This window comes from Manihot esculenta, chromosome 13 (genome assembly GCF_001659605.2).
Source record: "Manihot esculenta cultivar AM560-2 chromosome 13, M.esculenta_v8, whole genome shotgun sequence".
NCBI lineage: Eukaryota > Viridiplantae > Streptophyta > Magnoliopsida > Malpighiales > Euphorbiaceae > Manihot > Manihot esculenta.
In genome coordinates, this window is record NC_035173.2 from 9,210,919 (window position 1) to 9,278,895 (window position 67,977).

At 39.4% G+C, this 67,977-nt stretch overlaps 3 protein-coding genes across 4 annotated transcripts; 2 read left to right on the forward strand and 1 right to left on the reverse strand.

Moving 5' to 3' along the window:
* The first annotated feature begins 30,885 nt into the window (after positions 1-30,885).
* LOC110607904 (dihydrolipoyllysine-residue succinyltransferase component of 2-oxoglutarate dehydrogenase complex 2, mitochondrial) lies at positions 30,886-39,267 on the forward strand. 2 transcript variants are annotated; one of them, XM_043949669.1, is made up of 14 exons: positions 30,886-31,230; positions 31,353-31,427; positions 31,995-32,055; positions 32,152-32,176; positions 32,643-32,713; positions 32,801-32,875; positions 33,017-33,072; positions 33,170-33,214; positions 33,362-33,649; positions 33,769-33,863; positions 35,311-35,401; positions 35,493-35,603; positions 37,767-37,961; positions 38,867-39,267. In XM_043949669.1, the coding sequence occupies exons 1-14, from the start codon at positions 31,195-31,197 to the stop codon at positions 38,942-38,944; spliced, it is 1,302 nt and encodes a 433-aa protein (XP_043805604.1). In that variant the 5' UTR covers positions 30,886-31,194; the 3' UTR covers positions 38,945-39,267. The 2 variants fall into 2 exon arrangements, with proteins under 2 accessions (XP_043805604.1, XP_021602759.2); XM_021747067.2 differs by having other exon boundaries at positions 30,888-31,230; positions 38,895-39,267.
* A 7,279-nt stretch (positions 39,268-46,546) lies between these two features.
* Positions 46,547-47,436, reverse strand: LOC122721484 (glycine-rich cell wall structural protein 1-like). Its single transcript, XM_043949318.1, has 2 exons — positions 47,136-47,436; positions 46,547-47,034 (listed from the first exon to the last, which is right to left on the reverse strand). The coding sequence occupies exons 1-2, from the start codon at positions 47,434-47,436 to the stop codon at positions 46,547-46,549; spliced, it is 789 nt and encodes a 262-aa protein (XP_043805253.1).
* A 6,640-nt stretch (positions 47,437-54,076) lies between these two features.
* Positions 54,077-54,739, forward strand: LOC122721485. The gene is made up of 2 exons (XM_043949319.1): positions 54,077-54,319; positions 54,470-54,739. The coding sequence occupies exons 1-2, from the start codon at positions 54,077-54,079 to the stop codon at positions 54,737-54,739; spliced, it is 513 nt and encodes a 170-aa protein (XP_043805254.1).
* Positions 54,740-67,977: the final 13,238 nt, after the last annotated feature.

Sequence of the window (67,977 nt, forward strand, 5' to 3'; positions counted from 1 at the left end):
AGATGGCAGCAGTCATCTTTGCACTCAAGATGTGGAGGCATTACCTCTATGGGGTAAAATGTGAGATCTTCACAGATCATAAGAGCCTGCAGCACATCTTGAGTCAGAGAGATTTGAATTTGCGACAGAGAAGATGGGTAGAACTGCTCAGTGACTATGATTGCAAGATCCAGTACCATCCGGGTAAGGCGAATGTCGTGGCAGACGCCCTAAGCCGGAAGTCACTAGGCAGTCTATCCCACATCATGGCAGAAAGGAGACCAGTGGTGAAGGAGTTGTACAAGCTCATTGAGGAAGGTCTACAGTTGGAGTTGTCTGGTACAGGTGCTTTAATAGCCCAGATGAGAGTGACACCTGTGTTTCTGGAGCAGGTGGCTCAGAAACAGCACGAGGACCCAGCGTTAGTAAAGATTGCCAGGACTGTTCAGTCAGGCAAGAGTGAAGAGTTCAGATTTGATGATAAGGGGATCCTCCGCTATGGGAACAGACTATGTGTACCAGATGACGTGGGATTGAAAGGAGACATTATGAGAGAGGCTCATAATGCGAGATACAGCGTTCACCCCGGAGCCACCAAAATGTATCAGGATCTGAAGAGAGTATATTGGTGGCCAGCTATGAAGAGGGAAGTGGCACAGTTTGTGTCAGCCTGCGAGGTATGTCAGAGGGTGAAGCTGGAACATCAGAAGCCGGCTGGAATGCTTAACCCGCTACCTATTCCAGAGTGGAAATGGGAGAATATAGCTATGGACTTCGTAGTGGGGTTACCGGCGACGTCCAACAGATTGGACTCCATATGGGTGATTGTGGACAGACTCACCAAATCTGCTCACTTCATCCCTGTCAGGAGTGGCTATTCTGTGGACAAGTTGGCGCAGGTGTACGTTGATGAGATAGTCAGACTGCATGGGGTTCCTGTTTCAATAGTGTCAGATAGAGGGCCCCAGTTCACCTCCAGGTTTTGGCGGAGTCTGCAGAGTGCTATGGGTACCAGGTTGGATTTCAGTACTGCCTTCCATCCCCAGACTGATGGACAGTCAGAGAGGACCATCCAGACAATAGAAGATATGCTCAGAATGTGTGTGCTAGATTTTGGCGGTTCTTGGAGGCAACATCTACCTTTGGTGGAGTTTGCTTACAATAACAGTCATCATGCTAGCATAGGGATGGCTCCATATGAAGCTTTGTATGGGAGGAAGTGCAGATCACCTGTCTGTTGGGAAGAAGTTGGAGAGAGGTCCTTAGCAGGACCTGAGCTTGTTGAGATCACCAGCAGGGTGGTACCCATTATCAGAGAAAGGATCAAGACTGCTATGAGTAGGCAGAAGAGTTATGCAGACATTCGCAGAAGACTAGTAGAGTTTCAGGAGGGGGATCTGGTATTGCTTAAGGTGTCTCCTATGAAAGGAGTGGTTCGGTTCGGGAAGAAAGGTAAGCTGGCTCCACGATACATCGGACCCTTTGAAGTCCTGCAAAGGATTGGGAATGTGTCGTACAAGCTGGACTTGCCTGCTTCAATGGAAAGAATCCATCCGGTTTTCCATGTTTCCATGTTAAGAAAGTTCGTGTCAGATCCGGGTAAGGTTCTCAGTGAGCCTGATGTGGAGATCCAAGAGGATCTCACCTATGTCGAACAGCCAGTACGGATCCTAGACACCCAGATCAGAAAGTTGAGAAACAAGGAAATCCCAATGGTGAAAGTCCTTTGGAACCACCACAATATGGAAGAATGCACTTGGGAGACACGGGAGTCTATGCTCCAGCAGTACCCTCATCTCTTTTAAGGTTAGATCTCTATGTGCTTGTGTGTTATGTATGTATGATATGTTGTATGCTATGCATGTGTTAGTTGAGGAACATTCGGGGACGAATGTTCTTAAGGGGGGGAGAATGTAATACCCGGCTAGACTCCGGTATCGGAATTCCTACCGTCCGGTGGAATCTCGGATGTCGGAAAACCTCTAGAAGGGTAAAAGCATGTTTTCATGAAATGTTTTCATGTTTTAATGATTTTAAATACGATTTTTAAAAGAGTTTTTGCATGAAAAGTCTTTGGAGGAAAACTCAGGTTCGGCCGCCGAAAGTCAAGTTCGGCCGCCGAACATGCATGCGTTTTGGAGGCACGTTAGGCCCCCGAAAGCATGAGTGAGGGAAGTCCAGGTTCGGCCGCCGAAAGTCAAGTTCGGCCGCCGAACATTGCATGGATTCGGAGGCACATTCGGCCCCCGAACGTGGCCTGGCCAGCCACCTATAAAAGGGGCACTTAGCCGAAATGGGCAAGCTTTCTCCCATTTCCGGCCACAGCAAGCTTCCGACCTTCCCTTTGCAAATCTTGTGTTTTTCTTCCAAATCTCTTCCATTTTTCTTGAGTTTTAAACTCACATTGCAAGTTTTGAGCATTTAAACCAAGTTTTGGAGCTTGGGAGACTCAGGAGCCCATTTGCTTGGATCTCCGAGTTTAGGTCGTCTCTCTCTCGATCTTCAAGAGGTAAGAGCCGATCTTGAGCTCAATGTATGTTTTTAACAAGTTTTAAGTAGATTTATGGGGTAGAAATGCATGTTAGGGTTATTTGAATATTTGGGTTTATGTTATGATTTTGAACAATGTATGTTGGTTTTTGTGTGTTTGAAGTGTTGTAGTTGGGGTATATGCTAGTTTGAGACCCCTAGGTGTAATGTATGATATGTATGCATGTTTTAGAACTAGTTTTTGCATGATTTGAGCTTGGGAGGCGAAATGTGCATAGAGGAACTGAGTTTCTGCCCTTCGGGAGAAGCTCAGGTTCGGCCGCCGAAGTGACTTTCGGCCGCCGAACCCCCTTTGTGGAGGCAGCATTCGGCTGCCGAAGTTGCCCCCGAAAAGAGACTTTCGTCTCTGTCTGGGACTTTCGGCCGCCGAAGGTGCCGCCGAAAGTGCCTGACTTTCGGATCTGTCCAGGACTTTCGGCCGCCGAAGGTGCCGCCGAAAGTGCCCTGTTCAGCCATTTCATGCATATTTCTATGTGATGTTTTCATGATGTTTTAGGGGGTTTTTGGGGAGTCTATTAGAGTTATGTTCATCATGTTAGGTCCCTCATTTGAGTCCACCTGTGTAGGTTCGGACCCGAGGAACCGAGGACCTCAGCAGTGAGATAGCTGCTTCAGAGTCTGTAGAGCTTCAGCCAGAGGTGAGTGGAATAACTCTTATGCTTTTAAATAAATAAATCAGTTTTAGCATGATTCACGCATCATGAATGCCATGAGATAATAGGGTGTTGCATTAGACTCACGAATATGTTGCATTGCATATTATGTTTGATGATGTGGATGGATGTTGAATGATCCATTAGTCCCCCTATGCTATGATGATGATGATACGGTACGGAAGACCAGTGAGGCCCATTCTACGCCCCTGGCACTATGTAAGAGAAAGACCAGTGAGGCCCATTCTACGCCCCTGGCACAGTTGGACCATGTTATGTTATGTTATGTAAGAGAAAGACCAGTGAGGCCCATTCTACGCCCCTGGCACAGTTGGTCCATGTAGGGGACTATTGGTGACAAATTCATCCTTGATGTGATTAGCTGTGGTGTGATGCATTTCATGTTATCATATGTTTTAAATGTTTTACTATTCTGCTCACTGGGCTTTGTAGCTCACCCCTCTCCCCTAACCCCAGATGTGCAGATGCAGGGTAGATCAGGAGGTTAGCCAGAGTATCGAAGATATGTTTATGTAATAGTTAGACTGTGGACATGACAATTGTATTATGATGTAATGTAAAAAGTGTTTTAAGTTATGTTATGTAATTTGAATATTGAGGATAGAGTTGTGCTTGACCAATACAGATTGTTAATCCCACTTGTATGTACATGGTCTTTATGATATGAGATATGAGGTTATGTTTCAGCCAAGCTTATGTATGATGAGATACCCCATTGGAGCATTTTGATGAGGGCTCCAGTGGAGGTTTATGTTATGTTTATGCTTATGTACAGGTTGAGCTTGGTTGTTATATGAGTATTGTTGATCATGTATGGGATTAAACAGGATTACAGGTTATGTTAGGCTTGCTACGGTTCCTGGCGGCCTTACGCCGATTTGGATCCTAGCGCCGGTAGCGGTCCGGATTTCCGGGCTGTTACAATATACCTCCTTGACTTCCTCTGATCTGTGTCCAAATTCTGTCCAGCATACTGACAGAGCGCATTTTAGGCCATATTATCATGATCTTAATGATGTTTATTTGCACAGTTTCTGCCTAATTTGGTTGTTTTGTTCATGTTCTACATAAACTAGGTGTGAAAAGACATTCTGGAGAAAATGTGGTTAAAACTGCCAAAAAGTGCCAAATATGGAAAGTTCTAGAAAAGGAAAGTTTTCATATATGGAAAGTTCCAAATAAGGAAAGTTTCATATATGGAAAGTGCCAAACAAGGAAAGAGTCAAAGAGCGCAGCCAGCAAACTGTCCGAAATTCGAACTGCAGAATCCTTCCTGCCTTGTTTAGAACGTGTGCCAAGAAAGGAAAGTCTTCAAATAAGGCAAGTTTTCAGAAAAGGAAAGTCTTCAAATGAGGAAAGTGCAGAGGCAAAAGCAAATAAGGAAAGCTCGGTCAGAGGATTATTTAAAATTCAAATCGCAGATATTTCTTTCCTTATTCAAAGATGTGCACATACTGCAGCAGTCATATCTTCCAATTTAGGCAGCGAGATCTCATGAAGGCACACTTGCCTCTTCTGCGTTCAACGTTTAAAATTCAAACGAAGGCTCCACCTAAAAAGGAAAGACTTGGCAGATCCACTTTCCCTTCTGCATTCAATGACTGCGCACCACTTGCCTCTTGCAACACAATCTGCGCGCCACTCCCTATTCAGGAAGGAGATCTCTATGCACTTGGCCTTCATACAGTCCAGATTCATAATTCAATAGAGGATCCATCTAAATAGGAAGTTTGGACAGCAAATATTTCCTATACAGTGCTGTCCGCGCGCCTACCTCTTCTGCAAAGCCTGATCCGCGCGCCTCCTTCCCTTTCAGTGCTATCCGCGCGCATGCCTCTCTCCTGCAGAGCAAGCCACGACTTTTCTTCCTCTATTGGCATCCTTGGATCGCTCTTCCTTCCTTTTCAGACACAAGGTACGCTCCTTTCCTATTCTGAAAGCCATCTGCGCGCACCTGCCTTCTGAAGTGCATGCACTACGATTCTTTCCTCTTCTGCAACAACTTGGGCAGCAACTTGGGCAGCCTCTACACTAATAAGGAAGACCTAGGCAGCATCAAAACTCTATAAAAAGGTACTCTCTTTGGCAGCCACGAATTTGGACACTTTCAGACTCATCTTCTCCTTCTCCATCCGGATCAAGCAAGGCCGCGCCTCCACCACCTTCGGCTTCTTCTTTTCTTCTTCTACCTTTCTTTATGGTTTTTGTTTCAGCCATGAGTGGCTGAAACCTTTCATTCTAGTTGAAGATCAAGTGAAGCTTTAGTTGTATTGTGGATTGAGAGACTTGGACATTCATTGTTTTACCTTTTGTTATTCAGTATTCTTGTGATTTCATGCTTAAGGATATTATTGCTTTGTTATTTAAGATCTCCATTGATTTTTGTTGCAAAGTGATATATTGTTGTTTTGAATGATTTTAAGTCCGTATTTGCTTGAATCGTTTAAACATAAGAACACTTGGTGCACAACCAAGGAAATTGCATGATCTAGTGTTGTCTCCATGCATGTGGGTGACTAGAATTGGTTCTCTCCATTACTTTATGCGATTGACTTTTGCAAAAGGCCTAAGGCTCAAAGACGTTCTTTGGCAATTGTTAATTAGTAATTGATTGGTGGACTTTCCCTAATTAATTTAATCTAAAAGAGAGACTATGGATGTGAGAAGCTTCTTCAATCTCCATGGCCAATTTATTGAATCAACAAAGGAACTTTTGAGTCAATGATCAATCCCATCAACTAAAGTGGATCTAAATCTTCAACTAGAGCTTTTACCATCATTGTTTTACCCTCAATTTACTTTCTGCTTACTTTTTAATTACTCTTTTCATTAGCTTAATCAAATCAATCTCAATACCCCCATTTTTACTTTACATGCACTTGCACTTTCTTTTCTTTTCTGCTCTCTTTAATTTGGTCTATTCAAGGAAGGTAAACGAGTATCAATTCCCTGTGGATACGATCCTCTTACCACTGTCTGCAATTTTAATATTGTTGGTAGTTAAACAGGTTATTTATTTTGACCGGCTTCGACAACCGTTCTGTCACATACGGCAACAGCTCCAAGAATCTATCTATATACTCATCCACGCTCATCTCATCTGTTTGCCTCAACTGCTCAAACTCAATCATTTTCAGCTCCCTGGACTGTCAGGGAAAGCCCATCCTGCAAACTCATTTGCAAACTCCTCCCATGATAGGCTGTCCAACCTCGGGTTCACATAGTTCTTAAACCACTCTCAGGCCTTCTTGCATTTTAGTGTGAACCCAGCCATCTGAATGGCTCTACTGTCATCATCTCCTATCTCATCTGTAATTGTCTTAACCCTCTCAAGGTATACAAACGGGTCATCACCGGTTTCAAACTAGGGAGCACCCAGCTTCATGTAGTCGGTCATCTTGACCTTGCTCCCACCAGATGAGCTAGGCTTAGGCATTTGGATTTCTGGGACAGTAGGTGCTGCTGGTGGTGGAGGAGGTGCAGCATCCCCTGGGGTAGGGTTTGTTGTACCTGGATAGAAAGATGGGGGTGGGTACATGGGGTACTGTGGGTACGGTGGGTAGAAAGGTGGGTATGGCATCTGAGAGTGATAAGGGTTAAAACTGGGGTAATCTGATGTGCCTCCCATCGAATACCCGGGATTATATGAAAAGGGTGGGTAGTAAGGTGGCTGAACAAATCCCGAGGCCTGAGTGCCTCCTTGGGACTCTCCCATTCCCTCTTCCGACATACTTACTCCGAGGCTGCCATCCCTCCTCTGATCCACATCCATCTGATCCCCCACATCCTCTGATATATCCCCTTGCACTGTTCCCCTCACTGATCTGCTTCTACCCAGATCCAAAGACCTTCTAGGGTCTCTTACTGCTCTTTCTCTGCTGGACCTACTAGACATTGCCCTAGGCAATGCAGGAGGACGGGCATCAGTGCCCTCGTCCTGGGGTGGTACTCCAGTCAATCGTGCAGATCGACGAGTTCCTCTCATCCTGTTTACTGAAAAACAGCACACATCACATAAACATTAGCATCAAATGGTTCATGTGCAAACACATGAACCCGCATCACATACATAGCATATCATTAATGCACATGCATAAAATCATGGCATTTCACATTATCATTGAAGACAGGACTCTACATCCTATCTTAGTGGACATGATCTTCCTATTGTGCTTGACCTTCTATAACATCTATGAGCCCGACACTCTAGGTCCGACCATATGAACCTAGGGCTCTGATACCAATCTGTAACGACCCGAAAATCCGGTCCGCTACCGGCTCTAGGATACAAGTCGGCATAAGGCCGCCGGGATCCGTAGCAAGCCTAACATTCATCCTGTGAACCTATTTAATCCCACACATGATCAACACATACATAAAAATTTTGAACTTTCCTTATATTCAGTCATTCTTTCATTTATTCACCAAACTCAATCTGTGCATGCACTATACATAAACATAGTCATAAACATTAACTCCTCTTTGGAGTCTCATCATTGCCCCACTGGGGTGACATAACATGTATTGGGTTTGGTTTACAATAATCATCATTAAACATTAAGATCATGTATTAGAAAGGGATTAACATAATACTATGATCAAGCACAACTCTAAACTTTTATAAGCGTTATTGCATGACATTCTATATCATACTTTTACATGACTATACTCCATAACATAACAACATTTATCATGTCCACTCTAGCTATTACATGACCATGACTTCAATACTCTTGCTGACCTCCTGGTCTACCTTATACCTGCAAACCTGGAGGTTAAGGGAGAGGGGTGAGCTTCTAGAGCCCAGTGAGCAGAATAGTAAAAACATATATTAACATTCATGCTTTCATGAAATGCTTCACATCACAGACAATTCACATCAAGGGTGAACCTGTCACCAAATAGTCCCAGCATCGTATCCGTGCCAGGCCGTAGAATGGGGTCCTGGTCTTCCTGTCATATCATAACATTACTTACCATTGCCCCAGGGCCTCATCTGGCACCCGGTCTTCGCGTATCATACTGTGCCAGGCCGTAGAATGGTGTAACGACCCGAAAACCGATACCCTACCGTAACGGCCCGAACTGCCACCGGCGCTAGGATCCAGATCGGCTTAAGGCCACCGGGACCCGTAGCAAGCCAAACATACCTCCTATCACCTGGTCAAATCCCATACATGATCAAAACTTTAACATAAAAACTCAAACATCTGAAGTACAAACCGAACCTGACCTGTATGCGACATAACTGAAAACATAAAAGGACCCCTACTAGAGCCCTCATCAAAACTCTAGCTGGGTCTACATAGCATACATCAAGCCGGAGTCACATCCAAAGAACCAAACCTAACATGTGCATGCATCAAGCCATAACACAAGACCTCCACTAGGGTCCTCATCCATTACCATAGCGTGGTACACAACACATGCCACAAGATTAGTTCAAACATAACTCAACATCTAGCATAACATACATCATGTATTAAACAGGGACTAACCAAGTCTCAGGGCCAAGCACAGTACTAATCCATAAACATAACTTTACATTACATTCTCTTACAAAACATTATATCAATGTACAATACATGTCCACACTGAAAGTGCTAATCTAAAACTATTACATAAGCAAAACTTTTACTCTTGACGTCTTCCTGGCCTACCACTGACCTGCAAAACTGGGGTTAGGGGAGAGGGGTGAGCTAAAAAGCCCAGTGAGTAGAAACAAAGAAAACAGTTCATTAATTACATGCTTTCATGAAATGCGTCACAGCACAAACAAGTCATATCACGGATTGGACCCAACCCCAAAACATCCCTTCCAGTCTCAGTATGCCCGGCCCAGCCGGGTCTCACAACCTTCATATGCCTAGCCCGACCAGGTCTTACAACAACTGTATATGTATGCCTGGCCCGGCCAGGTCTCACAACATCTCTAGGGCTAGTGGAATTGTCCTTGGTCCAATCTCCATCAACAGTAAATAATGCAATGCTTCATATTCGTGTAACTAGTGCAATCAACCTATTACATATAAACATGATGCATGAACATGCTCTAGGCATTTGATTTCATAAAATAAAAGATTAAGTTAGTTCTACTCACCTCTGGCAGACGCTGGACCGACTCTGCAACTGCTAACGCTGATGGCCTCCTCGATCCCTCGGGTCCGATCCTACACAGGTGGACTCGAATGAGGTGCCAACACACTCTAAACAACTCATAAACAACTACCCAAAAACCCCCTAAAACATCACCCAAACATGCATAGAAAATAACCAAGAAATGGCTGGACAGGGCACTTTCGGCGGCACCTTCGGCGGCCGAACCCTTCCTCCAGAGACGAAACTCGGGCACTTTCGGCGGCACCTTCGGCGGCCGAAAGTCCCACTCCAGAGATGAAAGTCAGGCACTTTCGACGGCCGAATCCTTCCTTCGGCGGCCGAAAGTCTGCTTTCAAGCCAAAACTCAGCTTTCGGGGGCAAGGTTAGGCAGCCAAACCATGCATCCAAAGGCAGGTTCGGCGGCCGAAACCACCTTCGGCGGCCGAACCTGAGTTCTTCCCAGAGGGGCAGAACTCAGCTTCTCATGCATTCCAGCCTCCCAAACCTTCCAAACACCCCAAAACAAGCACCCAACTTTACCAAAACATGCATAAACCCTTAACCATGCACAAAGGAGTTTAAACAAGCTTAAACTCCAACAAAGAACATCAAAAAGTACTCATAGGTAGCTTATGACCCACATAGGCCAAAACCACCAAAACAACCCATAATCTCACTTGCTCTTCCCCAATCATGCATACACTCCCCCACAAGCATAAACTAGCTTAAAACTTCAACATATCATCACATAAACATATATAAACAGGCATAAGCATACATTGGGCATAAAACCCACATAAACCTAAACATGCATATCTACCCATTAAAACTCCATTAAAACTTCATAGAATCTCATTAAAACACAAGGAGAGCAAGGATCTATACTTACCTCTTGAAGATCGAGGGGTGGTGCGATCCCTAACTCGGAGGTGTGGAGAATCCAAGCTCCAAAAGCTCCAAGCTCCCAAAACTTGATCTAAGCTTGAAAACTCTTCAAAATAACCATAGAACTCATGAAAACATGAAGGAGATGAAGAAAAACATGAAAACGGCCAAGGGAGGACAAAAACTCACCTGAGCTCGAGAAAGGGGAGAAAACTCGCCCATTTTCGATCTGAGGGTCCTTTATAGGTGGCCTGGTCAGAGACCTTCGGCAGCCTAACGTGCCCCCTAAACTCATGCATGTTCGGTAGCCGAACTTGACTTTCGGCGGCCGAACCTTGGCTCGTTCAAACAAGACTTTCGGAGGCCAAAGGCGCTCCCGAAGCCTTTCCATGTTCGGCGGCCGAACTTGACTTTCGGCGGCCGAACCTGGCAAACGCCTCCTTGGTCTTTTCTTTCCAAAACTCAATTCATTTTCATTTAAAACCATGAAATCAGTAAAAACATTTTAGAAAACACATTTTACCACTCTAGACGCCTCTGGCATCTTCAGAATTCCAGATTCCAACGGAGATTCCGCCAGAAAGTAAGGATTCCGATGCCGGAATCTAGCCAGATATTACAAATGGGGTCCTGGTCTTTCATACCATGCCAGGCCGTAGAATGGGGTCCTGGTCTTTCCTCAGGGACTAATTGGATCATGCAGCATTCACCCACATCCACAACAAAGAATGCAGTGCAACATATTCGTGGATTCTAATGCAACAACCTATTATATCACATGGCATTCGTGATGCATGAATCATGCTGAATCATTTATTATTTACTTTAAAATGTAAAGAGTTATTCCACTCACCTCTGGTTAGCTCAGACCAGACACTGGGGCAGCTGACTCACTGCTGGGGTCCTCGGTTCCTCGGGTCCTAACCTACACAGGTGGACTTAAATGAGGGACCAAACATCTATGAACATGACTCTAAAATACTCCCCAAAAACCCCCTAAAACACCTTAAAACATCCATAGAAAACATGCAAAGGAGGGCTAAACAGGGCACTTTCGGTGGCAGGTTCGGCGGCCGAAAGGCCCTCCAGAGCCGAAAGTCATGCACCTTCGGCGGCACTTTCGACGGCCGAAGGTTCCCTCCAGAGACGAAACTCATGCATGTTTGGCGGCACCTTCGGCGGCCGAAAGCCCCTTCCAGAGCCGAAAGTCATCTTTCGGGGGCAGGGTTCGGCAGCCGATTCATGCTACCACAGGCAGGTTCGGCGGCCGAAAGAACCTTCGGCTGCCGAACCTGGTTTCTCCCAAAAGGGCAGAAACTCAGCTCAACATGCATAAACGCCTCCCAACTCATTCAATCATGCATTTTCCTATTCTACAACATGCATACTCAAGCATACAAGCTCCTAGGGGCCTCAAACTATCCTAAACCCCATCTACAACACATCAAACATGAATATCCAACATACATTGCTCATAAACACACATTTAACCAAAAACTCAACATAAACTTACACATGCATTTCTACCCCAAGAAACTTCATAAAACTTACTTAAAACATGAAAGGAACTATGGATCTACTCTTACCTCTTGTAGAACGAGAGGAGAGACGATCTGACTCGGAGAGGGGAGAGATCCGCTCTTTGGTCTCTAAGTTCCAAAACTTGCTCTTTTTGCTCAAATCTCTTCAAATCAACATAAAGCTTGTTAAAACATGAAAGATCGGAGGAAAAACATAAAAAACGAACCAAAGGAGAGCGTGAACTCACCGTGGCTGAAAATGGGGAGAAAACTCGTCCGTTTCAGCCATGGAGCTCTTTTATAGAGCTGGCAGACCACCTTTCGGCAGCCGAACGTGCCCCCACATTTCATGCAAGTTCGGCGGCCGAACCTTTTAAGACTTTCGGAAGCCTAACATGCCCCCCTAAACCATGCCACGTTCGGCGGCCGAACTTGAGGTTCGGCGGCCGAACTTGAGGTTCAGCGGCCGAACCTGGAAATGCCTCCTTGGTCATTTTCATACAAAACTCAATTTCCTTTTCACTTAAAAACATCAAATACACTAAAACATTTTATAAAAACATGATTTTACCCTTCTAGAGGTTTTCGACATCCGAGATTCCACCGGATGGTAGGAATTCTGATACCGGAGTCTAGCCGGGTATTACATGAAGAGACTGGTCACGGGCATCAATCTCCATGAAGAGGCCCATCACCTAACAAGAAAAGAAAAACTATTAAAAAAGAAGAAAACAACGGGAGTGAAATACAACCCGAAACTAAGAAAACAGCTCACCATAAGGAGCATCACCCTAACTGTGTCCCCTAACTCCCCTCGAGTCCGAGAACGGAACGCCGCTTGCTCCAGGGTAGAGCTGGCTAGGAGGCCAGTAAGGGCAAGTAGACGCGGGTCTGAAGCCTCAGTGATCCCACCGAACATTCTCTCCCATAATAGCTTCGCAACAATGCTCACCGGAGACTGGTGGGTGATGTCTTCTGCATTCAGAATCTCATTGTCGGGGGCAAAAAATAATGGCTCCACATAAGTCTTCTCTTTCTCGAGAGGAGGCAAAGCTGGGGCCGGCTGTTTGGAAGCACGAGCCTTCTTTGGAGATGGAACCACGGCAGGAGCTTTTGAGGGAGGAGTTTGCTTGCCAGTGACCTCCTTGTCAACGATACCACTGCCGGCCGAGGTCTTCTTCTGACAAGAAGCAGCGGGAACAGTTTTGGCCTTTGCCTTTTCTTCAGAAATACTTTGGCCAGCTGGGACAACCTCAACACTCCCTTCGCCAGCTGGGACAACCTCGGCCACACCCTCGGAGGCACCCCCAACGGCTGAATGGACCTCGGTGCTTTTCGGGAGGCGTTCCTTAGCAGATTCCTCGATTACAATGAGCTCTAAGGACGTTGGAACTGAGGCCGGCTTAGATTTTGGAGTTGAGGGAGATTTGGAAGAGGAGTGAGACCGGCTACGACCAGAGGATTTGGGAGCTCTTGAACGATGACCCTCAGAGCTCGGTGCCAAAGAACGATAAGAGATAGGGGCAAGAGGAATGGCTCGACCAATGGACCGGGGAGAAATGATCTCAGCGACCTCTCGAGTCGTATCAGCCACTGACATTTCGGCACAAAAAGCATCAAGAGCAGCCCTCATGCTCTCCCGAGACAAGACGAAGTTCTTTGATGGCTTGATCTTCTCCATAGGGAGTTTGGAAGCTACAAAGAAACAAATATTGAACGTGTTAGAAGCATACCCAATAAAAGACATAAAAAAAGGGCAAACAACACATCAACAGTGTAACAACCCGAAAACCGGACCGTTACCGGCGCTAGGATCCAGATTGACTTAAGGTCGCCGGGACCTGTAGCAAGCCTAACATACATCCTATACAGCTGGTATAATCCCATACATGATCAAACATAGCATAAAACTTTAACTTTTCACATCTACCAAGCTTGACCTGAATATGCATAAAAGTTGAAAACATAAAACCCCCTTTACTGGAGCCCTCATCAAATGCTCCAGTTGGGTCCACATATCATACGTCAAGCTTGGTTCATCATATCTCATTTTAAACATACATAAAGATCATGTATACCAGGGACAAACCATAAACATTAGGGCTAAGCACAATACTAAACCTCAATACATTAGTTTACAATACATCTCTTTTACATCATTACATAATTTTACATTACATCATGTCCACTACTATTCTATTACATAACATAACCATAGTCATAACCTGCTAACCTCCTGACTATCTCTGACCCTGCAAGCCTGGGGTTAGGGGAGAAGGGTGAGCTATAAAGCCTAGTGAGCAGAACAATAATAAAATCATTTAAACATATGCTTTCATGAAATGCATCACATCACAAATATATCACATCAAGGATGAACTTGTCACCAATAGCCCTCTACCTATCGTAACATGTCCAACTGTGCCAGGGGCGATAAGGCCACGCATGGTCTCCTCTTACATAGCTCATATCATAACATGTCCAACTATGCTAGGGGCGATTAGGCCACGCCTGGTCTTTTCTTACTTATAACATATTGCCAGGGGCGATTAGGACACACCTGGTCTTTCTATCTCATGTCACATCATGTCATATCATATCATATCATATCATACTGCGGGCTAGAGGATCATTCAATATTCATCCACATCATTTTCATCATATTATGCAATGCACCATATTCGTGAATTCTAATGCAAACAACCTATTACATAACATGGCATTCATGATGCATGAACATGCTTAAAACATTTAATTTATTTTAAAACATAAAGTTCAGTCCTACTCACCTCTGGCTAGCTCTGAACTAACTCTGAAGCAGCTAACACTGCTGACCACCTCGGTTCCTCAGGTCCGATCCTACACAGGTGGACTCAAATGAGGGACCAAACAACTCTAACATAACACTAAACATCTCCCCAAAAACCCCTCTAAAACACCTCAAAACATGCATGCAAAACAGGCAAAGGAAGGCTGGACAGGGCACCTTCGGCGGCACATTCGGCGGTCGAATGCTCCCACAGATCCGAAAGTCAGGCACTTTCGGCGGCAGGTTTGGCGGTCGAAAGTCTCCTCCAGAAACGAAAGCCAGGCACTTTCGGTGGCACCTTCGGCGGCCGAAAGTCCTTTCTAGAGCCGAAAGTCCTTTCTAGAGCTGAAAGTCCATTTTCGAGGGCAAGGTTTGGCGGCCAAAGATTGTGTCCACAGGCAGGTTCGGAAGCCGAAATCACTTTCGGCGGCCGAACCTGGGTTCTCCAGCAAGGCAGAACCCGTTTCCGCCTCATGCAATCCGCCTCCAAAACCTCCCTCACTCACATCCAACACTTCCAAAACATGCACAACTCATACAACAAGCATATAGGGGTCTCAAGCTAGCCTAAACCCCCAACAAACATCACATAAACATGCATTAACATACTTTTATCATAAAGGGTATCAAAACCCTTAACATGCACATCCATACTACCCATGCATTCCTAACCCATAACCCTTCATAAAACTCACTTAAAACATCACAAAAGATAAGGATCTACACTTACCTCTTGAAGATTGAGGGTTGGTGCGACCCAAGCTTGAAGGTATGGAGAGTCCAAGCTCCAAAAGTCTCCAAGCTCTCAAAACCTTGATCAAAGCTTAAAACTCTTCAAAGCAAAGATAAAACTCATGAAAACTTGAGGGATCTGAAGAAAAAGCATAAAAACAACCAAAGGAGAGCATGAACTCACCTATGCCCGAAAAGAGAGAGAAAACTCGCCCATTTTCCGGACACGGGGCCTTTTATAGGTGGCCGGCTAAACCTCCTTCGGCAGCCAAAGCTGCTGCCAAAACTTCACCACGTTCGGCGGCCGAAAGGAAGCCACCTTCGGAAGCCTAACATGCCTCCTAAACTATCCCATGTTCGGCGGTCGAACTTGGTTTACTTCACTCAAAGCCTGCGGAAGCCTAAAGCACTCCCGAAACAGCCCCATGTTCGGCGGTCGAACTTGACTTTCGGCGGCCGAACCTGTCAAATGCCTCCTTGGTCTTTTCTTTTCAAAACTCAATTTCTTTTGCATTAAAACTATAAAATCATATGAAAACATTTTAGAAACACATTTTACCCCTCTAGAAGACTCTGGCATCTTTAGAAATTCCAAGTTTCAACGGAGCTTCCGCCGGAAGGTAGGGATTCCGATGCCGGAATCTAGCCGGGTATTACAAACAGGGCAAATACCGGCATTCTTGCTGTAACGACCCGAAAATCGGACCGCTATCGGCGCTAGGATTCAGGTCGGCATAAGGCCGCCGGGACCCGTAGCAAGCCTAACATTCATTCTGTAAACCTGTTTAATCCCATACATGATCAACAACATACATAAAAATTTAACTTTTCTTATTGGTCATTCATTCATTCTTTCATTGGTTCACCAAACTCAACCTGTGTATGCACTATACATAGACATAATCATAAACATTAACCCCTGTCTCATCAATGCTCCAATGGGGTGACATAACATGTATTGAGTTTAGTTCATAAAAGCATCATTACACATCTAGGATCATGTACAAAAAGGGATTTACATCATACTATGGTCAAGCACAACTCTAACATCCATAAACATCGTTACATAACATTTCTATACTATACTCTTACATTACATCAAATTCATGTCCACAACTATCTATTACATGCATCAAGACTCTACTATTGCTGACCTCCTGGTCTACCCTGTACCTGCAAACCTGGGGTTTAAGGGAGAGAGGTGAGCTATAAAGCCCAATGAGCAGAATAGTAAAAACATATATTAACATTCATGCTTTCATGAAATGCGTCACATCACAGACAATTCACATCAAGGGTGAACCTGCCACCAAATAGTCCCAGCATCATATCTGTGCCAGGCTGTAGAATAGGGTCCTGGTCTTCCTGTCATATCATAACATTACTTACCATTGCCCCAGGGCCTCATCTGGCACATGGTCTTCACGTTCCATACCGTGCCAGGCCGTAGAATGGGGTCCTGGTCTTTCTTCAGGGACTACTTGGATCATACAGCATTCACCCACATCCACAACCAAGAATGCAGTGCAACATATTCGTGGATTCTAATGCAACAACCTATTATATCTCATGGCATTCGTGATGCATGAATTATGCTGAAACATTTAGTATTTACTTTGAAACATAAGGAGTTATTCCACTCACCTCTGGTTAGCTCAGACCAGACACTGGAGCAGCTGACTCACTGCTGGGGTCCTCGGTTCCTCGGGTCCGAACCTACACAGGTGGACTCAAATGAGGGACTAAACATCTATAAACATGACTCTAAAATACTCCCCAAAAACCCCCTAAAACACCTTAAAACATCCATAGAAAACATGCAAAGGAGGGCTGAACAGGGCACTTTCGACGGCAGGTTCGGAGGCCAAAAGGCCCTCCAGAGCCGAAAGTCATGCACCTTCGGCGGCACTTTCGGCGGCCGAAGGTTCCTTCCAGAGACGAAACTCATGCATGTTCGGCGGCACCTTCGGCGGCCGAAACTCCCTTCCAGAGCCGAAAGTCCTCTTTTGGGGGCGGGGTTCGGCAGCCGAAAGGCTTGCCTCACAGACAGGTTCGGCGGCCGAAAGTCCTTTCGGCTGCCGAACCTGGTTTCTCCTAAAAGGGCAGAAACTCAGCTCAACATGCATAAACGCCTCCCAACTCATCCAATCATGCATTTTCCTATTCTACAACATGCATACTCAAGCATACAAGCTCCTAGGGGTTTCAAACTATCCTAAACCCCATCTACAACACATCAAACATGTGTATCCAACATACATTGCTCATAAACACACATTTAACAAAAAACTCAACATAAACCTACACATGCATTTCTACCCCAAGAAACTTCATAAAACTTACTTAAAACATGAAAGGAACTATGGATCTACTCTTACCTCTTGTAGAACGAGAGAAGAGGCGATCCGACTCGGAGATGGGAGAGATCCGCTCTTTGGTCTCCAAGTTTCCAAAACTTGCTCTTTTTGCTCAAATCTCTTCAAATCAACATAAAGCTTGTTAAAACATGAAAGATCGGAGGAAAAACATCAGAAACGAACCAAAGGAGAGCATGAACTCACCGTGGCCGAAAATGGGGAGAAAACTCGCCCGTTTCGGCCATGGAGCTCTTATATAGGGCTGGCAGACCACCTTTCGGCAGCCGAACGTGCCCCCACATTTCATGCAAGTTCGGCGGCCGAACATGAGGTTCGGTGGCCGAACCTTTGAGACTTTCGGAAGCCTAACATGCCCCCCCCAAACCATCCCACGTTCGGCGGCCGAACCTAGAAATGCCTCCTTGGTCATTTTCATACAAAACTCAATTTCCTTTTTACTTAAAAACATAAAATACATTAAAATATTTTATAAAAACATGATTTTACCCTTCTAGAGGTTTCCGACATCCGAGATTCCACCAGACGGTAGGAATTCCGATATCGGAGTCTAGCCGGGTGTTACATTCTTCCCCCCTTAAGAACATTCGTCCCCGAATGTTCACCAAACAAACATGGCATAGCATAAAACATGAACGTACAAAGCATAAAACATAACCATACATACAAAACACATAACACTTACCTTAGAAGAGATGAGGATATTGCCGAAGCATGGACTCCCGTGTCTCCCAAGTACACTCTTCGATGTTGTGGTGATTCCAAAGGACTTTCACCATCGGGATTTCCTTGTTTCTTAGCTTTCTGATCTGGGTGTCTAGGATCCGTACTGGCTGCTCAACATAGGTGAGATCCTCTTGGATCTCCACATCAGGCTCACTAAGAACCTTGCCCGGATCCGACACTGTAATACCCGGCTAGACTCCGGCATCGGAATTCCTACTGTCCGGTGGAATCGCAGATGTTGGAAACCTCTAGAAGGGTAAAATCATGTTTTTATAAAATGTTTTCATGTATTTTAATGTTTTAAGTATGAAATAAAATGAGTTTTGCATGAAAAAGTCCTTGGAGGAAAACTCAGGTTTGGCCGCCGAAAGTCAAGTTCGGCCGCCGAACATGCATGCGTTTTGGAGGCACGTTAGGCCCCCGAAAGCATGAACGAGGGAAGTCCAGGTTCGGCCGCCGAACTTAACCTTCGGCCGCCGAACATAGCATGCATGCGGAGGCACATTCGGCCCCCGAACGTGGCCTGGCCAGCCACCTATAAAAGGGTCCCTTAGCCGAAAACGGGCGAGCTTTTTCTCCCCATTTCGGCCAAGGTGAGCATTCCGCCATCCTTCCCCAATCTTGAGTTTTTCCTTCCTTTTTCCATGATTTTTACAAGTTTATAACTTTGGTTTTGAAGATCTTTGAGCTTAGAACGAGTTTTGGAGCTTGGAGACCAAAAGTTGGAACTTCTCCCATCTCCAAGTTTAGATCTCCTCAACCCTCGATCTTCAAGAGGTAAGAGCCGATCTTAAGCTCATAGTATGTTTTAAATAAGTTTTATGAAGTTTTATGGGGTAGGAATGCATGTTTGAGTTAGTCGAGCTATGTTAGGTTTTATGTGATTTTTGAACAATGTGGCATGTTTGAGTATGTTTGAAGTGTTGTAGGTGGGGTATATGTTTGTTTGAGGCCCCTAGGAGCTTGTATGCATGTTTTGGTTGAATGGTATACATGATTTGAGCTTGGGAGGCGAAATGTGCATAGGAGAGCTGAGTTTCTGCCATTCGGGAGAAACTCAGGTTCGGCCGCCGAAGGGACTTTCGGCCGCCGAACCCCCTTGTGGAGGCAGCATTCGGCTGCCGAAGCTTGCCTCCGAAAGAGGACTTTCGGATCTGTCTGGACTTTCGGCCGCCGAAGGTGCCGCCGAAAGTGCCCTGTCCAGACTTTTCTTGCATGTTTTTATGTGATGTTTTCAGGATGTTTTAGGGGGGTTTTTGGGGAGTATAGTAGAGTTATGTTTATGTATGTTTGGTCCCTTATTGGAGTCCACCTGTGTAGGAACGGACCCGAGGAACCGAGGTGCTTAGCAGTGTCAACTGCTTCAGAGATAGTCCAGAGCTAGTCTAGAGGTGAGTGGAACACAACTCTCTTATTTTAAAGCAAATGAATCAAATGTTTTAAGCATGTTCATGCATCATGAATACCATGATATGTAATAGGTTGTTTGCATTAGAATTCACGAATATGCTGCATTGCATAATATGTTGATGATGTGGATGAATCTTGAATGATCCTCTAGCCCTCAATACGATATGATATGATGAGATATGCCATGGTATGATATGAGATAAAATGACCAGGTCGCTCCTGGTAATATGTTATATGTGAGCGAACACTAGGTGAGGCCTAATCGCCCCTGGTGTAGTTGGACATGTTATGGTATGAGTTATGTAAGTGAATACTAGGCGTGGCCTCATCGCCCCTGGTATAGTTGGACATGTAATGATATGTGGAGGGCTAAGGGTGACAAATTCATCCTTGATGTGATATGTTTGTGATGTGATGCATTTCATGATAGCGTACGTTAAAATGAACTGTTTTCTTTATGGTTTCCGCTCACTGGGCTTTTTAGCTCACCCCTCTCCCCTAACCCCAGGTTTGCAGGGTCAGAGGTAGTTCAGGAAGACGACGAGATATGGTTATGGTCTTGACATGTAATAGAATAGTAGTGGACATGATGTAATGTAAGGTTATGTATTGATGTAAAAAGAGTTGTATTGCATAATGATATTATGTTATATGTTCAGAGTTATAGTATTGTTCTTGGCCCGAGTTGTTTAATCCCTTTATACATGAGTTTTATTTTATGTCGTTTCATGTGATGGTCCGAGTTTGACAAAGGGTATGCTGACCCTAGGGGTTCTATGAGTTCAGTCATAGTGCATACACAGGTTAAACGGGTTAAAGAAGAAGTTTACAGTTTTATGTTTTAAAGTTTATGCTTATGTTTGATCATGTATGGGATTATACCAGCTATACAGGATGTATGTTAGGCTTGCTACGGGTCCCGGCGACCTTAAGTCGATCTGGATCCTAGCGCCGGTAGCGGTCCGGATTTCCGGGTCGTTACAGACACGAACTTCCTCGGCATAGAAACATGGAAAACCGGATGGATTCTCTCCATTGAAGCAGGCAAGTCCAGCTTGTACGATACATTCCCAATCCTTTGCAAGACTTCAAAGGGTCCGATGTACCGTGGAGCTAGCTTACCTTTCTTCCCAAATCGAATCACCCCTTTCATTGAAGACACCTTGAGCAATACCAAATCCCCCTCCTGAAACTCTACTTGCCTTCTGCGGATATCTGCATAACTCTTCTGTCTGCTTGCAGCAGTCTTAATCCTTTCTCTGATTATGGGCACCACTCTGCTGGTGATCTCTACAAGCTCAGGCCCTGCCAAGGCCTTTTCTCCTACTTCTTCCCAACAGACAGGCGACCTGCACTTCCTTCCATACAAAGCTTCATATGGGGCCATCCCTATGCTGGCATGATGGCTGTTATTGTAGGCAAACTCCACTAAAGGTAGATGCTGCCTCTAAGAACCGCCAAAATCCAGCACACACATTCTGAGCATATCTTCTATTATTTGGATGGTCCTCTCTGATTGTCCGTCCGTCTGAGGATGGAAAGCAGTGCTAAAATCCAACCTAGTACCCATAGCGTTCTGCAGACTCCGCCAAAACCTGGAGGTGAACTGGGGCCCTCTATCAGACACTATTGAAACAGGAACCCCATGCAGCCTGACAACCTCATCAACATACACCTGCGCCAACTTGTCCACAGAATAGCCACTCCTGACAGGGATGAAGTGAGCAGATTTGGTCAGTCTATCCACAATCACCCATATGGAGTCCAATCTGTTGGACGTTGCCGGTAACCTCACCACGAAGTCCATAGCTATATTCTCCCATTTCCATTCTGGAATAGGTAGTGGTTTAAGCATTCCAGCCGGCTTCTGATGTTCCAGCTTCACCCTCTGACACACTTCGCAGGCTGACACAAACTGTGCCACTTCTTTCTTTATAGCTGGCCACCAATACACTTTCTTTAGATCTTGATACATCTTGGTGGCTCCGAGGTGAACGCTGTATCTGGCATTATGAGCTTCCCTCATAATGTCTCCCTTCAGTCCCACATCATCTGGTACACATAATCTATTCCCATAGCGGAGGATCCCTTTGCTGTCAAACCTGAATTCTTCATTCTTACCTGACTGAATAGTCCTGGCAATCTTTACTAACTCTGGGTCCTCATGCTGTTTCTGAGCCACCTGCTCCAGAAACACGGGTGCCACTCTCATCTGGGCAACTAAAGCACCTGTACCAGACAACTCCAGCTGTAGACCTTCATTCATGAGCTCCAAAAACTGCCTCACCACTGGCCTCTTCTCTGCTGAAATATGGGACAAACTGCCAAGTGATTTCTGGCTTAAGGCGTCTGCCACAACATTCGCCTTACCCGGATGGTACTGGATCTTGCAATCATAATCACTGAGCAGTTCTACCCACCTTCTCTGCCTCAAATTCAAATCTCTTTGACTCAGGATGTACTGTAGGCTCTTATGATCTGTGAAGATCTCACATTTAACCCTATAAAGGTAGTGCCTCCACATCTTGAGTGCAAAGATTACTGCTGCCATCTCTAGGTCATGTGTAGGGTAATTCAACTCGTGCTTCTTCAGCTGCCTAGAAGCATAAGCAATCACCCTTTCATCCTGCATTAGCACACAACCCAGTCCCACACGGGACGCATCACAATACACTAAGAAGTCTTCATTACTAGATGGCAGAGCTAACACTGGTGCTGAAGTCAACCTCTTCTTTAGCTCCTCAAAGCTCTCCTCACACTGGTCGGTCCACGCAAACCTCTGGTTCTTCTTAGTCAGTCTGGTCATGGGAGCTGCAATTTTTGAGAAGTCTTGAACGAACCTCCTGTAGTAACCTGCTAAACCCAAGAAACTCTTGATCTCTTTCACAGTAGTGGGTCTAGGCCAGTTTGCTACAGCTTCCACTTTCTTGGGGTCTACCTCAATTCTATTTTCTGACACCACATGCCCCAAGAAGGAGATGCTCCTCAGCCAGAATTCACACTTGGAGAACTTGGCATACAAGCCATGTTCCCTCAAGGTCTGCAAAACCAACCTCAGCTGATGGGCATGCTCCTCTGCATTCCTGGAATACACTAAGATATCATCTTTGAAGACAATAACAAAGTGATCCAGGTATTGACTAAACACTCTGTTCATGAGATCCATGAATGCTGCAGGGGCATTGGTTAACCCGAACGGCATCACAAGGAACTCATAATGCCCATATCTGGTCCTGAAGGCTGTCTTCGGCACATCCTCTTCTCTTATCCTCAGCTGATGATACCCCGATCTCAGATCTATTTTGGAGAAACAACCTGCTCCTGCTAGCTGGTCGAATAGATTGTCGATCCTTGGCAATGGGTACTTATTCTTGGTAGTGACCTTGTTCAACTGCCTGTAGTCGATACAAAGTCTGAGGGATCCATCTTTCTTTTTCACAAATAGCACTGGAGCACCCCAAGGTGAGGTACTCGGTCGAATGAATCCTCTGTCTACCAACTCTTGCAACTACTCCTTAAGCTCCTTCAATTCTGCTGGTGCCATCCTGTAGGGAGGAATAGAGATCGGTCTGGTTCCAGGCATCAGTTTAATTTCAAACTCTATCTCCCTAGCAGGTGGTAAACCTGGCAGCTCGTCTGGGAATACATCTAAGAACTCACTGACCACGAGCACTGAGGCGGGCTCTCTAACATGACTATCCAGCTCTCTCACATGAGCTAGAAAACTCTGACAACCCTCCTGAGTAGCCTACGAGCCTGAAGGGCTGATATCAAACCTCTAGGTGTACTCCCCCTATCTCCTCTGAAGACAACCTCTGACCCATCCTGACATCTGAACCTGACTACCTTGTCTCTGCAATCCAAGGTAGCACCATGGGTAGATAGCCAATCCATCCCTAGAATGACGTCAAAATCTGTCAAGTCTAGAACCACAAGGTCGGTAGAAAGGCATCTTCCCTCTATAAAAACTGGACTATACTGGCAGACTGACTCTACCACTGACGGGTCACACTTGGATCCACTGACCCATAGGGGACACTCTAACCCAGAGACCATCAATCCCAACCTCTCGACGGCCCTCGGAGCAATAAAAAAATGAGATGCACCAGGGTCCAATAATGCATACACATCTGAACAACCAATGATGAGATTACCTGACACCACGGTGTTGGATGTGTTTGCCTCCTGCTGAGTCATGGTGAAGATCCGTGCTGGAGCTGATGGACCCTCACCCCTATAGCCTGCTGAAGAAGAGGCTGCCCCTCTTCCTCTGCCTCTGCCACTAGCCTGAGTTGTGGCTGGAGCTACTGGTTGAGCTACACTGCCAGAAGCTGTCTGCTGGGACTGTGCCATAGGAACTGCTCTTGGACACTCCCGAGCCATGTGGCCCTCTTGCCCACATCTGAAACATACATTCGTCCCAGCCCGACAGACTCCCTTGTGTGGCTTACCACACCTTGCACATACGACATTATCTGCACCAGAGCTTGAGCCACTCCCTAATCCCAGACCTGACTTAATCTTGCTCCAGAACTTGTTCTTCTTAGACTTGGCTTTACCCCATCTCTTACTGCCTGAACTGAGAGAAGAAGGGTCTAACTTTCCCCCACCTGGGGTCTTAGAACCAGAAGGCTGTGCCACTGACTGCTTGACTTTCCCCTCGATTACTGCACTAGCCTCCATCCTCCGAGCCATATCTACTATGGCATGGAAACTCTCCCTCTCTGCTGACTGAATCAAGGAGGAATACCTGGAATGGAGCTTCATGATATCTCTCCTTGACTTTTTCTGATCTGTGTCTAGATTCTGTCCAGCAAACGGCAACAGCTCCAAGAATCTGTCTGTATACTCATCCACACTCATCTCATCTGTCTGCCTCAACTGCTCAAATTCAATCATTTTCAGCTCCCTGGAACTGTCAGGGAAAGCCCATCCTGCAAACTCATTTGCAAACTCCTCCCACGATAGGCTGTCCAACCTCGGGTTCACATAGTTCTTAAACCACTCTCGGGCCTTCTTGCATTTTAGTGTGAACCCAGCCATCTGAATGGCTCTACTGTCATCAGCTCCTATCTCATTTGTAATTGTCTTGACCCTCTCAAGGTACACAAACGGGTCATCACCGGTTTCAAACTGGGGAGCACCCAACTTCATGTAGTCGGTTATCTGGACCTTGCTCCCCCCAGATGAGCTAGGTTTAGGCATTTGGGTTTCTGGGACAATAGGGGCTGCTGGTGGTGGAGGAGGTGCAGCATCCCCCGGGGTAGGGTTTGCTGTGCCTGGATGGTAGGGTGGGGGTGGATACATAGGGTACTATGGGTACTGTGGATAAAAAGGTGGGTATGGCATCTGGGAGTGATAAGGGTTAAAACTGGGGTAATCCGATGTACCTCCCATCGAATACCCGGGATTATGTGAAAAGGGTGGGTAGTAAGGTGGCTGAACAAATCCCGAGGCCTGAGTGCCTCCTTGGGACTCTCCCATTCCCTCTTCTGACATACTTACTCCGAGACTGCCATCCCTCCTCTGATCCACATCCATCTGATCCCCCACATCCTCTGACATATCCCCTTACACTGTTCCCCTCACTAATCTGCTTCTACCCAGATCCAAAGACCTTATAGGGTCTCTTACTGCTCTTTCTCTGCTGGACCTACTTGACATTGCCCTAGGCAATGCAGGAGGACGGGCATCAGTGCCCTCGTCCTGGGGTGGTACTCCAGTCAATCGTGCAGATCGACGAGTTCCTCTCATCCTGTTTTCTGAAAAACAACACACATCACATGGAACATTAGCATCAAATGGTTCATGTGCAAACACATGAACCCGCATCACATACATCACATATATAGCATATCATTAATGCACATGCATATACTCATGGCATTTCACATCATCAATCAAGACAGGACTCTACATCCTATCCTAGTGGACATGATTTTCCTATTGTGCTTGACCTTCTATAACATCTATGAGCCCGACACTCTAGGTCCGACCATATGAACCTAGGGCTCTGATACCAATCTGTAACGACCCGAAAATTGGACCGCTATCGGCGCTAGGATCCAGGTTAGCATAAAGCCACCGGGACCCGTAGCAAGCCTAACATTCATTCTGTAAACCTGTTTAATCCCATACATGATCAACAACATACATAAAAATTTAACTTTTCTTATTGGTCATTCATTCATTCTTTCATTGATGCACCAAACTCAACATGTGCATGCACTATACATAGACATAATCATAAACATTAACCCCTCCTTGGAGTTTCATCAATGCTCCAATGGGGTGACATAACATGTATTGAGTTTAGTTCATAAAAGCATCATTACACATCTAGGATCATGTACAAAAAGGGATTTACATCATACTATGGTCAAGCACAACTCTAACATCCATAAACATCGTTACATAACATTTCTATACTATACTCTTACATTACATCAAATTCATGTCCACAACTATCTATTACATGCATCAAGACTCTACTCTTGCTGACCTCCTGGTCTACCCTGTACCTGCAAACCTGGGGTTTAAGGGAGAGGGGTGAGCTATAAAGCCCAGTGAGCAGAATATTAAAAACATATATTAACATTCATGCTTTCATGAAATGCGTCACATCACAGACAATTCACATCAAGGGTGAACCTGTCACCAAATAGTCCCAGCATCATATCCGTGCCAGGCCGTAGAATGGGGTCCTGGTCTTCCTGTCATATCATAACATTACTTACCATTGCCCCAGGGCCTCATCTGGCACCTGGTCTTCACGTTCCATACCGTGCCAGGCCGTAGAATGGGGTCCTGGTCTTTCATACCGTGCCAGGCCGTAGAATGGGGTCTTGGTCTTTCCTCAGGGACTACTTGGATCACACAGCATTCACCCACATCCACAACCAAGAATGCAGTGCAACATATTCGTGGATTCTAATGCAACAACCTATTATATCTCATGGCATTCATGATGCATGAATCATGCTGAAACATTTAGTATTTACTTTGAAACATAAGGAGTTATTCCACTCACCTCTGGTTAGCTCAGACCAGACATTGGAGCAGCTGACTCACTGCTGGGGTCCTCGGTTCCTCGGGTCCGAATCTACACAGGTGGACTCAAATGAGGGACCAAACATCTATGAACATGACTCTAAAATACTCCCCAAAAACCCCCTAAAATACCTTAAAACATCCATAGAAAACATGCAAAGGAGGGCTGAACAGGGCACTTTCGGCGGCAGGTTCGGCGGCCAAAAGGCCCTCCAGAGCCAAAAGTCATGCACCTTCGGTGGCACTTTCGGCGGCCGAAGGTTCCCTCCAGAGACGAAACTCATGCATGTTCGGCGGCACCTTCGGCGGCCGAAACTCCCTTCCAGAGCCGAAAGTCCTCTTTCGGGGGCGGGGTTCGGCAGCCGAAAGGCTTGCCTCACAAACAGGTTCGGCGGCCAAAAGTCCTTTCGGCTGCCGAACCTGGTTTCTCCCAAAAGGGCAGAAACTCAGCTCAACATGCATAAACGCCTCCCAACTCATCCAATCATGCATTTTCCTATTCTACAACATGCATACTCAAGCATACAAGCTCCTAGGGGCTTCAAACTATCCTAAACCCCATCTACAACACATCAAACATGTGTATCCAACATACATTGCTCATAAACACACATTTAACCAAAAACTCAACATAAACCTACACATGCATTTCTACCCCAAGAAACTTCATAAAACTTACTTAAAACATGAAAGGAACTATGGATCTACTCTTACCTCTTGTAGAACGAGAGGAGAGGCGATCCGACTCGGAGATGGGAGAGATCCGCTCTTTGGTCTCCAAGTTTCCAAAACTTGCTCTTCTTGCTCAAATCTCTTCAAATCAACATAAAGCTTGTTAAAACATGAAAGATCGGAGGAAAAACATCAGAAACGAACCAAAGGAGAGCATGAACTCACCGTGGCCGAAAATGGGGAGAAAACTCGCCCGTTTCGGCCATGGAGCTCTTATATAGGGCTGGCAGACCACCTTTCGGCAGTCGAACGTGCCCCCACATCTCATGCAAGTTCGGCAGCCGACATGAGGTTCGGCGGCCCAACCTTTGAGACTTTCGGAAGCCTAACATGCCCCCCCAAACCATCCCACGTTCGGCGGCCGAACTTGAGGTTCGGCGGCCGAACCTGGAAATGCCTCCTTGGTCATTTTCATACAAAACTCAATTTCCTTTTTACTTAAAAACATAAAATACATTAAAATATTTTATAAAAACATGATTTTACCCTTCTAGAGGTTTTCGACATCCGAGATTCCACTGGACGGTAGGAATTCCGATACCGGAGTCTAGCCGGGTGTTACACTTGCAGTCCTGGAGACTAGACACAAACATGCACTTCTCGACATCATACTTCTTTTCAGCAGAAGTCAGTCTGAGAAGGCCGATCTGCTCAGAGAGAGTCAGCTGAGGAAGGTTGTTTCAGTCCGGGGGCACATCCCTCCAGGGGAGATCCACCTGCCAGGACAGTCCCGGACTGCCCTTCAGTTCTACCACAGCAAACCCCTCTACCTAGGCTTTGATGGAGTCTTTGTGTCCCGAGAAGATAGACAACCCTCCTTGGGGAGCAAAGTAATAAAAACACTGGCTCACACGGACCAAACGAAAGAAGGTGGAAAACAGACGAGCTGTGGGGGCTCAAACAGACAGACTCAAAAGAATACATGAAAAGAATCGAGTTAGGGTAAAGCATACAGGGAGTTATTCCAAAATATCGAAAAACCTCAACAAAGAATGGAGAGAAAGGAAAGGTTAACCCAAACTCACGCTGTTTGACAAAGAAGACTAGACTACGATCCTTCTGAGGATCAACGAGATTGGAGGGAGGAGGATCGGGAAGAACGATCCTCTCATTACGGTGAGGAGCCCTAATCCGGAATAAAGAGGTATCCAGATATTCTCGAGAAAAGAGGGCCGCGAGGGAGGAAGAAGTGACACTAGACTCTAGGTTCAAAACATCAGGAAGTTTAAAATCCTCAATGGCAGAACAGAGTACGTACCTTGAAGATGGTTTCACAGGAAAAACGCGAGGAAACGAGATGCGTAGAGAGCAATTAGAGAAAAAGAGTCTTGTGTAATTTGAGGGTTTTGGATTTTGAAAACAGAAAAGTAAGGAAGGGACGTTTTAATGGGAACCATTCTCGAGCCGCGCGGTCATTAAGAGAGCCTGGATATTTACCCTCTCATCACTCATGTAATAACTGATGAGAAGGTAAAGGGGCAATTGATGACCACCGGACCTCACACGTCTATGAAAGAGGCTAGGCCCACGAAGGTTACCCCAGCCCAAGACTCGAGGAGCTTCTCTGTTGGATTAGTCCGACTCCTTCAGACATAGCCTCAGAGGGCAGACCGGGTTACCCACCAACCCAGAAACACCAACCACGAGCTTAGCCCATTGACGTGACATGAGGAAGGACAGCAGGCCCAGTCATCTCGCAGCCCTGCCTGCATGCGTGCCGGGGGGAATTAAATGGCCGCTTGACGTGGAGAGGACGTCTGACACTATCCGTATGTACGAACCTATCCGACAGAGACTGGTGACACTGTAGCAGAAAGGCTGTTAGGAATGGCTAGCAGACAAACGGAAAAAGGATAAGAAGTGGGATACCTTCCAAAAAGACTAAGTTTACACAACCACTGTAAACCCGATTTTTTGGATATCAGAACATCATCTTATAAAATAATTTTCATCAAACAAACCGAGTAAGAGAGAGGTGTGAAAAATATGGTGGTAAGTAAAAGACTTAACAAGGCATATAATGCTATCATTCACTTTAAATTTTAATTTTTAAAAGAGAATAATTTAAATGTGAATTTATTTTTAATAAAGTGTTAATAACTCTTTATTAAAGTTTATGAAATTGATTTTTTAAATTAATTTAACTAAATAAAATTTAATAAATTAAAATTATATTTTAAATAAAATAATTTTAATTAAATTATAATTAGTTTTATATGATATATTAATTTAAATTTATTTTTTTTTGAATCAAATTAATTTAAATTTATTAAATGTAGATTTTACTTTTATTAAATTTAAATATTGTGTTAATTTATACTTTTATTCTCTTTAACTCGTAAATATACATATTATATTTATGCATAAATATAAATATTGCATTAATTATGTTCTATTCTATTCGTTTAATAATATTTTATTTATTTTATTTTTTATAAATTAATAATATGAGATCATTAAGGTACATGGCAAGGTTATTTTGAATAGTTCAAACTCTTTTTTTTATTATTCTTTAATAATGTGGAATCTTCATTCTACTATAGTATCATATATCGTTATTATATAAAATCGTTCGTATGGATGTATTGCTCCTTTCTCCATCATCAGATGATTATTTAATTTTTTTTCGCATCTGTGTTAATAAGGTCCCGGACATGGAGGGATCTATTATTTATTGATTCATTAAGTCATGTGAGTTAGATAATTTTTCGTTAGATTCAAGTCCTGTTCTGTTCGATTTGCTCAAACGTGGTTTGAACTGCGTGTTAGAGGACAGACCTATATATTGAATTTTGATGGAACTACATACTGATTTTTCTATATAAACTCACTGCGATCCGAATAGTAGAAGTTAGACTATCATCACAAATATTAAAAAATATGATATTTTAAATAATTTTTTAATTATATTAATTTTAAATATATTAAAATTTATTAAATATTAAAATATATTTTAAAAAATTTTAAAAATAAGATAAATTAAATATAATTATAATAATTAATTTATATTATTATAATTTTAAAAATAATAATAATTTTAAGATAATTAAAAATATATATATAAAAATTATAAAGTGGAGTAATAAAATTAGACACCCTGCTTGCTTGAGTTTTGCCGCGTGTAATCTATTATGGTCAACAGTTTTTTTTTTTCAAAGAACAGATTTATTTGTAGGCAAAACAAAGCGCAAAGTTGAATCGAACATTCCATTTTGAGCGTATTTACCAAAATGTCCCCGTCTTCCGTCCACGTTTGATGGCTAATATTCAGCTTTACATCATAAAAGGACAAAATTAACCCTCGCGGCAGAGGAATTTACCAGACGCAAGTTTGATGGTCCATGGGAAAAAGTCACATTCTCTTTCTCCATTTTATGCCTTTCTTCTATTCCCTTCTTCTTCTCCTCCTTCTCTTTCTCTATTCAGAATCGCTCTCTCTACTTTCTTCTAGAATAACTCTTCTTATGTTTCTCAACGTCAGGTCGCTGAGAAAATGGAGGAAATCGAAGGAAACTAAGTGATTTTGTTGCCTTTTGCGCATTGCTAAAGAGGGATAATCTTAGTCTGATGCTTAATATCACGCTGCTATTAAGCTAATTTAGTCGAATTTTAACGCAGAATCACTAACTTTTGAAGTGAGAGGTGCGCAAGAGATGATTTGGGGAATTATTCGCCGCAGAGTTGCTTCAGTAAATTCTGAATCCTTCTTATTCTTCTTAGTTTCTTTTCCTTTTTTTTTCCTGGATTTTTATGTGTATGTAGTTGTCAATTATAAGCATATTAAAGTTGATGCTGTTTCCGATCATGGCAGTCTTGGGTTACAGGACAGTCGGCGTCAAGAATTAGGCCTGCCGCAGTCAGGCCAAGATGTTATGCACAAAATGAGGTACTGAACATCCATATAAGTCATAATAATTATAAGTGCCTATTGGATTTTTGTGGGTCAGAACGTGTTCGGATTCATTAGAGTAATGCCATTTTGCTTATTTATCTCGCTTGATGTTGCTTCGCATTACGGTCAAATATTAGCACTAAATTCATGGTGAGTTTTAGATGTGCCACAGAGTTTACAAGGACTTCTCTTTTTTTTGGTTGGAGCTGTAAACCATCTATAAGAGTTCTTAAACATAAGCGGGAGAGTTCCTTGATAAATATTATATGGTTTAAATTTCTTAAACAACATGGAGAAGAGCTTTACGTGAGGCAGGAAGCTCTATCTAATATGGTTAAGAAATAAATTATAAAAGTGGAGTTTGTTTGCTTCTCACACTTATTTTGTTGTATTATGAGCTTAACTGTATAGTTTCTTTCCCTGAATTATAATTTGTCCGCCCATTTATCTTCCAATCTAAGTTAATTCTTCACTATCTTGTCAGGATATTGATAAGTTTTAACTCAATATCTATTTATAATGAAGTTTGTTGGAGATGCTAATCTCTTAGAAACCATGTAGGCTGTGATAAGTGGGAGCAATTTTGAGCATTTTCAGAGCTTCAGTTACTCCACTTCCTTAGGTAATCAATTCTAAATCAACATTCTACTTACTGTTAAATAATTTTATGTTTTTAATGTTTCTTTCTTATTTATTTCTTTAATGCTTGCTTTCTTAGGAATTCATGTTGCAAACCTAAGAAGGTTAGTGAGCTCTCAACCTTGCATTTATCTTGTTAGTTGATTAATTTTGAGATAAACTTTTTTGTATTGGTTTAATAGCCATGAAAGTCTTAAATCTTTACACATTTGAGCAATTTGTCCAAACCTTTTAATTTTTAGTATTTTTTTTATGATTTTAAAAGTTAGTTGGACAGGTTAAAATTGAAATATAAATGTCACCAATGTGAATTAAAAATTAGTTGAAACTAGTTGCATGTTGCAAGTCCTCCTCCAAGATATAAGTCAATTAACTTTTTATTCAATTGATCATAAAATATTTTCTTTATTCTTAGTTATAAGTTCTTTGCTGTTGGACATATTTGTATCTAAGTTTTTAAATCATCAAAATTTCCAAAATAGAAATATCTAGACTAAACTGCAAAAACACAGGTTTTTTCCATTGCTCCTTTTATTTTATCAATTCTCCTATCCCTTTCTTTGTAAACAGGGAAGCTACTATATTGGTCCAACATGGAAATCACATCATTTCGAACAATAGATCATTTTCTTCTAAAAGTGGTAATTTATGAATTCATGCTTGTCCAGGTGGCTTTGCATATCTGTGCTTGTGAATACAATTCTCATTTTCTTTTTCTTGGATTGTAGGTGACCTAGTTGATGCTGTTGTCCCTTTCATGGGTGAATCCATTACTGATGGCACCTTGGCAAAATTCTTGAAGAGTATGTCATTCTAATAGTTGGCTTCTAGTGCTTTAACTTATAAAGCACTTCATGCTTTACGCACACATGGTTGACTTTTTATATGCATTCAAATACATGATTGGAACATCTTATAAACCTCATGCATTGGATTATGAGCAGAACCTGGTGACAGAGTTGAAGTTGATGAGCCCATTGCTCAGATTGAAACTGACAAGGTAATTCATTTGAAGGGTAATTTCTGTGATTCTGAGGCATCAAAGTGGGTCATTGCTGAAACTGAGTGCGTCAACATGATTGATTGTTTATCACTAGGTGACCATTGATGTGACTAGCCCTGAAGCTGGTGTTATTCAAAAGGTAAAAAATCAGTGCACTCTAGCAAATATTAAATTTAAAATATGGTAGTGCATATTTTTTGCTTATGTGATTTGTGTCTCTCTGTCTGTCTCTCTCTCTCTCTCTCTCTCTCTTTCTCTCTCTCTCTCCCCTTTTAACTGCTAGTAGTTAGTAGCCAAGGAAGGTGAAACGGTGGAACCAGGTACCAAGATTGCTGTCATTTCAAAGTCAGCTGAAGCTGTAACACAATCTGCCTCACCAGAAAAGGCGGTTCCAGACACTCCCATTTCAGCAGAAAAGGAGAGTGAAAAAGCACAAACCCCTACAGCAAAGACTTCCTCCACTAAGGAGAGTAAAAGAGCACCAGCATCTGCACCAGAACCTGCGGCGAAAGCTCCTTCACCACCTCCTAAACCCATGGAACCCCAGCTTCCACCGAAGGACAGAGAAAGAAGAGTAAGTTGTATTCTGGCTTTTTCCATTATGACATGAAAATGCAATTTTTTTTTGTCTATACACTCTTTACCTTATTGAAAAGGCTGCCCTCTCAAGTACTGTGTCATTTTGTCATTAAGGTTCCTATGACAAGGCTAAGGAAGCGAGTTGCAACACGCTTGAAAGATTCCCAAAATACATTTGCAATGTTGACCACATTCAATGAGGTTGACATGTAAGTAAATTTTCATCTTTTGTTCATCACAGTTGAAGTTAAACCATATGTATTTTGATAGAATTTGTATATAATGTGTTGGATTTGAAGGAAGAAAAAGTTAAAGAAAGCAAGAGATAATTCTGCTGGAACAAAGTCTGATTCTAGCTTTTTTCTTCTTAATACTTCCAACAACATATAGCTACTTATACAGAGAATTATGACATGAGTTCTACCTAACCACCTAAGGACCTTACTCTGAGAATTATTCTCGCAAGTTTAAGCAAATAAAATCTACTTCTGCAGCTGGATTTCTAGACCAGATTCAAACAAAATACATGAACTAAAATTCTTGGAACTTGTAGAAAATTGGGAGTTTGAAGGAAAAGTACCACTTGCTTCAACACTCGTTCTCGATGCTTTTGCTGAGACTCGAAATTAAGTTAACTTGGAGCACCATCTCTCCAATTTTCTGCTTTGGTTAGTTATTTTTGGATCACATCTCTTAATTTTTCTGTTTTAATTTGTTGTTGGTGGAGCACTTCTCTCCAACAATCTTCATTGATTTCTGATGCACTTCTCACCTTTTGTTTGCTTTTTCTTGTGCACTTCTCACCCATTACTGTGTTTTTCTGGTACAAATTCTCACCATTGCTCTTCTTCATCTTGGTGCACTTGCTCACCATTGTTTTCTTATTCTTGATGCACTTAATCATCAGCAAAAAATTCTTATTTCAAAATCCATGTTCTTGGAGCAATTGTATCTCCAAGAACTCTGGTTGATTTGAATTTGAGCAACCATGTCTCCAACCATTCTTGACTGAAATTTTCTTCTTGGAGTAATTTTCCTGTTGTGGGCCATCGTAGCTTTCTTAGCTGTGTAACAATGCATGCTTTAACGACAATAATATGCTCTAAACAGGTCCCTTAAGATATAAAAGATCTGATACCATTTGTTGGATTTGAAAGAAGAAAAAACTAAAGAAAGAAAGAGATAATTCTGCTAGAAGCTTTTTTCTTTCATTCATACTTCCAACAACATATGGCTAATTGGCTACTTAGAAAAATATGACATGAGGTCTACCTAACCATCTAAGCACCTTACTTTGAGAACTATTCTTGCAAGTTTAAGTAAAATAACATCTACTTTTGTGGCTAGATTTCTGGACCAGATTCAAACAAAATACAAAAACTACAATTCTTGGAACTTGTAGAAAATTAGGAGTTTGAGGCAAAAGAACTTGCTTCAAGGATATGCAGTAATCTCTTTAGTGCATAAGCAACTAAGCACTGTGCAATTGGTAATTTCATGAATGATTGCCTTGCTCATGGGTAGGGGAGAAAAGCTTTTGTGAATGAAATTGCCATGCCATCCACACTACAATTTATCTTTGATTTCATTCTTTGAATGGCTTGCTAACTGAAATTTTAATTTCAATATGCATCTATCATCATGCGTACAATGCAGGACAAACTCGATGAAGCTCCGCTCTGAATACAAAGACGCATTTGTGGAAAAACATGGAGTGAAATTGGGTTTTATGTCAGGATTTGTGAAAGTAAAATGTTGAATTTCAATTGTATTTACATGAGAGCATCAGCATATACAGTGTGGTTGCTGTGCATCAATCTCATTAGTAATTTTTACAGGCTGCTGTTAGCGCACTTCAGTACCAACCAGTTGTCAATGCTGTCATTGACGGGGACGATATCATTTATAGAGACTACATTGATATTAGCATTGCTGTTGGCACTCCAAAGGTATATCAAGATTCCTTTAATTAATTATTCAATCATTTTAAATTCTCCAAATTTATTTGGGTTTTCATTAAGAATTTGGGAGATAAATCTGTCAGACAATGAGTTAATTAAATTTTTGTGGTTTCTATTGGAGAGGGTGAAAAATATTGAATGATTGAGATTTATGAAACAGTCAAATAACAATATTAATTTTCTGTTCAAGGATTTTAATGATTATGACAAACATGAGTAATCGTTACGTACTAACTGCTATGTTGATGCCAATGTCAATTGTTTTCCCTGGATTGTTTGGTGAGTGTACTGTATTAGCAAGGGTAGGGCTGACAAAACTCTAGGCACACTTTGGGAGTCAGCTCAGACAGCATGAGCTATGTGACATAATAGGGAACTATCTAGGTGGCAATGTCTAACTATTCCCATGCAGAAACTTCCCATTTGCCTTGCATAAGGAATTGGATTTCCTATTTATGGCCAGCTTTAGATGAGTATCAAAGTTGAACAATTCAATAATTTAGGATGTTAGATTGGGGAAACTGAGAATTATATAATAAAGTAGTGATACCACGTCAGCATATGACATGGTATGGTGAGCTAATAGGATGGAGATGTGTATAAATATAGTTACTTTTTCCTTGTAAAAGAAATAAAACTGTTTCATAGTTGATTTAATATACTTATTTATTTATAGGATTTTTTTTTCTGTCTCTAAAATTACTTGAGGAAACTGAAGGGTTTGTTTTGCTATCATGTATGACTGATCTAAATGACCATTGTTTTGGAAGTAATACAGAGAGAAAAAGGAACATTCAATCATGCTTCTCTTCAATCATGCTTCAAAAACCTAAAGCCATCTCTGCAGCCTACCCAACAAGGAAATTCTATTTTTCTTTCCTTAAATTTCTTGTTGTATTAATTATTAGGTCAAATCATCTGAAAATCCAATACTTTTGTTTTGTTTCAATTTCAGCTTTGCCATCCAATTTTATCAATTATAGCCCAACTTGTAGGTTATTGGTGTCAGTAGTAGCAATATTCTGATGGGCATTACACTTGGGCCTACCAGACTCATGTTACAGTGAGGTGTGAATAAAAACATGTTTCGTGCACGCGCACACACACAACCCACCTGCATGCGCAGACACACACACACAGATATCATTTTGGTGTAGAGAACACACACACAGAGAGAGATACACTCATATCATTTTGCTGTAGAGAATCTAAATCATTAAAACAAGGCTAAAAAATGCTCTACATATCTCACACTTTAATTTCATGTCTACTCATAAAACTTAGGGTTATTTTCTTTTGAAATCGAAAAAAATTTCAAAATCATAGAAGTATAGGAATGAATAGAGGAAGTATGACAAATCCTCGTGAGGATGGTATCCAGCTGGAGTGACTACTGTGGACACTATACCTTAAAGTTCAAGTTATAGTTTGATGAAGTAAAAAGTTGAGTTAAAATTGACATAGAACACTGAACTTTTCATTAGATGGAGTTGGTGGTTTAAAAAGAATTCCCATCCATGGATCCATTACATTATGAATGTCCATTATAGACTTTTTTTTTTTTGTCCATGTGCAACTGGAACTGTTAAATGTAACCTTGATATAAAAACATGAGTTGCTAAAAGCTCTTTTTGAAGCTAATCACATTATGAAGTACATTCTAACAAATTTTTTGTGAATTTGCATCAGTTGATGTTTGGGATCTAGTCATATGCATATAAGTTGCATGTGTGATATGATCTAGCACATAGTTTGACATTGCCTAAGTAATGCTTTGACAAAAAATAATAATAATAAAGATAGAAGGTTAAAAGAAACACACCCGAGATTGCTCAAGTAAATGACTTCCTATGATTACTGCAGAGGGATCTCTTGAGAATCAAGCTACTAGAGTTTGTCTACATAATCTTTCTCCGATCTTTTGTGGTTCAATGGATGTTGATGAGTCTTGAATAATATATTATTATGTTAGGCTTGCTTTCACACTTGTTAGAATTTTCTGTTTCCTATAGTTTTTTCGGTTTGTATTATTCAACAACCTAATTTTCACTTTCACGTTGTACGAATTATGCATTTTACTAACTTTTAATTGGAAAAGAACTAATAGCTTTCCTTATCCTTACTGTCACTCTGCTTCTGCCACTATCAAAGGGCCTTGTTGTTCCAGTCATCCGCAATGCTGGTAGTATGAACTTTGCTGAGATAGAGAAGGAGATCAACACTCTAGCGAAGAAAGCAAATGATGGTTCTATATCAATTGACGAGATGGCTGGAGGTACATTCACAATATCTAATGGAGGTGTTTATGGAAGTCTTTTGAGTACACCGATTATCAACCCTCCCCAGGTCTTGCTCTATATAACCTTGTCTTTTTGGTTTAATTCCTAGATGATTAAAAAAAAAAAAATTACTATTTAGTCCCTATAGTATAGAGAAACTCACGACTTAGTCCTGAGTTTTTAAAAACACATTAAACATTCCTCACATTTTAGTAATTCAATTAGTTAGTCTCTGCTGTTAGTTTTGATCAGAAAGGAGGAGAGTATTCCGAAAATAACCTTCTTGTAATGTTTAAAGGCCCTAAACCAAATTAAAATCCCTAATTTGTTTCATCTCTTTTCTCCTCTCATTATTTTACATGGCAGCCAAGAAAATTGAGCAACTGACCTTTTGACCTTCCTCCTGTAATTTCAACTTCTAAAACAAGGATGCATCAACCCTCAACTATAACATTTCAAGTTATGACAAAAATGGGATTGAAATAGACAATACCAGTGCAGCAACAGCAATATCAGAAGTATAATCCATGGGCACTCCATAACTACGCATAAAAGGCAGAAGAGAAGAAGGGAAAAGAGAGAGACTCAGTGAGGTAGGGAGGGGCGGGGCGTGACGTGTTGGGAGAGAGGGAGAAAGGGAGGACGTCGGTGGGCTGGAGAAATATTGTGTGGTGAGGTGGGGTGGGACACGACGGGTTCAGAGAGGGGGGAAAGAAGAAAATTGGGGGTTTAGTGTTTTTTTTTTTAAAATTTTTTAGGCTATTTAAGTTATTAGTGTAAGTTATTAAAGGTATTCTCATCTTTTCATTTATTTTTAACGGCTCTGGTAATAGGAGGACTAATTAGTTGAATTATTAAAATGTGAGAGATGCTTTAATGTGTTTTTAAAAACTCAAGAACTAAGTAGTGAGTTTCCTTATACTATAGGGACTAAGTAGTAATTTTTTCATAAAAAAAAATCCTCAAAAGCAGCTCTATTTTTTCCCTCTTTGTCTTGCAGTCTGCTATTTTGGGTATGCACTCTATCATCAGCCGACCAATGGTGGTTGAGGGCAACATAGTCCCAAGGCCAATGATGTATCTAGCATTGACATATGACCACAGGCTGATTGATGGAAGAGAGGCTGTATTTTTCTTACGCCGTATCAAAGATGTTGTGGAGGATCCTCGACGCCTTCTCCTTGATGTATGAAGTTTCAGTTTGCTGGTATAAAGGGATGTATTTTTACTCTACAAACCAGAATAAATATCTCTGAAATTTGTAGTGAACTTCTGATAATATGCCTCATGTTTTGCGATATGCATGTGTGCTACATTTCATTAAGGTTTACAGGATTATGAGTAAAATGGTTTACGCATTCCACAGATTCAAACATTTATCCTCGGGATTATATGTATATAGTGACAATCGAATAATTTTGGCAACCTGCTCATGTACAGTGGAAATTTATTCTGTGGAGATGAAGCCAAATTTCAAGTCTCCAAAGCCGGATCATATTTTGTTAGAATCAATCACTGGTTTTTGAAGTACAATCAGAGATAGTGGCAAATTTTACCAATTATGTTTGGTTTAACTGGTGGATGCAGAGTATCTAAAAATCAAAGTATTGGTGGATGCAGAGTGTCTAAATAATTAAATCAAAGTGTTGGTAAATATTTAAATAACAGGCTGATAGTTGATAGATAATTGATAGAGACTTATTAGCTGCGTTTTAAATGTAGAGCTATGCCTATCTTCTATTAGTTAGTAGTTGTTTTGAATTTATTTTTTATTTAGACTATTTTTTTTTAGTAAAACTACTAATTGTATTAATAAAATTTTATCAAATAAAGCGGGATATCATTCTAAACAGAGAGACGATTATACCTAATAGATTTTCTAGTCAAAATATGAGCAGTTAGAGTAGTATTACGACGAATCCATCTGACAGAAATATCATTTCTAAAGTCTAATAAAGATTTACAATAATTGAAAATCAAATCTCTGTATAAGATAATTCGGTAAAAATGCTCCTCAAGTGTCTGTCTAAATCCCTGCATAAGATAATTTGGCAAAGATACTCATTCTTTTTCATTTCTCGAGCATAAATCATTAAAGTCTCCCGAACAAAGTCACAGAAGAGAGCTTCTACGAGATAAAACTCGAATAAAGTTGCAAGACTGATGTTGTCATTGCGATTCCGGAAACCCATAATAACTAGTAAACCTCCATTGAACATTACCTTCCGAAACAACCGAATCAATAAAATTTGAAGAAAAGCCAACCACAAAAGCAGACACATGACTCTTCCATATTAACGAAAGGCCTCCTCCCAATCCTTGTTTATTCACTTAGAAGCAATCATCAAAATGTAAAGAACTACGAAAAAATTTCATACGAGAACTAAGAGTTTTTGTTTCCATTAAAAATAAAATATTCGGCTTGTAACTAGTAACCAAATCTTTCAATGCATTAATTGTTCGATGATTGTCGAGTTCTCGGCAGTTCCAACACAGTACGTCATTGTTTTTGGCTATCCCGACCTTTGACGGGATGAGCCGCTTCACTGTTGCCTGTCAGATTAACATTCGCAGGAGTGTTGTTAGAGGCAACCTGTTGAGAGGAAGGAAAACCTGTAACAATATTATATTTAGTGCTTTTTGGCTTTTTTTTAGCATCATCATTTATTCGGGCTGCATACCTACAGAATTCTTGTCCATGTCCATAATATGGTCCTCAGTCTCCTTATTTACAATTGGTTGACTTTTGCCAAATAAGGAGAAATACCTATTATGTGCTGCCAAATTAGTGTTTTCAAAATTGCTAGTTGATGCCAATCCTGCCACAAATCTCGGTGGAGCAAAATTGCCGGAATTACGTAGCCACATACTTATCGGTCTCTAGTTCCGACGAACAGGTGCTTTGAGGAAATCACCCCAATCAAACTTGATATCTTTTTTCTTCAACCTCAGCTGCAAGTCACAGAAAGTCACAGAAAGTCTTCACATGACCCAGTTTTCCACATAGATAGCAAAAAATAGTCAGTTTTTGATATTGAAACTTCATAGTAAACACAGTACTATCATCTCCAACAAACTTCTTCCGCCGTTTCATGGAATTGAGAGACATAGCTGAAGCATTTTTCATATCATACTCTTTATAGTGGCCAACAAAATCCCCGATCAATTTAGCTAACGTCTCGTTATAATAACCAGAAGGGAGGTCTTTAATCAGAATCCAAAAATCAGAATGAGTTAGAGGGGTATGGAGAGGATTTTCATTACTTTGTATATCCTTCCAAACAAGCAGGAATCGATTGTACAACTAAGGGCCCTCATTCCCTATATTTTCAAAATCAACATTATTAAAAAATCAAAACAAATATCTTTTTGCCTTTAATTCTATAATAGATACCCCTCTAAAGGATACCATAAATCTGCTAAAGAGGTCTGCATATTCTGAAAATTGATTGGATTATATGTGAGAAACATCCACACCATACAGAAATCATAAGTGACGATCGAAATATCTCTGGAGTTTTTAATAGGGACAACAATATCTTCTTCTTCATCGATAGTCAATTGACGCAGATTGTTTTTATGAGAAAGGGGGAAAGAAGAAATTAGATTTTAAGAAAAAGGAAAAGACGAGAATATCGAGCCATAAAGGACCAAAGATGGAAACTTGCATCGAAAGTTTTTTTATTTAGACTATATCATCTTTAAAATTAGACTATTGAATAAAAAATTTAAATATTTATAATAATTCATATTATATTCAACCCTATAAATCTTAAATTGTAAAATTAATTTTTTTAAATTTATCATAATTATAGTCAATTTGATTAAAATAAAATTTAAAAAATTAATAATAAATTATATTATAGTCTCTACATATTTTTATTACAATAATATTATTTTTTTATTAATTCCATCATTTACTTTCATATAAAAAAAATACAATTTAAAACATATAATATTTTATTTTATTTAAAATATTATTAATAGAAAGCAAAATTTTTTAAATATAAAAATTAATTTATAATATTGAGTATAAGTATTTAATAAAATATTTTAATATATATTATTTATATGTGATATTTTATATAATATGAATTTATTTATAATAAATATTTATAATATATTTAATATTATATATAATAAATATAAGATATATTTAATTTAATATAAAGGATTATATAATATAAAACTTTAACGATTATATTATGATTTGTTATTAATTTTTTTTTCAATTTAATTTAGTTTTTTAATATAATAATAACAAATTGAAAAGGTTTAATTTTATTATTTAAGAATTAAATTGTTGAATATAAATATAAATTACCGTAAATATTTTAATTTTTTTATCTAATATTTCTTTAAAATTTATTATATCATTTTAAATTAATTTTTACATTAATAAATTATTTAAAATTATAAAATATAATAATAAATTAAATATATTGTAAATAATAATTAAAATAATTATATTGATCATTAAAATATAATAAAAAATTATGTATATAAATAATAAATAATTATATTTTAAATATTTTAGGTGTAATAAATTAATATTTTTATATTTTTTATATTAAAGTAATAAATTAATATTTACTATTATTAGTCATTTTACATGCCAACCGTAATAATTACATATAATTTATCAAACACTAAATATATATCAATTAGAATCAGCCATTTATCATCGGTTATCAATTATTTATTATTATGTAATTAATATATCAATTATTTATATATTAATTATATCTTTTTATTATAACTCAATTAAATGTTATACCCTTTTACCCTACTTCTTAGAACGTTTGTTTCTCATAAAAATACGCTTCCAAGAATTTACATAGAAAGTATGATATAATTGTATTTATTATATAAATTAACTTTTTAGGAAATAAAATTATTTTTAAATGGTTAAAGATAATTATATAATTTTAAATATAATAAATTAAGTGATAAATTCAATATAACTTAATTAAGATATCAAGTTTCCTCTAAGTTATTTCCTTTGCATAAGGGATAATTTTCAGGAAGTTAGTTTAAAATATGAACCAAACAAGAGTTTTTTTTTTATTATTTTTACGAAAAATGTCATTTTCTTGGTTTATTTACTCCAACCAATCAAGACCTACAAACATAATAGAGATGAATAATGGAGGAGAGGCGAAGAACCTATGAGTTTAGATGTTCCTTGGTAAAAGAATAGTATAAATATATGGCAATAAAATAATATAAATATTTGACAATATTATATTAACCTATTTCTAATTTTATAATACTGATTTATTATTATTAAAACAAAATACATAATTTGCCCCTTCATCTTTTTATAAAAAATTAATTTATTTTTTAATTTTAATTTTGCTCTATTTATTTTTTCAATTTTCAAATGATGAAATAATTTCTAACTTTGATTTTGTTCTATTTACTCTGTCAATTTTTAAATGGTAAAATAATTTAATATCGTGTATGATATTTATGCGCTACCACATTATAGAATTAAGTTATTATTTAATAATTAAAAATTAAAAGAGTGATATATATATATATATTCCCTCACTTTCTAAAGATTAAATTATTCAAAATTTTAAAATTAGATAAATAAATAAGATAAAAATAAAGTTGAGAGTAAAATGACTTAAGGGACAAATTATGCATTTAGCATATTAATAATGTGTTATAATTCATAAATTATATATGTAAATTACTTTCATTTAATATTTTAGGTTAAGTATTAAAAAATAAAAAAGTCACTAATTACTAATTAATAATAATTGATATTAATATAGCGACCACTAAAGGTTTAGAAGTTTGAATGGACCTTTATACGATCTAGTCTCAGTTAAAAAGGTCGTCAAGGCTCTAGACTAAAATCCTATTGGGACTCAGTTTTCATTGTCCTACTGAAACTCAATTATAGAATCTAAATCCTTTCAGAATAAGACCACCAACAAGCTATTTAAAGGAGTAACCTCTAGGTATGTGAGCTATCTAATCTTTTTTCTAAATTCTCTTTGGATCTTTTTCTGACTTACACATCGGAGGTTTTACCTATCAAACCACTCGGTATTTCTTGTTATTTTGGAGATCCATTACCTAAAGGAAGAATCGAAAGAATATCATTAGCGCCGTCTGTGGAAAAGAAAAGTTTTTCATAGGAATATAATTTTTCGTAATTATTGCCTCGATTTTTTCTTTTTTTAGCCAATTCTTAACCTCTTTCGCCCCTAATCCTAATAATAGATAACAACGGTACTATCAAAATAGTCAACAATGGGAATCTTGTCGGTATGAATTTATGTCCTAGAGACAAGTACCTAATATGGAAATACTTTTGGAGAAATTGAAGATGTTAACAGAACTTCTGAAAAAACGAAATGGGGATGCCATCTCGTAAGGATCCCATGGCATCTGTACTAGGAAAAATAAAGACGATATATGAGAGAAGACAGTGGAGAGTCGGAAGAGTCGAGAAAATATCGGAACGAAGTCTAAAACTCAAGAAGGAGAGCATCTGGACGCAAGATTAATGGATGTGGTAAGAAGATTTCAAAAGAAGCAGCTGAAAGACGACTTCGGAATTGGAGATGTTTCTTGTAACACTCCCTACTCGGTTATTTAGTTAGCCGAGCCGGAGATGTCACATCTTGTAATGGTTCTCTTATTTTTCTTTTAATTAATATCATATAATTCATTGCCATTTTTTTCCTTATCGAAAATTCGACAATATTTTCCTTGTAATATGGGTCTCCCTGTAATATGGGTCTCCCTATAATATGGACTTAATTCTACATGTGAAAAGTTAAATCACATTTCTATAAACTATAACTTTAACCCCCAAACTTTTTTCAATATCCAACATAATTTCAACTTAAATCAAACACTTCATATACTCTCTCATAATCTCAATACAAAAACTTATACTAATAACTATATATTTGCACCAAAATAAAAATCTCCAAATATATCTAATTCACAACCATATATCTAAAACTTTATGTACATGCTATATTTTTTAAAATCAACTTTATATAAAATTTATAAAATTTATAAAATATATTCAAAGATGGCTAACGATATAACTCTGATTCGGTCGATACAATCTTAATCTACTACTCTTTGAAACTACAATCTGCATGGAAAAAAATATATTCCTACGTACTAATCAAATTGATTAGTAGTGCTCAACTTTTTTTATAACATACTTTACAAAGAAAATTTGAAAAGTTGCTAATTATTTTTAAATTACAATATAAAAAGAAATAAAAAATAAGTGATTTATAAAGAAAATTTAAATAAAATATACATATAATTCCAATTTTAATATGTGACTGAGTAAATTATTTAAGTCAATGGTCAATTCATCATATTCATTAACAACTCATAACATAGAACTCTTTCCATGTAATTAAAGTCAAATGCTTTATCATATCCTTAACAATAATTAATATTTTATGTAATAATAAAAATTTAACTTTAAAACTATAACATATAGCAAATTTAAAAATCTTTCATATATCCTTTTAAATTATTATTTTTCTATAATAGAAAATTAAACTCAGAATTGACTTAAAATAATCTTTATTTTATTTTAAATTAAATTAATAATATATGTTTTAGTATACATTCATATTTAATTTCAAACACATAATTTACATTCCAATCTATTTCACAGAGAAACATTATTTAATTTATACTTTGCTATTAAGAACTCAAATATAGGTCATCCATTTAAAAAAAATTATAATTAAAGACATTTTCATACTTTATAATGATAAAAATTATTAAAAAATAGATAGAGATCTATAATTTAGACGGATAGATTATAAAAAATTTAAATATTTAATTTTAAAAATTTATTAACATAAGGAATAATTGGTTCTTTAGAAGTTCTTTGGGAAAAAAAATGGTTCTTTAGAAATTGATTATTTATAGCTTTTTGTCTAATCTCGGTAGACTATTTAACACTAACATTTTTTCTTAAATACAAATATTCTTTAATTCATTAAATTAAGACTAAAATTTATTCACACCAAATCAATTCATTAATTCTCTGTTTGAAATAAAAATTTTTATAAAAATTTAATTAAAATAATTTTTTTTATAGCAATTCTTATATTTAAACTGAAATTTTGATTTTTTTTTAATTTTAAAAATTTTTATTTTAAAAAAATAAAAATCTTTATAATTTTATAAAACTTCGTTTAAATATCAAATGAGAGTGGAAAAATAAAATAATCTCAGTGCTTACTTTATAATAAATATTAAATTTTTAATCTTGTTTAAGCGAAAAGAGTAGGATAACACTTAATAATATATAATTATTATTATTATTATTATTATTATTTTACCAAGCCGTTATTCTGTTAACTTAATTTGGAGAAGCACTTTATAAACTATTATTTAATCATTCTCCATAATGTTTTGATTTGATTAATTTTTTATTATTTTGTAATGATAACATTTCCAAAATGATGATAACAACACAAAACCCAAGTATTGGGTAGCAACACTGGCATTTATAACATTTAAAAAGAAAAATGAAAGGCAAAAGGATTACTCCAAATACAAAATCATATTTTACTCTGGAATCTCCTCAATCCCCGTTTTAGTTTGCATGGAAACTTCATAACTTTGGATTTTTTAAATGAAAATTCATTATCTGCCACCACCATCGCCGCTCCCAGAACCACTGCCCGTTCCAGCACCAGCTCCTACTCCAACTCCTATTCCTACGCCAATTCCAACTCCAAATCCTCCACCAGCACCGCTCCCTCTTCCTGCACCACCTCCTACACCCCCTCCAGCTCCAAAGCCTCCACCATGACCTGACCCACCACCAAGACCACCTCCACCTCCTCCTCCTCCCCCACCACCACCACCACCTCCAGCTCCACCACCAATGCCACCACCTACACCACCTCCAGCCCCAAAGCCTCCACCATGACCTGACCCACCACCAAGTCCTCCACCACCTCCTCCTCCTCCTCCACCACCACCTCCAGCACCACCTCCGACTCCAACTCCTACACCACCTCCAGCTCCAAAGCCTCCTCCATGACCCGAACCACCACCTAGACCACCTCCACCACCTCCGCCTCCTCCTCCGCCCCCACCTCCTCCTGCACCACCTCCAACTCCACCTCCTACACCACCTCCAGCTCCAAAGCCTCCTCCATGACCCGAACCACCACCTAGACCGCCGCCACCACCACCACCACCTCCTCCTCCTCCTCCTCCCCCCCACCACCAATTCCTCCTCCAGCTCCACCCCCTACTCCTCCTCCAGCTCCAAACCCTCCACCATGACCCGATCCACCCCCAATACCACCTCCACCACCGCCACCAAATCCACCACCACCCCCACCACCAAATCCACGACCACGACCAAAGCGTCCACCACATCTTCGGCCCCATCGACAGTAGTCATCATCACCGCGAAACCTATTCTCATCAACTCTTTGATCGGCAAGAGTGACAGCACTCAAATGAAAAACAAAACACAACAAAAGCATAAGAAAAGAAACCCATTGTGGAGAGACACCCATTGTTAGCTTCACTGTTTCTGGTTGATCTTCTTTTGCAGAAAAGATATATCCTTATATAGGGTTCATCCACTTGCGGAGGTTGGACGTCCACTGAAGCGCCATTAATGGGGTGCGTGTCCATTCAACGCGCTAAGTGGAACCGTTGGGTGAGTGGCGATCCAGAACATTTAAAGCTCAATGGAGAGCTGAGGAACCATAATGATCTATGCCAGCGATCGAGTCAAAATATATATATATAGCTGGAAGGAAATGGCCACTGGATTTCTGTAAGCTATGCCCATACGTCGACTGCAGTTAGTCAACCATGGATGCAACTTGAGCTAATTTGACTTCTTGCTTTGTATTTAGATTTGTTTTTGTGAGAGCTTTTTTTCAATTCCTACATTTATAGTAAAATAATTATCAAAACACGTAGAATCTGAAAATATTTTTGGATTCTGTGTGTCAAAGGGAGGAGTTCGACAGTCATACTGTCGAACACACTAGTTCGACAGTGTGAGGGTCGAACAGAGAGCAGTTCGACACCTTAACTGTCGAACTACCATTACTGTCGAACACACTAGTTCGACAGTGTGAGGGTCGAACAGAGAGCAGTTCGACACCTTAACTGTCGAACTACCATTTGGTTGGTGAGCTGGACATGTTCGGTGCCGAACATGTCCATGCATGATATTAAATTAATTTTTTAAAGATGGATGAAATATTTTAAGATTGATGAAATATTTTAAGATTTTAAATTATTATATTTTTTAAAAAATATTAAATTTTATTAATTTTTTTATTATATTTATTTATAAAAATATTAAATTTTATTAAATATTAAAAAATTAAAAAAACTTAAAAATAATTAATAATTTAAAAAACTTAAAAATTTGAAAAAACTTAAAAATAATTATTTTATGTTTATTTTTTTAAAATTTTTTTAATATTTAATAAAATTTAATATTTTTATAAATAAATATAATAAAAAAGTTAATAAAATTTAATATTTTTTAAATAAAAATAATAATTTAAAATTCTAAAATATTTCAACCGTATTATTAATTTTTTTAATTATTTTAAAATTATTAAATATTTATTTTTAATATTATAATATTATATAAATTGATTAGTATTAATTTTATTTAATGTTTTAGTCTTATTAAATATTTTATAATATTTAACATGTTTAAAAAATATATAATTAAAAAATTAATAAAATTTAATATTTTTAAAAAATATAATAATTTAAAATTTTAAAATATTTCATCAATGTTGCGCGCATGAATGAGATATCCATGCTTGGAATGCATGGGTCATGCATGTTGGACATGTTCGGCACTTTGAGTGCCGAGCATTCCAATCTCAGTTTTTTAAAATTTTTTTAATATTTAATAAAATTTAATATTTTTATACATAAATATAATAAAAAATTAATAAAATTTAATATTTTTAAAAAATATAATAATTTAAAATTTTAAAATATTTCATCAATGTTACGCGCATGAATGAGATATATCCATGCTTGGAATGCATGGGTCATGCATGTTGGACATGTTCGGCACTTTGAGTGCCGAACATTCCAATCTCAGTTTTTTAAAATTTTTTTAATATTTAATAAAATTTAATATTTTTATACATAAATATAATAAAAAATTAATAAAATTTAATATTTTTTAAAAAATATAATAATTTAAAATTTTAAAATATTTTTATGACATGCATGAAATTCATGTATAGACATGTTCACAGATGCTCAGCAGCAACTTGTGGACATGTTCGGCACCCATAAGTGCCGAACATGTCCAGTTCACCAACCAAATTGCAGTTCGACAGTTAAGGTGTCGAACTACTCTTTGTTCGACACTTTTACTGTCGAACTCACTTGTTCGACAATATGACTATCGAACTCATCCGTTTGACACACAGAATCCGAAAATATTTTCGAATTCTGCGTGTTTTTATAATTATTTTACTATAAATGCATGAATCGAAAAAAAGCTCTTTTTGTGAAGCCAATTACTCGTCATCTGCATGGTGGGTGAGGATCTTAAACTGACAGTCCATATGTATAAATGCCACAGGTCATGGCTTCCCAACAGATATTTTTTAATCCCATGGACTAAAGTTCAAGCCTTTATATTTGAAATTTTTTTAGGGATATAGCGGGAGTTCTTAAAAAGTAAATATTCTGCCACTTATCAAATTTTTAAGAGGCAACACTCCTTGATTATTTTTCTTTGGTAAGTACTTAATTTATTTTAATAATTATTTGTAAAATAATAAAATAATTAATTGTAATAATTTTATAAATATTTATTTAATAATATAATGGTTTAACTCTAATTCAACCCTTTTTGAATGGTAAACTTAACTTCTTACTTTGATCAATTCATTGACCGCTTTGAATTTAAAATAATGATCTCAATACAACATGTGAAATATTTGGAGGTAAGCATCACCACTTATGGATCCGCTGAGAATAAAAAAATTAAAAAAAAATTATTATTTAATTTTTGTGTTATAAAAAATTTACTGATTGCTTTCTAAATTATAAAAATTACGATTAGAATAATTTTAAAATATTAAAAAATTTATGAATTAATTTTTTTATTAAACATTTTAATATTTAGTTCTTATAACATTTTCTAACGGCATCCTTTTAACATTTTCTAACCGCATCCTTTCATCATTCTCCTTAAAGCCATACTCTCGATGAGACTTAGCTAAGTAGATAAAGGTGCATAATTAGCTTTATTTACTGCTTGCGGTATCAGCCGTTACCGTGTCCTGTCCGTTTTGAGTAAAATATATATTATTTATTTTATTTCATAATTTTTATCTATTTAATTTTTTCACACATATTAAAATAATTTTTTAATATTTTTTAAATTATATTTATCATAAAAATATTAAATTTTATTAAATATTAATAGATATTTAAAATATTCATTTATAAAAACTAATAAAAAAATTATTTTAAAAACTAATAAAAAAATTATTTTAAAAATAAAATAGAATTATAATAATAAATTTATATGTTATTATATTATAAAATAAAATGAATAATAATTTTAAAATAATAAAATAAAATAAAATAAAATAAATTATAAGATAGATGGAATATATATATTCGATTAATTTTTATATATAATAAAAAAATTAAATTACAATTTATTCCTTACAATTTACTAAAAACCTACACATTAATATCTATATGTATTTTGAAGAGTCAGATTAATCCTTTTTAAAAAAAATCAACAAATTAATTTCTGCGTTGTGAAAAATATAGCAAGAGTCATTTATTTCATTCACAATTTAATCCCTAATTTTATACATTATAACAATTTAGTCCTTAATGTTTAAATACATACAACAAGTCTTTAAAAGAAAAAACAGAGTAACAATAACTTAAATGTATTTTTCTCTAGTATTAATTTAATGATTTTAATTAAAATTATAAAGACAAGGGCTATTTGCATGAAAAATTCAAATTTTTTTACTCTTTTATAATTTAATCTAAAATTTTAAAAGTTGATATGTATAAAATTATAAATTTTATTATAATTATATCTAAATTTAAACTGGAAAAAGTGTATTTTTCTAATGCAAAATAATGTAAATTATTTTATTATATTTTTATACCACGTAAATAAATATTATTAATATAAAAAATTTAAAATTTTTAATTATTTTATAATTTAATTCAAAACTTTAAAAATTAATATAATTTAATTCAAAATTTACAATTTCATATATTAATTAATTAATACTAATTTTTCCCTTATGGACAAGTTAATTTTAGTTGTAGAACCGAGAACAATGTCATAGAACCAAAAATAATTTGAATACGTAATTATAAATAAAAAGTTTATTTATTTTTAGTTAAGAGAATTAATTAGAAGTTCTAATTATTATACATACAGTAAGTTCTCATTTTTTACTTGCAAAACAAATTATTATAACATTAATTGTTTAACAATTAATTTTACTAGCTACTTTTAACTTATTCAAATAATATAGGGATTTTCATGAATTAATCCATATTTGATATTTTTCTTCTATTTATATGAGATGAAAAAAAATTGTTGGAATTACGAAACCTATATGCAGTCGGCTTTGACCGTTATTATTACTGATAAATATTCAAATAATTAAATTAATGTGTTTAATCAATTTTAAAAAACTGCAATCACAGACTTAACTGATTGCTGGTTGATAATAAGTATATTTGAGTAAGTTTGAGAACTTTTAAATTCTACTCTATCAATCTCTAATTTTTATTTTTTAAAAAAAAAAAACTTTAAAAAATTATATAGTTAGGTAACTGAGATCCATCAGTTATATTTTAAATTAATTTTTATAATTAAAATATTTTATTATTAATTAGTTGTTATTTTTATTTTATTTTTTATTTAGACCATATTATTATTTTTTATTGAAAATATTTTATTTTTTAATATAAAGACTCTATCTAAATAAAATTAAATTTCAATTCAATAAATTAGAGATAATTACAGTTATAAATAAAAAGAAAAATTACTTTTTAGTCTCTGAGATTTAACGTAATTAACACTTATATCCCTCTATTTTGGCGACCCAACACTTAAGTCCCTCACTTTATTTTCTGTCCAAATTCGTAGTCCTTCCATCCAAAGTAGCCATTTGAGACACGTGAATTGACAAAATTAACCCTCACTAAACCCAAACTCAAATGTCTCTTCTTCTTCTTCTTCTTCTTCTTCTTCTTCTTCTTCTTCCTACCTTTTCTGCAACTTCTTCTTTTTCTTCTTCTTTCTTCTTCTTCTTCTTCTTCTTCCTCCTACCTTTTCTGAAACTTCTTCTTCTTCTTCCTCCTACCTTTTCTGAAACTTCTTCTTCTTCTTCTTTCTTCTTCTTCTTCTTCTTCTTCTTTCTTCTTCTTCTTCTTTCTTCTTATTCTTCTTACCCTTTCTGCAACTTCTTATTCTTCTTCTTCTTCTTCTTCTTCTTTTTCTTCTTCCTACCCTTTCTACAACTTCTTCTTCTTCTTCTTCTTCTTCTTCCTACTCTTTCTACAATTGGAAAAAACATGAAAGAGAAAAAAAATAGGAATTTCACATTGAGAGAAGGGTATTTTTGAAAAAAATTATCATCTCTCACCTTTGACTCTTTGGCCAAACTGTTTAAATGGATGGAAGGACTACGAATTTGGACGGAAGAGAAAGTGAGAAACTTAAGTGTTAGGTCGCCAAAATAGAGGGACATAAATATTAATTACGTTAAATCTCAAGGACTAAAAAGTAATTTTTCTTAAATAAAAAAAACTATTCGTTCCTAATCAGCATTAGGACTTAAATTAGACTTAAGGCCATCAAAAAAATTATTTGAATTATTTTAGTTATGTACAAAATTATAAAGAATTCTAATTATTTTTAAGGATCATTATTCGGTCATTGATTAGATAATAAATTACTATAATAAGTAAGGGACATAAATATACAATTTAATAAAACAGGAAATCTAATATTAATCGAATAGGCAAACATCTAGTTAGGATAAGTTGGGAACAATCTCACATTTAAAAAAAAAAAAAATTCATTTCATGTTCTGATCTTCAAAATTCCAAGAGGCTTTGAAAGGCTATGAATATTGAATGATTCCATAGGCATTTTCACCGACCCTTAGTAATTAAATGTAGGCATTGAAATGATCCTGCTTGAAAACTTAACCTCAAAAGAATCAGTTTCTATTGCTCATGAATACTATGTGGATCACTTTTTCGAAAATTGTATAGATTTAGGATAGAGGAGTATATTCGGTTCAAATTGAAAAATTGATCAAATTAAATTAATTTAGAAATTTAATTTGATTTTTTACTTTTTTAGTTTAATTTTTATTTTTAAAAAATTAGATTAATTTGATTTTGGTTCATTTTGATAAGATAAAATTGAACTAAACCGATTAATAAATAATAGTATATTACTTTTTATATTATATAGAGATTAGACTATAAATAAAGTTGAAATATTTCAATTGAATTTTAGAACATTAAAAAATAAAGTATAAAAAAATAAAAAGATCATTAAAAAGCCAACCGATCAAATTAAACTAAATCAAATCAGTTTAGTTCAATTCAAATTGGTTTTGCTCAAAATTATGTTCGATTTTCACAAATGTTAAAATTTTAATTTTCGATTTATTTAGTTTGGTTCGGTTCAACTCACTCCTAATATACGATATTTATATGGTAAAACAAAATAGAGTAAACATTTATATAAAAATAGTTATTTATTTGAAAAAAGAGAAATTTACTATTTATTCCTTATATTTTGAGAAAATTAATTAATTTGTCCATCGATTTTAAAAAATACATTAAAATGATCATTTTAAAAAAATCTACTAATTAATCTATTGAATCATCGGTTAAAAATTAGTTTAAGTTAGTTTTAAATATATTTAACTGATATATTTGAACTGTGAATCCTTATTACTTATAACTGTTTTGTGATAAGAATAGTTAAGTTATACTTATGTATAAATATATTTTTGTACATTACAAAAAAGACACTTTTAATAACAATTATGTACTTTCTTTATAAAGTATCATAGCCGCAAAACCACTTTGGTTTTGATCCGATCTGTTCTTCTTCAACATTTCCCATTTTATCTTTTCAATCAAATGTCTTCTTCATCAACAGTTTTGAATATGATTCATTTCTCTGGGAAGATGCTTGTTTCCTTTAATGCTTCCCAATTTCCCTTAAAACTCACGCCTCAAAACTATCCTACCTGGCATGCTCAGCTTGTCCCTGTATTTCGAGGGCATAATTTGATGGGGTATATTGATAGAACGCCGCCATGTCCTTCTCCTATTGTTCAACAAAAAGATGGAAAGGATGTGTCTACATGTCCTTCTCCTGCTGTTCCGCAAAAAGATGAAAAGGATATATCTAATAGTGATTATAAATTCTGAATTTGCCAAGACCAGTTAATCTTGGCAGCCATCATAGCTTCAACAATTTTTTCGGCAATGCATCTTGTGTCATCTGCATCATCTTCTGCTGATGCCTAGGACAAAATCCAAGTTTCTTGTGCTAATCATTTTGCAATACGAATCCTTTCTCTTCGTGAGAAGCTCACCAATTTCAAACGTGAATCCAAGCCTGTGTCTGAATATTTGCATGATATTAAAATCATGACTGAGGATTTAGCTCTTTGTGGGAGCCCTGTTTTTGATATTAATCTTGTCATATATGTCTTACATGGTGTGGGTACTGAATTTAGAGACATTGCAGCTGCTGTGTGTGCTAGAGATTCAGTTATTTCTTTCGAGGAGCTTTAAGATAAACTTCAAGCTCATGAACTGTATTTGAACCGAATTGATCCTTTATATGCTCCAGCTCCAATGGTTGCCAATAACGTCAGGAAAGGGTCTGCTAGTCGCTAGACCAATCGGTTTGACCATTAAGGATTTTCAAATGGAAATAATTCCTTTTCTGGTTCTTCATTTCCTTCTGCTCAGAATAATCGTTCTGATTTTGTGAGGAAAGTATTGAGTAGCTCAAAAATTTTGTACTAGATTTGTGAGCGGCCTGGACATAATGCCAAAAAGTATTATCGTGCGAAAGACTTCTTCAAAAATAATTTTCCACAGCCATGAGGTAATCATGTTACTGCTCATGAGTCTTCAAGTTGGGCTTTAGATACTGGTGCATCCCATCATGTAATGAATGACCTGCAAAATCTATCTTTACATGCTCCTTGTGATGGGCTTAATGAATTGCATCTTACTGATGGTACAAGTTTGAGAATAACTCATGTTGGTTCGCAATTTCTTTCTTTTCCATTAAAATCTTTTTCCTTGAATAATATTTTGTGCATTCCTCATGCGAAAGAAAATCTTATATCTGTTTCTGAATTTTGTCTTGCTAATAACGTTTTCATTGAATTCTTTTTTTATTGTGTTCTTGTTAAGGACCTGTCCACGGGGGAGGTAATCACATGGGGTGAATTGGGAATTCTCTTTATCATCTTTCTTTGTTATGCAAAAATCGTTCCTTGTCTCGACTTGCTACTCATTCTTGTGTTCGTGATTCATTATCTATTTGGCATCATCGTCTTGGTCATCCAGCGGCTAAAGTTTGTCGTTTTATTTTGTCTAAATTTCAATTGTCTGAATCTTCTGTTGCATCTTTTGAATGTAATTCGTATTGTTGCAATAGAAATCATAGACTCACGTTTGGTGTGTCGTCTCTTTATAATTCTCGTCCATTAGAATTATTGTATTCCAGCTTAACGGGAATTGCTCTAGTTCAATCAATAGATGGTTTCAAGTTTTATTTAATTTTTGTTGACCATTTTATCAAATATATCTGGTTTTATCCCCTGAAAGCTAAATTTGTAGGTTATAAAGGCAGAGTCATTTTCACAACAAAATCGGCTAGTATTTGGGCTTTCATAGCCTTTCTTAGAACATACCTAATATCATAGGCTGAAAATATTATCGTCCAAGTGGACAATCGTACTGAAAACTCTGGTTTGTGAAGGGCCTTTCACAAAAGATAATCGATTCTGACTTCTATGGTGTGTGACTCGAAGTATGGTAATAGCTTTGTAGCCGACATGAGAACTGCAAACGCCAATTTTTCGAGAGGGAGGTAATTTAACTCTACCCCTTTCAAAACTTGACTGATATAATACACTGGTGATATAAAGCCATTACAAGTGTATACACGTTACACCCACAGTCAGAAGAAACAGCCACGTGTACAACCTACTGAAGATGGGGAAGCAGTAAGGATTGAAGGTTGACCAGTTTAGTTTCTATTTTTAGTTGTTGAATTTTTCTTTAAGCATTTGTTAGTATTTCCGCAATGTAAGGAGGGTATCTCCACTTTCAGTTATTTCCATTATCTTAGGAGGTTGTGACTCCATGATCAAGTCATGATTCCATTGATGTAGCAAAGGGTGGTTTACATCCTATATAAATATTCAATAATTATCAATGAAGAAATCAACTTGGAAATCATTATAGTTTTGAGTACTTTAACTCAGAGGTTAGAGATTCCCTCTAATTGAGTCTTCTAATTCTTCAAGATAGGTCGCAAAAAGAACACTACATCCTCACAAACACCTTTCACTTCCATCTATGAAAGACCCCTAACTCGATCTCAGGTTCGGGACCCTAATATTTTGGTATCAGAGCCAAGTGTTATGGGGGAATCCGTTCAAGATCAACTTACAAAACTTTTCAACCTTGTCCTTTCTGAACAGCAAGCTAGTCAGGCCCGCCATGAAAAGGTTGAGCAGCTTCACGCGAAAATGGAGGCTATGTCTCTCGAATTGGAATTTGCCAGAAAGGGACTACCTTTTTCTCCAGGTGCAGAAAGTCAAGCTCGAACACGGCGCGAAAAAGGACCTATTGGAGCAACAGTCTCTGAAGCTTCTGGAGGCAATGTCATTGTGCCCAAATTCTCGAAACTTGACTTCCCTCAATTTAATGGCCAGGAAGATTCCTTGGGATGGATTAGCCGTTGTCAATATTTTTTCCGGCACCAATCCACTCCTGAAGAGGAAAAGGTGAGTTTAGTTTCTTACAACTTAGAGGGAATTGCACAGCTTTGGTACTTATAGATGATTCAAGATATTCCCGATCCTACATGGTCTAAATTTTTCAACCAGTGCAATTTGCAGTTTGGACCCCCTATCCGAAGCAACAAATTAGGGGAACTTGCCAAATTAAAACAAACGGGCACAGTGGAGGAGTATCAAAACTAATTCGAAGTTTTGGTTTCCAAAGCTGGAACCTTAACTCATAACCAAAAGGTTCAGTTGTATCTCAGTGGCTTGCAGGAATCCATATCTATTGAAGTTGAGCTCCACCAACCACAGGATCTTGTCACAGCAATGAGCATCTTTCACTTGTATGAACGGAAGCTTTACTCCATGAGCTCCACCACTCGAGATATCAAACGCACTTCCCCGCTTCTGGATTCCCGCAACAACCGCACAATTAAAAGGATCACTAGAGACGAAATGGATGAAAGGAGAAAAAAGGGGTTGTGTTTTAATTGTGATGAACCATTTGTGCGTGGGCATCAATGTAAACAGTTGTTTTGGATTGATCTAGAAGACGAAACTAATTCAGAGGAAGACGCTGACTCAGATCTACCACCTGAAATTTCTCTCCACGCGATTACTGGAACACGCAATCCACAGTCCATCGTTTGCTTGGACATTGGAAGGGAACCCAGGTATTAATCCTTGTTGATTCTGGAAGCACTCACAACTTTTTCTCTGTTTCCAAAGTTGATGAATTACAGGCAGAAGTGGATGAGAAAGATGTCTCTATTTCCAAAGTTGATGAATTACAGGCACAAGTGGATGAGAAAGATGGGTTACGTGTCAATGTCGCCAATGGTGAGCAGCTTCGCAGTCCTGGAATTTGCAAAGGGCATCGATCGAATTGGGATTTACCACTTTTATGGTGGAATTATTTGTCTTGCAATTGACTGGCTTTGACATTGTCCTTGGCGTTAATTGGTTGACAATGCTAGGCCCCATCCTATGGGACTTTAACATTATGTGGATGTCTTTCTTCGTCCAAGGGAAACAGGTGGAACTTTACGACATAAATTCCAGATCAGGGACGTAGTCAAATCTTCATTCTTTATTACTTGCTACCAACCCAGATACCCAACTCCAAAAATTATTGATCGAATATGCCTCTCTTTTAATCCACCAACAGGGCTACCTCCCGCCCGTTCCTGTGACCACTGTATTCCTTTGGAACCCAACACTAAACCAGTGGTGGTGCACCCCTATAGATATCCCCATGGGCAAAAAGATGAAATTGAACGCCAGTGTACTGCTATGCTCAAATTGGGAATCATCCGTCCGAGCAGATCTCCTTTTTCATCTCCGGTAATTCTGGTTCCCAAAGCTGATAAATCATGGCGCTTGTGTGTGGATTACAGGGAACTCAATGCCAAGACCATCAAAGACAAATTCCCAATTCCTGTTATTGATGAGCTTCTGGATGAATTGGGAGGGGCAAAGTTCTTCACCAAATTAGACTTGCTTTCTGGATATTTTCAGGTCGGCATGTATCCACCAGACATTGAAAAAATAGCATTTCGAACTCACCATGGTCATTTCGAATTTCTGATCATGCTGTTTGGATTGTCCAACGCGCCATCCACTTTCAGGCTTTAATGAATGAGGTATTCTAGGAACACCTACGTAAATTCATGTTGGTTTTTTTTTACGACATTCTTGTTTTTAGTAAATCTTGGGAAGAACATATGCAGCACATGCGTCAAGTATTCCACATCTTGGCAAAAAATAAATTGTTCCTGAAACGCTCCAAGTGCGCCTTTGCCCAAACTCAGGTTTCATACTTGGGTCATGTAATCTCACAGAAGGGGGTGCAGGTGGACAATTCCAAAATCGCAGCTATCACAGAATGGCCTAGACCTGTTACTCTCCAGGGGTTACGGGGTTTCCTTGGACTTACTGGCTATTACCGGAAGTTTGTATTCAGCTATGGTACTATTGCTGCTCCTCTCACTGCCATGTTACGAAAAAACTCTTTTCAATGGACTGAAGAAGCAATTCAGGCATTTGAAACTTTGAAGTCGGCCCTGACTACCACACATATATTAGTTCTTCCGAATTTTGAGCTACTATTTGTTATTGAGTGTGATGCATCTGACACAGGTATTGAAGCTGTGCTACTACAAGAAAATAAACCAGTGGACTTCTTTAGCCGAGCAATGGCAGCCCGACATGTCAGTCTTCCGGCATATAAAAGGGAGCTGATTGGCTTGGTCAAAGCAATTAAACACTAGCAATCATATCTTTGGGGCAAAAAGTTTTTGGTACGAACTGACCACTACTGTAATACCCGGCTAGACTCCGGTATCGGAATTCCTACCGTTCGGTGGAATCTCGGATGTCGGAGACCTCTAGAAGGGTAAAATCATATTTTCATAAAATGTTTTAATGTATTTTATGATTTTAAGTAAAAAGGAAGTTGAATTTTAAATGAAAATAGCCTTGGAGGAAGATGCAGGTTCGGCCGCCGAACCTCAGGTTCGGCCGCTGAACATGCATGTGTTTTGGGTGTGCCTTAGGCCCCCGAAGGCATAAGTGAGGGAAACCAAGTTCGGCCGCCGAACCTTATGTTCGGCCGCTGAACATGGCATGCATGTGGAGGCACGTTCGGCTCCCGAATGTGGCCTGGCCAGCCACCTATAAAGGGGTCCCTTAGCCGAAATGGACGAGCTTTTCTCCCCATTTTCGGCCAAGGTGAGCTCTCCGCCGTCCCTCACCAATTTTTGAGTTCTTCCTTCAGATCTTTCAAGATTTTCATGAGTTTTCACTTTGTTTTGAAGATTTTGAGCATTTGAGCAAGTTTTGAAGCTTAGAAGACACAGGAGCTCTTTTCCTTTGGTTTCCAAGTTTAGGTCGTCTTTCTCTCGATCTTCAAGAGGTAAGAGCCGATCTTGAGCTCATTGCATATTTTAAGTAAGTTTTAAGTAGATCTATGGGGTAGAAATACATGTTTAGGTTATTGTTATGATTATGGGTTTATGTATGTTTATGAGCAATGTGAGTTGTTTGATGTGTTGTAGTTGGGGTTTAGGATAGTTTGAAGCCCCTAGGAGCTTGTATGCTTGTGTATGCATGTTGTAGAATAGGTTTGTGCATGTTTGGAAGGTTTGGGAGGCATTTGAGGTTGAGGAACCGAGTTTCTGCCCCTTTGGCAGAAACCAGGTTCGGCAGCCGAAGGACTTTCGGCCGCCGAACCTGCCTGGGAGGCAAGCCTTTCGGCTGCCGAACCCTGCCCCCGAAAGAGGACTTTCGTCTCTGTCTGGGAGTTTCGGCCGCCGAAGGTGCCGCCGAACCTGCCTGACTTTCGGCTCTGGAGGGACTTTCGGCCGCCGAAGGTGCCGCCAAAAGTGTCCTGTTCAGCCTTCCTTTGCATGTTTTCCATGGATGTTTTGAGGTGTTTTTAGGGGGTTTTTGGGGAGTATTTTAGAGTTATGTTCATAGATGTTTGGTCCCTCATTTGAGTCCACCTGTGTAGGTTCGGACCCGAGGAACCGATGAGCCCAGCAGTGAGATAGCTGCTTTCGAGTCTTGTCAGAGCTAGCCAGAGGTGAGTGGAATAACTCTCTATGATTTCAAAGTAAATAATGAATGTTTTAGCATGATTCACGCATCATGAATGCCATGAGATATATTAGGGTGCTTGCATTAGAATTCACGAATATGTCGCATTGCACTTTATGTTGTTGATGTGGATGAATGTTGAATGATCCATTAGCCCTTATATGGTATGACAGACTATGGAAGTCCGGGTGAGCCTGCACTACGCCTCCGGCATGACTGAATATGTATGTTATGCTATGGAAGTCTAGGTGTGCCTGCACTACGCCCCTGGCATGATTAGACTGTATGGAGGGCTAAGTGGTGACAAGTTCATCCTTGATGTGAAATGTTTGTGTTGTAATGCATTCCATGATTTCATATGTTTTAAATGCTATGGTTTATTATTCTGCTCACTGGGCTCTAGTAGCTCACCCCTCTCCCTTAACCCCAGGTTTGCAGGTACAGGGTAAACCAGGAGGTCAGCAAGAGTAATGAAGTCCTGGTTGTAATAGATAGTGTGGACATGAAAAATATTGAGATGCTATGTTAAGAACAGTATAGAAATGTAATGTAATGATTTTCATGGATGTTAGAGGTGTGCTTGACCATATAATGTTGTTATCCCTTTTTATACATGATCTTAGATGTTTTATGATGTTTATGTAAACCAACTCAACACATGTTATGCCACCCATTGGGGCATTGATGAGATCCCAAAGAGGGGTCAATGTTTATGTACAGGTTGAGTTTGGTGAATGAATGAAAGAATGAATGAATGAACAGAAAAGTTTTATTTTTATGTATGATGTTGATCATGTATGGGATTAAACAGGTTCTCAGGATGAATGTTTGGCTTGCTACGGGTCCCGGCGGCCTTAAGCCGATCTGGATCCTAGCGCCGGTAGCGGTCCGATTTTCGGGTCGTTACAGATTGGTATCAGAGCCCTAGGTTCATATGGTCAGACCTAGAATGTCGGGCTCATAGAGGTTATAGAAGGTCAAGTACAATAGGAAATCATGTCCACTAGGATAGGATGTAGAGTTCTGTCTTGATTGATGATGTGAAATGCCATGATTTTATGCATGTGCATTAATGATATGCTATGCATGTGATGTATGTGATGCGGGTTTATGTGTTTGCACATGAACCATTTGATGCTAATGGTCCATGTGATGTGTGTTGTTTTTCAGTAAACAAGATGAGAGGAACTCGTCGATCTGCACGATTGACTGGAGTACCACCCCAAGACGAGGGCACTGATGCCCGTCCTCTTGCATTGCCAAGGGCAATGTCAAGTAGGTCAAGCAGAGAAAGAGCTGTAAGAGACCCTAGAAGGTCTTTGGATCTGGGTAGAAGCAGATCAGTGAGGGGAACAGTGCAAGGAGATATGTCAGAAGATGTGGGGGATCAGATGGATGTGGATCAAAGGAGGGATGGCAGCCTTGGAGTAAGTATGTCGGAAGAGGGAATGGGAGAGTCCCAAGGAGGCACTCAGGCCTCAGAATTTGTTCAGCCGCCTTACTACCCACTCTTTTCTCATAATCCCAGGTATTCGATGGGAGGTGCATCGGATTACCCCAGTTTTACCCCTTATCACTCACAGATGCCGTACCCACCTTTCTACCCACTGTACCCACAGTACCCCATGAATCCACCCCCATCTTTCTATCCAGGTACAGCAAACCCTACCCTAGGGGATGCTGCACCTCCTCCACCACCAGCAGCACCTACTGTCCCAGAAAACCAAATGCCTAAACCTAGCTCATCTGGAGGGAGCAAGGTCAAGATGACCGATTATATGAAGCTGGGTGCTCCCCAGTTTGAAACAGGTGATGACCGGTTTGTGTACCTTGAGAGGGTCAAGACAATTACAGATGAGATAGGAGCTGATGACAGTAGAGCCATTCAGATGGCTGGGTTCACATTAAAATGCAAAAAGGCCCGAGAGTGGTTTAAGAACTATGTGAACCCGAGGTTGGATAGTCTATCCTGGGAGGAGTTTGCCAATGAGTTTGCAGGATGGGCTTTCCCTGACAGTTCCAGGGAGCTGAAAATGATTGAGTTTGAGCAGTTGAGGCAGACAGATGAGATGAGCATGGATGAGTATACAGACTGATTCTTGGAGCTGTTGCCGTACGCTGGGCAAAATCTGGACACAGATTAGAGAAAGTCAAGGAGGTATATCATGAGGCTCCATTCCAGGTATTCCTCCTTGATTCAATCAGCAGAGAGGGAGAGTTTCCATGCCATAGTGGATATGGCTCGGATAATGGAGGCTAGTGCTATCATCGAGGGGAAAGTTAAGCAGTCAGTGGCACAGCCTTCTGGTTCCAAGACCCCAAGAGGGGGTAAGATAGACCCCTCTTCTCTGAGTTCAGGCAGTAAGAAGTGGGACAGAGGCTCCCGAAAGTCCAAGAAGAACAAGTTCTGGAGCAAGATCAAGTCAGGTCTCGGGTGCAGGTATTACAGCATGTATGAAGTGTGGGAAGCCGCACAAGGGAGTATGTCTGGTTGGGACGACAGCCTGCTTCAAATGTGAGCAGGAGGGACACATGGCTCGGGAGTGTCCTAGAGTAGCTTCTATGGCACAGTCTCAGCAGACAGCTTCTGGTAGTGTGGCTCAGCCAGTAGCTCCAACCGCGACTCAGGCTAGTGGCAGATGCAGAGGAAGAGGGGCAGCCTCTTATTCAGCAGGCTTCAGGGGTGAGGGTCCGTCAGCTCCAGCACGGATCTTCACCATGACTCAGCAGGAGGCAAACACATCCAACACCGTGGTGTCAGGTAATCTCATCATTGGTTGTTCTGATGTGTATGCATTATTGGACCCTGGTGCATCTTATTCTTTCATTGCTCCGAGGGCCGTCGAGAGGTTGGGACTGATGGTCTCTGGGTTAGAGTATCCCCTATGGGTTAGTGGACCCAAGTGTGACCCATCAGTGGCAGAGTCAGTCTGCCAGTATAGTCCAGTTTTTGTGGAGGGAAGATGCCTATCCGCCGACCTTGTGGTTCTAGATTTGACAGATTTTGACGTCATTCTAGGAATGGATTGGCTATCTACCCATGGTGCTACCTTGGATTGCAGAGACAAGGTAGTCAGGTTCAGATGTTAGGATGGATCAGAGGTTGTCTGCAGAGGAGACAGGGGGAGTACACCTAGAGGTATGATATCAGCCCTTCAGGCTCGTAGGCTACTCAGGAGTGGTTGTCAGGGTTTTCTAGCTCATGTGAGAGAGCTGGATAGTCATGTCAGAGAGCTCGCCTCAGTGCCCGTGGTCAGTGAGTTCTTAGATGTGTTCCCAGACGAGCTGCTAGGTTTACCGCCTGCTAGGGAAATAGAGTTCGAAATTGAATTGATGCCTGGAACTAGACCGATCTCTATCCCTCCCTACAGGATGGCACCAGTAGAATTGAAAAAGCTTAAGGATCAGTTGCAAGAGCTGGTAGATAGGGGTTTCATCCGACCGAGTACCTCACCTTGGAGTGCTCCAGTGCTATTTGTGAAAAAGAAAGATGGATCCCTCAGACTTTGTATCGACTACAGGCAGTTGAACAAAGTCACTACCAAGAATAGGTATCCGTTGCCAAGGATCGACGATCTATTCGACCAGCTAGCAGGAGCAGGTTGTTTCTCCAAAATAGATCTGAGATCGGGGTACCATCAGCTAAGGATAAGAGAAGAGGATGTACCGAAGACAGCCTTCAGGACCAGATATGGGCATTATGAGTTCCTTGTAATGTCGTTCGGGTTAACCAATGTCCCTGCAGCATTCATGGATCTCATGAATAGAGTTTTCAGTCAATACCTGGATCACTTTGTTATTGTCTTCATAGATGATATCTTAGTGTACTCCAGGAATGCAGAGGAGCATGCCCATCATCTGAGGTTAGTTCTGCAGACCTTGAGGGAACATGGCTTGTATGCCAAGTTCTCTAAATGTGAGTTCTGGCTGAGGAGTATTTCATTCTTGGGGCATGTGGTGTCAGAAAATGGAATCGAGGTAGACCCCAAGAAAGTGGAAGCTGTAGCTAACTGGCCTAGACCCACTATGTTGACAGAGATCAAGAGTTTCTTGGGTTTGGCAGGTTACTACAGGAGGTTCGTTCAGGACTTCTCTAAGATTGCAGCTCCCATGACCAGATTGACTAAGAAGAACCAGAGGTTCGTGTGGACCGACCAGTGCGAAGAGAGCTTTGAGGAGCTTAAGAAGAGGTTGACTTCAGCATCAGTGTTAGCCCTGCCATCTAGTAACGAAGACTTCTCAGTGTTTTGTGATGCGTCCCGTGTGGGACTGGGTTGTGTGCTAATGCAGAATGAAAGGGTGATTGCTTATGCTTCTAGGCAGCTGAAGAAGCACGAGTTGAATTACCCTACACATGACCTAGAGATGGCAGCGGTAATCTTTGCACTCAAAATGTGGAGGCATTACCTTTATGGGGTAAAATGTGAGATCTTCACCGATCATAAGAGCCTGCAGTACATCTTGAGTCAGAGAGATCTAAATTTGAGGCAGAGAAGATGGGTAGAACTGCTAAGTGACTACGATTGCAAGATCCAGTACCATCCGGGTAAGGCGAATGTTGTGGCGGACGCCTTAAGCCGGAAATCATTTGGCAGTTTGTCCCATATTTCGGCAGAGAGGAGGCCAATAGTGAGGGAGTTCTTCGAACTCATGAATGAAGGTCTACAGTTGGAGTTGTCTGGTACAGGTGCTTTAGTTGCCCAGATGAGAGTGGCACCCGTGTTTCTGGAGCTAGTGGCTCAGAAACAGCATGAGGACCCAAAGTTAGTGAAGATTGCCAGGACTGTTCAGTCAGACAGAGATAGTGAGTTCAGATTCGACAGCAAGGGGATCCTCCGCTATGGGAGCAGACTGTGTGTACCAGATGATGTAGGGCTAAAGGGAGACATTATGAGAGAGGCTCATAATACCAGATACAGTGTTCACCCCGGAGCCACCAAGATGTATCAAGATCTGAAGAAGGTTTATTGGTGGCCAGCTATGAAAAGAGAAGTGGCACAGTTTGTGTCGGCCTGCGAAGTGTGTCAGAGGGTGAAGCTGGAACATCAGAAGCCGGCTGGAATGCTTAACCCACTACCTTTCCAGAGTGGAAATTGGAGAATATAGCTATGGACTTTGTGGTGGGGTTACCGGCGACGTCCAACAGATTGGACTCCATATGGGTGATTGTGGACAGACTCACCAAATCTGCTCACTTCATCCCTGTCAGGAGTGGCTATTCTGTGGACAAGTTGGCGCAGGTGTATATTGATGACATCGTCAAGCTGCATGGGGTTCCTGTTTCAATAGTGTCTGATCGAGGACCCCAGTTCACCTCCAGGTTTTGGCAGAGTCTGCAGAACGCTATGGGTACCAGGTTGGATTTTAGCACTGCTTTCCATCCACAGACGGACGGACAATCAGAGAGGACCATCCAGACGATAGAGGATATGCTCAGAATGTGTGTGCTGGACTTTGGCGGTTCTTGGAGGCAGCATCTACCTTTAGTGGAGTTTGCCTACAATAACAGCCATCATGCCAGCATAGGGATGGCCCCATATGAAGCTTTGTATGGAAGAAAGTGCAGATCACCTGTTTGCTGGGAAGAAGTTGGAGAAAAGGCCTTAGCAGGGCCTGAACTTGTAGAGATCACCAGCAGGGTGGTGCCCATAATCAGAAAAAGGATCAAGACTGCTGCTAGCAGGCAGAAGAGTTATGCAGACATCCGCAGAAGGCAAGTAGAGTTTCAGGAGGGGGATTTGGTATTGCTCAAGGTGTCTCCAATGAAAGGGGTGATTCGGTTCGGGAAGAAAGGTAAGCTAGCCCCACGGTACATCGGACCCTTTGAAATCTTGCAAAAGATTGGGAATGTATCGTACAAGCTGGACTTGCCTGCTTCAATGGAGAGAATCCATTCGGTTTTCCATGTTTCTATGTTAAGAAAATTCGTGTCAGATCCGGGCAAGGTTCTTAGTGAGCCTGATGTGGAGATCCAAAAGGATCTCACCTATGTTGAGCAGCCAGTACGAATCCTAGACACCCAGATCAGAAAGCTAAGGAACAAGGAAATCCCGATGGTGAAAGTCCTTTGGAATCACCACAATATTGAAGAGTGTACCTGGGAGATACGGGAGTCCATGCTCCGGCAATATCCTCATCTCTTCTAAAGTAAGTGTGATGTGTTTTGTTGTATGTTTATGTTTTATGCTTTGTATGTTCATGTTTTATGCTTTCCCATGTTTGATTGGTGAACATTCGGGAATGAATGTTCTTAAGGGAGGAAGAATGTAATACCCGGCTAGACTCCGGTATCGGAATTCCTACCGTCCGGTGGAATCTCGGATGTCGGAGACCTCTAGAAGAGTAAAATCATGTTTTCATAAAATGTTTTAATGTATTTTATGATTTTAAGTAAAAAGGAAGTTGAATTTTAAATGAAAATAGCCTTGGAGGAAGATGCAGGTTCGGCCGCCGAACCTCAAGTTCGGCCGCCGAACATGCATGTGTTTCGGGTGTGCCTTAGGCCCCCGAAGGCATAAGTGAGGGAAACCAGGTTCGGCCGCCGAACCTTAAATTCGGCCGCCGAACATGGCATGCATGCGGAGGCACGTTCGGCTGCCGAATGTGGCCTGGCCAGCCACCTATAAAGGGGTCCCTTAGCCGAAATGGACGAGCTTTTCTCCCCATCTTCGGCCAAGGTGAGCTCTCCGCCGTCCCTCACCAATTTTTGAGTTCTTCCTTCAGATCTTTCAAGATTTTCATGAGTTTTCACTTTGTTTTGAAGATTTTGAGCATTTGAGCAAGTTTTGAAGCTTGGAAGACACAGGAGCTCTTTTCCTTTGGTTTCCAAGTTTAGGTCATCTTTCTCTCGATATTCAAGAGGTAAGAGCCGATCTTGAGCTCATTGCATGTTTTAAGTAAGTTTTAAGTAGATCTATGGGGTAGAAATGCATGTTTAGGTTATTGTTATGATTATGGGTTTATGTATGTTTATGAGCAATGTGAGTTGTTTGATGTGTTGTAGTTGGGGTTTAGGATAGTTTGAAGCCCCTAGGAGCTTGTATGCTTGTGTATGCATGTTGTAGAATAGGTTTGTGCATGTTTGGAAGGTTTGGGAGGCATTTGAGGTTGAGGAACCGAGTTTCTGCCCCTTTGGCAGAAACCAGGTTCGGCAGCCGAAGGACTTTCGGCCGCCGAACCTGCCTGGGAGGCAAGCCTTTCGGCTGCTGAACCCTGCCGCCGAAAGAGGACTTTCGTCTCTGTCTGGGAGTTTCGGCCGCCGAACCTGCCTGACTTTCGGCTTTGGAGGGACTTTCGGCCGCCGAAGGTGCCGCCGAAAGTGTCCTGTTCAGCCTTCCTTTGCATTTTTTCCATGGATGTTTTGAGGTGTTTTTAGGGGGTTTTTGGGGAGTATTTTAGAGTTAT

Coding starts and splice junctions, on each gene's coding strand:
- LOC110607904 (XM_021747067.2), top strand. CDS start 31,195: ATGATTTGGGGAATTATTCGCCGCAGAGTTGCTTCA. Junction 31,231..31,352: donor TTCGCCGCAGAGTTGCTTCA/GTAAATTCTGAA, acceptor CGATCATGGCAG/TCTTGGGTTACAGGACAGTC. Junction 35,604..37,766: donor TTGCTGTTGGCACTCCAAAG/GTATATCAAGAT, acceptor CCACTATCAAAG/GGCCTTGTTGTTCCAGTCAT.
- LOC122721484 (XM_043949318.1), bottom strand. CDS start 47,436: ATGGGTGTCTCTCCACAATGGGTTTCTTTTCTTATGCTTTTGTTGTGT. Junction 47,035..47,135: donor AGCTGGAGGAGGAATTGGTG/GTGGGGGGGAGG, acceptor GAGGTGGTGTAG/GAGGTGGAGTTGGAGGTGGT.
- LOC122721485 (XM_043949319.1), top strand. CDS start 54,077: ATGTCTTCTTCATCAACAGTTTTGAATATGATTCATTTCTCTGGGAAG. Junction 54,320..54,469: donor CTACATGTCCTTCTCCTGCT/GTTCCGCAAAAA, acceptor GCTGATGCCTAG/GACAAAATCCAAGTTTCTTG.